The 62,666-nt window shown below is 51.8% G+C and overlaps 22 protein-coding genes and 2 non-coding genes across 24 annotated transcripts in view; 7 read left to right on the top strand and 17 right to left on the bottom strand.

Moving 5' to 3' along the window:
* The window catches only part of trpB (tryptophan synthase TRP5), a 2,760-nt gene extending 1,485 nt beyond the window's left edge, over positions 1 to 1,275 (bottom strand). The window contains exons 1-3 of the mRNA XM_073769998.1: positions 964 to 1,275; positions 554 to 857; positions 1 to 473 (exon numbers count right to left, since the gene is read on the bottom strand). The exon at positions 1 to 473 is cut by the window's left edge and continues 1,485 nt beyond it. Of these exons, the coding sequence (XP_073624120.1) occupies positions 1 to 473; positions 554 to 857; positions 964 to 1,099 (913 nt within the window). The 5' untranslated portion in view covers positions 1,100 to 1,275. The remainder of the gene's footprint in view (positions 474 to 553; positions 858 to 963) is intronic.
* A 690-nt stretch (positions 1,276 to 1,965) lies between these two features.
* On the bottom strand, positions 1,966 to 4,620 carry medA (transcriptional regulator medA). The gene is made up of 4 exons (XM_073766057.1): positions 4,582 to 4,620; positions 4,238 to 4,403; positions 2,655 to 4,147; positions 1,966 to 2,596 (listed from the first exon to the last, which is right to left on the bottom strand). The coding sequence occupies exons 2-4, from the start codon at positions 4,275 to 4,277 to the stop codon at positions 2,156 to 2,158; spliced, it is 1,974 nt and encodes a 657-aa protein (XP_073624119.1). The 5' UTR covers positions 4,278 to 4,403; positions 4,582 to 4,620; the 3' UTR covers positions 1,966 to 2,155.
* An 11,048-nt stretch (positions 4,621 to 15,668) lies between these two features.
* On the bottom strand, positions 15,669 to 18,069 carry BDV14DRAFT_192440 (putative alcohol dehydrogenase; the record flags this gene model as incomplete). The annotated part of the gene is made up of 5 exons (XM_073771638.1): positions 15,669 to 15,730; positions 16,058 to 16,436; positions 16,497 to 16,636; positions 16,923 to 17,208; positions 17,269 to 18,069. 5 exons carry the CDS (start codon positions 18,067 to 18,069, stop codon positions 15,669 to 15,671), a joined length of 1,668 nt encoding a protein of 555 aa, XP_073624118.1.
* Positions 18,070 to 18,222: 153 nt separating this feature from the next.
* Positions 18,223 to 18,917, bottom strand: BDV14DRAFT_128895 (uncharacterized protein). The gene is made up of 2 exons (XM_073766056.1): positions 18,384 to 18,917; positions 18,223 to 18,315 (listed from the first exon to the last, which is right to left on the bottom strand). Exon 1 carries the CDS (start codon positions 18,819 to 18,821, stop codon positions 18,444 to 18,446), a length of 378 nt encoding a protein of 125 aa, XP_073624117.1. The 5' UTR covers positions 18,822 to 18,917; the 3' UTR covers positions 18,223 to 18,315; positions 18,384 to 18,443.
* A 1,829-nt stretch (positions 18,918 to 20,746) lies between these two features.
* BDV14DRAFT_204003 (uncharacterized protein) lies at positions 20,747 to 25,568 on the top strand (the record flags this gene model as incomplete). The annotated part of the gene is made up of 5 exons (XM_073774416.1): positions 20,747 to 20,844; positions 20,947 to 21,367; positions 21,437 to 22,922; positions 22,970 to 25,219; positions 25,270 to 25,568. 5 exons carry the CDS (start codon positions 20,747 to 20,749, stop codon positions 25,566 to 25,568), a joined length of 4,554 nt encoding a protein of 1,517 aa, XP_073624116.1.
* A 187-nt stretch (positions 25,569 to 25,755) lies between these two features.
* On the top strand, positions 25,756 to 27,302 carry BDV14DRAFT_204002 (putative aminotransferase family protein (LolT); the record flags this gene model as incomplete). The annotated part of the gene is made up of 3 exons (XM_073774415.1): positions 25,756 to 25,834; positions 25,887 to 26,490; positions 26,561 to 27,302. 3 exons carry the CDS (start codon positions 25,756 to 25,758, stop codon positions 27,300 to 27,302), a joined length of 1,425 nt encoding a protein of 474 aa, XP_073624115.1.
* BDV14DRAFT_181031 (amidohydrolase) lies at positions 26,996 to 29,242 on the bottom strand. Its single transcript, XM_073769997.1, has 2 exons — positions 28,877 to 29,242; positions 26,996 to 28,803 (listed from the first exon to the last, which is right to left on the bottom strand). The coding sequence occupies exons 1-2, from the start codon at positions 29,050 to 29,052 to the stop codon at positions 27,363 to 27,365; spliced, it is 1,617 nt and encodes a 538-aa protein (XP_073624114.1). The 5' UTR covers positions 29,053 to 29,242; the 3' UTR covers positions 26,996 to 27,362.
* Positions 29,243 to 29,283: 41 nt separating this feature from the next.
* On the bottom strand, positions 29,284 to 31,445 carry BDV14DRAFT_181030 (putative RING finger domain protein). The gene is made up of 4 exons (XM_073769996.1): positions 31,047 to 31,445; positions 30,446 to 30,996; positions 29,890 to 30,399; positions 29,284 to 29,813 (listed from the first exon to the last, which is right to left on the bottom strand). Exons 1-4 carry the CDS (start codon positions 31,152 to 31,154, stop codon positions 29,633 to 29,635), a joined length of 1,350 nt encoding a protein of 449 aa, XP_073624113.1. The 5' UTR covers positions 31,155 to 31,445; the 3' UTR covers positions 29,284 to 29,632.
* On the bottom strand, positions 31,428 to 32,582 carry BDV14DRAFT_181027 (mitochondrial fission 1 protein). The gene is made up of 4 exons (XM_073769995.1): positions 32,465 to 32,582; positions 32,397 to 32,415; positions 32,253 to 32,346; positions 31,428 to 32,169 (listed from the first exon to the last, which is right to left on the bottom strand). The coding sequence occupies exons 1-4, from the start codon at positions 32,484 to 32,486 to the stop codon at positions 31,843 to 31,845; spliced, it is 462 nt and encodes a 153-aa protein (XP_073624112.1). The 5' UTR covers positions 32,487 to 32,582; the 3' UTR covers positions 31,428 to 31,842.
* A 107-nt stretch (positions 32,583 to 32,689) lies between these two features.
* Positions 32,690 to 33,496, top strand: BDV14DRAFT_128790 (kinetochore Spc24 family protein). The gene is made up of 3 exons (XM_073766053.1): positions 32,690 to 32,746; positions 32,804 to 33,201; positions 33,260 to 33,496. Exons 1-3 carry the CDS (start codon positions 32,720 to 32,722, stop codon positions 33,435 to 33,437), a joined length of 603 nt encoding a protein of 200 aa, XP_073624111.1. The 5' UTR covers positions 32,690 to 32,719; the 3' UTR covers positions 33,438 to 33,496.
* On the bottom strand, positions 33,404 to 34,626 carry BDV14DRAFT_128794 (uncharacterized protein). The gene has a single exon (XM_073766054.1). The coding sequence runs from the start codon at positions 34,501 to 34,503 to the stop codon at positions 33,556 to 33,558; it is 948 nt and encodes a 315-aa protein (XP_073624110.1). The 5' UTR covers positions 34,504 to 34,626; the 3' UTR covers positions 33,404 to 33,555.
* A 10-nt stretch (positions 34,627 to 34,636) lies between these two features.
* Positions 34,637 to 35,425, top strand: BDV14DRAFT_211238 (med21 domain-containing protein; the record flags this gene model as incomplete). Its single annotated transcript, XM_073776050.1, has 2 exons — positions 34,637 to 34,793; positions 34,868 to 35,425. The coding sequence occupies exons 1-2, from the start codon at positions 34,752 to 34,754 to the stop codon at positions 35,423 to 35,425; spliced, it is 600 nt and encodes a 199-aa protein (XP_073624109.1). The 5' UTR covers positions 34,637 to 34,751.
* On the bottom strand, positions 35,389 to 39,049 carry BDV14DRAFT_181023 (SNF2 family N-terminal domain-containing protein). The gene is made up of 2 exons (XM_073769994.1): positions 38,679 to 39,049; positions 35,389 to 38,627 (listed from the first exon to the last, which is right to left on the bottom strand). The coding sequence occupies exons 1-2, from the start codon at positions 38,863 to 38,865 to the stop codon at positions 35,848 to 35,850; spliced, it is 2,967 nt and encodes a 988-aa protein (XP_073624108.1). The 5' UTR covers positions 38,866 to 39,049; the 3' UTR covers positions 35,389 to 35,847.
* On the top strand, positions 39,043 to 39,916 carry BDV14DRAFT_181021 (uncharacterized protein). Its single transcript, XM_073769993.1, has 2 exons — positions 39,043 to 39,185; positions 39,366 to 39,916. Exons 1-2 carry the CDS (start codon positions 39,140 to 39,142, stop codon positions 39,557 to 39,559), a joined length of 240 nt encoding a protein of 79 aa, XP_073624107.1. The 5' UTR covers positions 39,043 to 39,139; the 3' UTR covers positions 39,560 to 39,916.
* Positions 39,917 to 39,946: 30 nt separating this feature from the next.
* BDV14DRAFT_181019 (1-phosphatidylinositol 4-kinase LSB6) lies at positions 39,947 to 42,958 on the bottom strand. Its single transcript, XM_073769992.1, has 2 exons — positions 41,109 to 42,958; positions 39,947 to 41,055 (listed from the first exon to the last, which is right to left on the bottom strand). The coding sequence occupies exons 1-2, from the start codon at positions 42,600 to 42,602 to the stop codon at positions 40,228 to 40,230; spliced, it is 2,322 nt and encodes a 773-aa protein (XP_073624106.1). The 5' UTR covers positions 42,603 to 42,958; the 3' UTR covers positions 39,947 to 40,227.
* A 170-nt stretch (positions 42,959 to 43,128) lies between these two features.
* On the bottom strand, positions 43,129 to 45,598 carry BDV14DRAFT_211234 (putative FAD monooxygenase; the record flags this gene model as incomplete). The annotated part of the gene is made up of 5 exons (XM_073776049.1): positions 43,129 to 44,008; positions 44,062 to 44,298; positions 44,354 to 44,394; positions 44,450 to 45,402; positions 45,464 to 45,598. The coding sequence occupies 5 exons, from the start codon at positions 45,596 to 45,598 to the stop codon at positions 43,395 to 43,397; spliced, it is 1,980 nt and encodes a 659-aa protein (XP_073624105.1). The 3' UTR covers positions 43,129 to 43,394.
* Positions 45,599 to 45,961: 363 nt separating this feature from the next.
* BDV14DRAFT_181013 (uncharacterized protein) lies at positions 45,962 to 46,685 on the bottom strand. Its single transcript, XM_073769991.1, has 3 exons — positions 46,458 to 46,685; positions 46,055 to 46,403; positions 45,962 to 45,991 (listed from the first exon to the last, which is right to left on the bottom strand). Exons 1-2 carry the CDS (start codon positions 46,633 to 46,635, stop codon positions 46,198 to 46,200), a joined length of 384 nt encoding a protein of 127 aa, XP_073624104.1. The 5' UTR covers positions 46,636 to 46,685; the 3' UTR covers positions 45,962 to 45,991; positions 46,055 to 46,197.
* Positions 46,686 to 47,287: 602 nt separating this feature from the next.
* On the bottom strand, positions 47,288 to 47,376 carry BDV14DRAFT_t125. The gene has a single exon. It is a non-coding gene; the product is annotated as a tRNA-Glu (tRNA).
* A 1,302-nt stretch (positions 47,377 to 48,678) lies between these two features.
* On the bottom strand, positions 48,679 to 50,204 carry BDV14DRAFT_128737 (putative GATA transcription factor (AreB)). The gene is made up of 2 exons (XM_073766051.1): positions 49,691 to 50,204; positions 48,679 to 49,589 (listed from the first exon to the last, which is right to left on the bottom strand). The coding sequence occupies exons 1-2, from the start codon at positions 49,919 to 49,921 to the stop codon at positions 48,888 to 48,890; spliced, it is 933 nt and encodes a 310-aa protein (XP_073624103.1). The 5' UTR covers positions 49,922 to 50,204; the 3' UTR covers positions 48,679 to 48,887.
* A 3,533-nt stretch (positions 50,205 to 53,737) lies between these two features.
* On the bottom strand, positions 53,738 to 54,135 carry BDV14DRAFT_128723 (uncharacterized protein). Its single transcript, XM_073766050.1, has one exon. The coding sequence runs from the start codon at positions 54,083 to 54,085 to the stop codon at positions 53,858 to 53,860; it is 228 nt and encodes a 75-aa protein (XP_073624102.1). The 5' UTR covers positions 54,086 to 54,135; the 3' UTR covers positions 53,738 to 53,857.
* A 1,959-nt stretch (positions 54,136 to 56,094) lies between these two features.
* BDV14DRAFT_203990 (uncharacterized protein) lies at positions 56,095 to 57,036 on the bottom strand (the record flags this gene model as incomplete). The annotated part of the gene is made up of 4 exons (XM_073774414.1): positions 56,095 to 56,466; positions 56,532 to 56,681; positions 56,747 to 56,890; positions 56,956 to 57,036. The coding sequence occupies 4 exons, from the start codon at positions 57,034 to 57,036 to the stop codon at positions 56,095 to 56,097; spliced, it is 747 nt and encodes a 248-aa protein (XP_073624101.1).
* Positions 57,037 to 57,381: 345 nt separating this feature from the next.
* On the bottom strand, positions 57,382 to 58,564 carry BDV14DRAFT_211226 (uncharacterized protein; the record flags this gene model as incomplete). The annotated part of the gene is made up of 3 exons (XM_073776048.1): positions 57,382 to 58,114; positions 58,236 to 58,406; positions 58,457 to 58,564. 3 exons carry the CDS (start codon positions 58,562 to 58,564, stop codon positions 57,416 to 57,418), a joined length of 978 nt encoding a protein of 325 aa, XP_073624100.1. The 3' UTR covers positions 57,382 to 57,415.
* A 1,143-nt stretch (positions 58,565 to 59,707) lies between these two features.
* Positions 59,708 to 59,790, top strand: BDV14DRAFT_t126. Its single transcript has one exon. It is a non-coding gene; the product is annotated as a tRNA-Glu (tRNA).
* A 1,330-nt stretch (positions 59,791 to 61,120) lies between these two features.
* Positions 61,121 to 61,904, top strand: BDV14DRAFT_203988 (uncharacterized protein; the record flags this gene model as incomplete). The annotated part of the gene is made up of 3 exons (XM_073774413.1): positions 61,121 to 61,501; positions 61,594 to 61,710; positions 61,779 to 61,904. 3 exons carry the CDS (start codon positions 61,121 to 61,123, stop codon positions 61,902 to 61,904), a joined length of 624 nt encoding a protein of 207 aa, XP_073624099.1.
* Positions 61,905 to 62,666: the final 762 nt, after the last annotated feature.

Here is a 62,666-nt window from a genome sequence, read left to right as displayed (position 1 = left end):
CCTTCTCCGTAATGACATCGGTGGGCTGTGACACAGGAAGAGGCTCGGACGACTCGATTTTTAGAACGGGCTCCAACACATTAACCTCGCGAAGCAGCGCACCCGCGGTATCCCGCTCCCATCTGCGACCAGTAACGCTGGTCAGGTATTCCTCAGCCTTCTGGGCCGCCTGGCCAGCAGGGGCTTGTCCCAGGACAGTGATGATCTGACTGCCAATGACAACACCTTCGGACATCTCCTGAACAGAGAGGAAGTGCTCACGGGTGCTGACACCGAATCCGAGAGCGGTGGGTACGTTGCCAGACCACTTGTGGACACGAGCGAGCAGTTCGGGGAGGTTCGAGCTCAGCTTTCCGGTAGCACCTGTGACACCCATTCTCGAGACAACGTAGATGAACGAATCGGCGATCTTGCAGAGAAGCTTCATGCGGGTCTCGGATGTGGCGGGAGCGATAAGAGGGACATAGGAGAGACTTAAACAACCATACGTTAGCACAGTAGTTTCTGAAGCCGAACTTCCGAAAGGAGAGAGTTTTTGAGATATACGACATACCCTGTGCTCGTGCAAAGGTCCCGGAACCTGACGGCCTCCTCCGGAGGAAGATCAACCATGATAAACCCATTAACACCGGCTTCCTTGCAATCGCGGAGCATACGCTCCTCACCATACCGCATCATCGGGTTGTAGTATCCCATAAGCATAATCGGAGCCCTGAGGCCGCGGTTCCTAGCGGAGCGGACCATCTCTAGTACCGTTGTGACAGTGACGCCGTTCTCGAGGGCCTTTGTGTTGGCCTTTTGGATAGTCGGTCCATCGGCGATAGGGTCTGTGAAGGGAACTCCCAATTCGATAATATCTGTGCAATTGAACCAAGTCTGTTAGAAATGGTACATTGTATCGCAAGCAACAAGACAATTGTGGTGCAATGAGTCAATTGAGATTTCTTAGGGGCAATTGCATACCAGCACCTCCATTCTCCAATCCAAGAATGATGTCTACAGCCTCTTCGACTGTGGGATATCCCGCCGTGATGTAGGCGACGAGCGCAGCGCGCTTTTCGGCCTTGCACTTGGCGAAGGTCTGCTTGATGTGCTCCATAATGGCAGGTGGTGGGGGTGGGGTAGGAGGGGAATTAGAATATCTGGAGGAACAGGCGAAGGGGGAAGAAAGAGAAAGAATGTGGGACTCAAGAAGATATAGGAAATCGAGGGATTACCCAAGTCCAAAGGAATTGAGCCGAAGAGTGAGGGTGGCTGTAAGGAAGGGGTGAAAAGCCGCGTTGAGTCACCGTTTGGCTGCAGGCGTATCGATAATACAGAAACTCTATGGGCATTGCTGGTCAGGTGACCCCAGGTGGCGATAAGATAAGAGTTTGGTGATTTCGGCACCGATACCGGGATCATGCTATGAAGACTCTACAAGGTTTACTCATGAAGATAGAGAGCTCGAAATAAAACAATATCACTATTATTATGGTGATGTTCAGACAGAGTACGATAGTACCCCTCACTTGGCATAACAGCCCAAAAGAGCGGAAACTAAGTAAAAGTCAAGAAACGCCAAAGCTATGCAGAGAACCCAAGAGGAGCATATGCTCTCTAGTGAAGTCCCGGTATAGTTGCAATCAGCAGAAAGCAGCAAAAGATCAATCAAGCACGTCAAACAAAGAACCAGCCAGAAATCAAAAGATGAGGCTTAAACGAGGTATCCCAAAAAACGCAAAAACAAGTTTCCACACTTTTCCAACCCAGTGGTATCCCGGTCCTGCGAGGTGATAAGGAAAGACAGCAGCGCCAACCCATGCGGCATAATTGTACATATATCATGAAGGAATGGTATCTCGATGCCCCGTATATAATGCAAAGTGGTCAGAAGGAATGGACAGACAACAGATCATCTATAATGCAATCGTGTCAAACATGGAACAAAAAACTCGGGGGCCTTCAAGACGTAATAGGTATTAAGGAGAGACGTATAATCGTGGCGAACGGTCATCAAAAAACCATAGCTGGACGGGAAGCTGGTCCCGTATGCAAGAATCGTTATACCCAAGCGCGCCATGGTATCAAGTAAGGAGTGACAATGAAGTGATCGAAAAACGGTAAATGCAAAAGTGAAACGCCGGTTCAATGCGAAAGAGACCCGGACAAGAAACTACTGTCCCTGAGGGTGTCCAGGCAGAGCGTAGGTCATCGGAGGCATGTACTGGTAGCTTCCAGGATGTTGCTCGGCGGTCGGAGGTGCGGATTGTGGGGCCATTGGCGTGAATTCCCAGGCTCGTGTGACGGGGACGGTGGGTGCAAGTTGGCCCTGGTGGCTGACGGTGGTGTACGAATACGGTGCAGTCATCGTCGGGTACGGCTGGCTGACAGCAGGCAAGATCGTGCGAACTGGCCCGTCGGCATCGGTAGGAGGGGAGTAGACTGGAGCGGCGATGCTAGGGTGGTAGCTGCTTGAAGGAGTGCCCTCAGACATCGACTGTGGAGAGGCAGCGTTGAGTCCCTCTGTTCCTGAATCCGATGCAGGGCCAGTGCTCGGGTAGTTCGACCCGATGGGAGTTGGCAGGGCACCAGCGGTAGACGAGTAGCTTGCAGACTGAGGCAACCCCAGGTTAGCAGGAAGGACAGAGTAGTAGTGGCGGGCGGGTACTCACGTATTTGCCGATAATTTTCTTAAGAGCGTGGCTCAGGATCTTCCAGGGGAAGACCTTGACATCCTTCTCGATGTTTCTCGGCTTCGGGGCAGGGAATCCCATGATGGTCTTGAAGAAGTCTTCGCTGTCTGCTTTGGACTTGGAGACAGTAAGCGGTCGGAAGCCCTCCAGGTTGCGTCGAATGCGATTCTTCTCCTCCACAGTGAACCGGACACCAACGAGTGACTCAAGGAGATAGATGGTATCCACACTTGTAACAAAACACTCATCCTTGCCATCCCAGTAGATGCAGCTGATGCAGATGCTGTTTGGCGCACGTTCCTCGGGAGTCACAGGCGCGAAATCAGCTTTGATGGTGCTGCCACTCTGCATGCGAGTGAACTGGACTAGACGGCGCTTGGCAACTTGTTCCTCGGGAGTCCAGTTCTGTGTCATGCTGTCCAGATCACCGTTCATCTTCAGGATTGCCTTCGCTGGGTACATCGCATATGGGTTGAAGGACTGGGGTTGCGGAATCACCGCGGTCGATTGTTGCAAAGTAGATGTGCGGATGAGGGTTGGGTTTGAAGGATTCGCGGGTGACGGCGGCTGCGGCAATCCATGGGTAACTGCATATCCGGTGTTTCGCTGTTCAGGGTTAACTGAGAGGAACGATGAGTTCCACGACGAGGCTGGCATTGGGGACGGAGCCGGCATCGGGGAAGGAGCACGAATCGAAGGCTGAGAGTTGGTCGACAAGTGAGCGTACTGTGTCGCACCGATCCGAGGCGAAGAGTCCGAGTGGTAGGAGGCAGCGTATGCATTCATGGACGGAAGGGGCTGCAAAAATGGGGTGTAAGGTGCAGCATAGCCCGAAGTCTCCTCCTTCACCTGGACAGGAAATGTTGGCGTCCGCTTGATGGGCCTGGACAAGGTATCGGAGGAGAATCGTCGCTTTCGGCTTTCATCGGAGGGCGACTGTTGACCAGCATGCTCGTATGTATATACACCAACCTGGATTGTCGTGCCGGAGCAATCGTTGGGACTCCCAAAGGCGACGTAGAGGGGAACCGCCAATGACGGGGTACCTGTGGACATGAACGGCGGTGTGTCGACAGAGAGCGCATACTGGAAGGAGGAATCCTGGAATCCCAGAAAGTGAGGAATGCACTCGCACTTCTTGGTTCCAAACACGATGTACAGCGTCGCATAGGGGGTAGTATGGAGGTCGTAGGGAGACTGGATCTGGACAAACACCCTTGTGCCTTCGGAGCCTCGCTGGGGTGAGAATGAAACGACTTCTGGCAATTGGCGCGATTCCGCAGTGATCATGGGCGACTGTTCGTCCTCGTAGGAGCTCGCATACTCTTGCTTCGCCATGTATGGAACGCAATCAGACATCTGACTGATATGGCCGGTCATTGGGGACGGGGCAAGAGGAGTTGACATATAAGCGGGCTGGCCGTATGCGGAATAGGAGGCACCATCCTGCAAAGATTGGGCTGAATCACAATCTAAATTAAACATTAGCAATCTCACTTTGGTGGAGATTTGCGGCTTATCTTGGCTCGCTTGCAGGTGACAGTGTGTAGAAAGAAACTCACCTAGCACCGCCGCTTGTTGGGACCTGTTGAAAGCAGACATGGACAGGACGGGTTCAGTCTTGGCCAGGAGGCCGCCTGAGAACACGTCGAAAATTTGAGACTCTTCAGGATCCGAGAAATCTAATGTTTCGTCCAGTATCAAAGGCGTTTGGAAATCGGGATCGAACTGTGAACCACCAGGTGTAAGCAAAGAGCTTCGAACAAGGAATACGAGGCGCTTCCGTCTTCAGTGAGATAGGGGCTGACCACAGTCTCTGGATCCGACCGGGAGAAAGAAAATGACAGTCCAGAAGTGGTGGTTTTTGGACGAGAAGGGAGAAACAAGAGGGTTCGTCTGCACTTACCAGAACACCGTGTGTCTTCGAGTAAGCCAGCTTGAAGGTGTTGCAGTGGAAACTGCAACGAAACACAACAGCCTAAAAAAGCGAATGACAATGAATATATCCTGGAGCAAACGATAGTGCGCCGGAAAGCCCCCAGAAAACACTTCGAGACAAAACGAGCGACGAAACGAAGCGAGTGAAAAGGGTGGCTTGGGTTCAGTGGCCGATGCCCAACGATCGAGACCGAGATTTGGAAGGCTACTTGCAGGATGAAAGCCAGAAACAAGCCGGGTTTAGCAATGGATATCTCAGGAGCACCTATGACAGGCTGATTTCCATAAGAAAGCAGGATAATATACTCCCAATAAGGTCAAGTGAGACGGGAGTAGAGCGGTTGTCCGTGGCCGGGTTTCAAAATAGCGAGCGGATGGGAGCTGAACAGAGACAAAGAGGCCTGAGAGTAACTTTTTTGTCCTTTGCCTTCTCCTGAAGCGAAATAATAAGACTCGCTGCTGTTCAGGTCGTAAGTTTCGGAACTAAAGGTGGTCGGCGATGAACTATCCGTTTATGAGTACGAACCAGGACCAAAAACAATAAACCGGGACACTGCATCCACCGAGAGAAGGAACTTACCAAAGACTATTGAGAGTCAAGTCCGTCACGAGGGGTCCCAGCTTGCTGATATGGAGAATTCGCGATCAGAGGCGACTGACAAACCGCACTACAACAGAAACGTCAACAATGAGCACCAAACTTAATCGGCCAACACCATAGGGAGAATTAAGATTGCGTGGAGACCATCGCGCTCCTAATCTTGCTCGAGGTGCCTTTTTCCTCAAGGCACGACTTGGGTCAAGCAAGGAGGGTAAATGAAAGGAGAGGCAAAGGAGTGCGGATGCAAGGCACCAGGGCCACCAGTGGCGAGGGAAGGGGACTTTGCTCACGAACCTTAGCAAACCAAAAGGGCTCAGACGTAAGATCTTTTGCTGTTTTCTGCTGGAGGTGGTGTCCTCAACCGAGACAAGGCTCCACGAAAGTTGGGTCCGGATCGGATAGCTTCAAAAGCCTGGCGATAGCAGGTACAGTATTGGCGGATGGGACCAAGCAGGGATCCACTCTTCCCAAGGAGAATTGAGACAGTGGGAAGCTCGACAGGCGTAGATGCTGACGATAAGAGGCGCTGGTGGTGGTGAGAAGCGCAAATTGGCGATTGTTTCAGTTGTGCCGTCAACGGGAGCAAACGGTGGTTGTTGCTCTACAGCGGGAGTCCTGGCAGGAACAACAAACGCGCAGCTATGAGTGGTCCACACCAAACAAGAGCTACCTTACTACCGATAGGTAGTCTGCACGAAAAGGATACTGCTTTCGAAGACGGAGAGCCGAGTTGAGAGTCGAATCGACGTCCTCGAGAGCCGGGGAAGCGGGGGTGTTACGGATAGGCCGCAACAGAAATAGTAATAGCGAGGGTTCAACGATGAGCGAGTGCGTTGAGATGCGCAATTAGATATTAACAGTATTCAGTGTAATCTTCATCCAATAGTCCGTCGGGATCTTTTCGAATAGTTTTCCAGAGGTCGACGGGGGTTGTGATCGTAGATCAACACAGCAACGTAGCGAACGTAAGATTACTTCGATGCCAAACCAAGCGAGTGTGATAGCGAGCGAATGTAAGCGAATGAATAGAAACGACGGAAGGTGTTGAGCGTTATTCTTATGATGCCATAACAGGGAGGTTATGGGAGGAGAGATGGAGGAGAGGGGAAGAGGTAGTAGAGGTGGAAGAATAACGGTCGAGGAGGAGTGGAAGGATTTAAGGTGAGCAAAGCGAGTGAAGTACCTCAGAAGGCTGATGGATAAAAAAGGAAGAGTGGAAAAAGAAAAGACAAGGCGACGAAGGAGGAGAGACGAGAGAGATATAATTCTGATTTATGAATCCCTTTTCGCACTAGAGGCTGGTCGCTGGTCAGAGTCAGTTCTGCTTGCTGCACTGGCCGGAGTGTGGCGGGGACACAATTACTGTAAGGACTAACCACATTACTTCCCTTGTTATAATAATATAATAAGCATAATATATTTCCTACTGGTTTACTACAGTATTCTCAACTGGGCGAATGACAGCAGCCATTATGTCTTTGACCACAGCCTGTCAGTGTCAACCATGGACATCAACCTAAAAGCACCATCCCAAGAATCAGCATCCCATCCCAGATTCCCTACACCCAGGGTTCCGCGGCACAACCAGACTTCATCCACAGCCCATTCCCAATCGGTCATCGGACCCCATAAACGGTGATGAGGTCACGGGTGGAGGGAGGAAGAGAGGGAGTCGGATAATATCAGCATATTACCGGAACGGAGATGGTCAGGTTTGCAGACAAGTTATTCTTAGACGGGCTTGAGCACTGCTGCCTCGGACTAACCGTAAGAGAGCGAAAGGACTGGTTAGGCGGGCCACGCCGCCCTACGGTGGAGCTGTGAAGAATCAGAAATAAACCACTCACCACCACGTAAACTATTATTAACCCGCCGTTATCTGATGCTATGGCGTGCTGTTCGCTCGGGCATCGATCATCTTGCTACCCTGGACGATGCTGTCCGTCTGTACCGGCTCACCGGGTCTGTTGTTCTATCGTAGTAGTGATGAGTGGCAGGTTGTTTACCCCGTATTATATGTAACGGTGGAACAGCTTGTAAGGGTGCTAAGCTAGCTCCTTCAGGACCCCTGCCACTTGCCTGACCGTCCTACCACAGTTTCCCCGGAAGGGTAGACGTAGACGAAGTCCCCCAATCCAGCTTGTCCAGTTTCAGCCATCGTCCTTTGGGCCGTCTCTCTTCCTTCCTTTTCCCTTCTAGTCGTTGACTATTCGCGGGATGATCTCATGGGGGTCCCCGTGGGCCAGCGGTCGGAGGGTCTTCTATACTAGAAGTGGCTCGGGAGATCCATTCGCTACCAAGGTGACAACTACTCGGACTTGTCGGGGATGCCACACAAAGCCCTGAATTGGCGGATGGGGCTCCTTGTTTCTTAAGTAATCGTTTGTATCTTTTGGGAAATTCTTCCGTTCTAAACTTCCAACTGCTCCAACTCAACCCTGGATAAGAGCCTCGGGATTTTGGAAAACTCTCCCGATCGTTCTCTGCACGCTCTCGTAGGCGCAGAACTTTACAGCTTGTTTAGTCGTAGATTTTTATTCTTAGTTCCTCTCCACCTGCCATCCCCCGCCCTTTCCTATTTAGGACATTTCCATCGCTCGCCAGTCGCCAGGTGCCAACTTGAAACGCTGCCCCCGTTTCCAATGCTGTCTAACTTGGTCTATCTAACCAAGGTTGGAAGACGGCTACTTACCATTTCAGGCTTCCTCCGTTCCCAGCCATGCATGATCTCCTTGACTTTTTTCGAGTTACCAACTTTCATCCTTTGAACCAAGATTCCTCCCCGTCCGTTCCTAAGCCTTCCCGGTTCCCTCGCGTGGTGCAGGTGGAGGCCAGCGATCCCGACGGAGGATGACTACCAGGTAGCGGAGGGATTGACAGCGGTTTTCAAACTCTTGCGGAACTTACTGCGGTTCCGAGTCCTTCGGAACACGCACGCTCCACCACGAATATATTGGACCAGCACCGATGAAACTTTGACCGGCTTCAAGCACGCTGTGCGAAAGAAAAGCTTTGGTTGAGCCGTGAGTAGATACCAATACGAGCCCACAAATCCATCTCCAGCCATTCAGACCGACTTTCTTTGGTTGTCCGTGGAGCATTCTCTCGCATCACTCGATTCCTGGTCTTCAGATTTTCGCCTCGTGGCAGTGATTAGCACTAAATCTGCATTCCCTGTCAAGTGGTTATCCTCACCGACCATTCACATCCCGAAAGACCTACGTCTCATCACACCAATAGCAAGCAAAGCACGACTCATCTACTTGGTCATCCCGAGTTTTCCGATAAGCACACTCTCAACGAACTACCATAAGTTGTGTCTTCCACAGCCGATCTAGTAGCGGGGGATCTAAGATGCTAAACATAGCAAACCTCTGCATTGGCGCCCACGCGATGCAGAAACTTGCCGATCTTATTGGAGATAAAACTGCATAGGGTGGGGCAGAGCCCACTGAGACGTCCCTGACTGGTGCATTTGGTTGTCCCTCGAATCGAGTCAGTCCCTTCTTGCGCCCTCATTCGCCCAGGAAATGGCACGTTGGGATGCACAAAACGATCCTTCTGAGGAACCCAGCCAAGGTGGTACCTTAGTAGCTATGGTAGCACTGCTACCGAAGTCACGCTGCATTGTGACCGTATAGTCGGTGGACTGACGGCTTCAAGCCTCTCAAGGGAACAATAGGCTGAAAGACGTCTCCTGACCACCGTCACGTCAGTCTTCAAGCCATCGCAGCCACGATCCTTACACAAGCGTTTGGAATCTGTGAGGTCATTTTTCGGCAGCCTGCGCGCAAGAGCGCATACCTCGTTACTCGACAGTTCTGCAGTCAATACCATTGTAAAACCGCAGGGATCAGGCTGGTTCGTGTTACTATCATTCAGGGCCCTATGTTTGGAATCGCGGCGTACTATCCACCAATTACTACTCGGAGACAGCATCGTACCAGTTTATTTTGATGATAGATGATGCTGTAATCACGAGATACTGATTATGAAATCAACGGTAATCGGGATCTGGCTGCTGCAGGGCTCAACAGATCGGATACGAGAGATCAACTCATGGCGCCAAATCAAGTGGCTCAGAGGCGAATTTACGAGGATCATTGACAGAGGGACTGACCCAGGGGGTGACGGCATGCAATCCACGCAATGCGCCTGAAAGAATCATCTCGAGAATAAACTTCCCTCGCATGAGGGGCCTGCACCTGTTCGGAATCAGAGCTATAGGACGCCAATCCTAGCCCCTTGGAGTGTTTGCACATCCCAGCTCTCAAGCTCAGGCTCTTCGGGTTGCGCTTGACCAAGAATAGATACGAGCTTCTTCCTTTTTGATTCGAGCACAGCATTCGGCAGCAAGGTGTGAAGAGAAGTACCATGATCCTCCCAGCAAGCCACTGCCAGAATACGATCCGTATCATGATAATCCCCTCATCCATGGACATGTCACTGGAAGGCGAAGACAAAGACAACCAGGAAATCCACGACAGCAGCGCAACTGCATAAAGTTATCGCAAAGTGGACCCAGCTTGATCCGCGTCCTTCTGTGGATTTGGAACGACTTGGCTTCTTTACCCCGAATCGGCTGGCAGCCCGATGGCATCATGGGAGAATCAGGGACGGGCTTTGAACGGTGCCATGGCCCTTGGCTGCTGCTGAAGTGAGGGGTCGGCCAAAGGCACACTGCCCCTTCGTCAATACAGGAGGCAGCAGTAGATCCCCTGTCAACAGAGCGTCGGCCGAGCGCTTTGAGCTGTAAGCGAGATGAGTGGCTTCAAAACCTCCTATCGAACATGACTGCTTCCAGCACCTTGCATACAAAAACTACGACAGAAGTCTCCCCAATGAGAGTATACAAATCAAGAAATCCGATCGTATGAGGATTTCCTGATACAGCAAAAGCCGAGGCATTCCGCACCGGCGAATTCTCGGTCACGTTACGGTGGATTATTAGCGACCGGGCCGGTTGAAGGTGAACCAACCAACGCACCGCCACAACCTCGGAGATCATTCCTGACGGAGAACGGCAAAGCCGCATGAATTATCCACGATCATGAGGCAAAAGCACGAAAAGCCTTTTCGCGGTGGATTGCTGTCGATCTCCAGCGGTAGCATTCCCACTTACTGAACATTCCCGAAGCTTTTCTAACGATCGGAAATCGGAAGCCTGGGAAACTGCCGAAGCTAAGAAACTGAGTAATGCTGAGATAAGATGAAGTGTGCTGGAGACTGGAGTATGAGTTGGTCTCCTAAGGCCGCTAAAAATAACACCAGACTCTCATCATCACCAGATCCCAGCAACCCGGACGAACTTGGGGAGAGGATCCCGCCCGTTAGTGAGGTTACCTTAAGGTCACACACCACGGCCTCAAGATCTTCAGCTGTTCAATTCTCCAAGATAAGCGCGCCATGTAACCTCGACGATCTCATGCTTGGGTTCTTAACGTCTTACTCCTTCCAACTTTACGGCAAGCATTGTTCTCTCGACGATCCTCAGCTCAGCCGCTTCCCCTTCGCCAATCACGCAGACGGATCGCTCGCAAGCACTAAAAACAAGCGTCTTTGACGCCCCAGGCTTGCAGTCAACGAACCCTCGTTATTCGTCGGGTTCTCAAGTATGAGAACTGACTCGTCCGTTCGTCTTGGCTGCCTGACTAGGATATGGTTGATCAGTGCTCAAGGAGAAAAAAGACTGCAACACATCGTGCACCTTGCATTGTCAACTCAAAGGACACCGGAGCACTCAGCACAGCCCGTCTCCAGCACATTCCGCATCCCTCACCTCCTGCAGGAGAATAGCGGTATAGAGTAAGGCACGCCGCGACCAGGCCATCTAATATGCTATCGCCCAAAATTCAAGTCTTTATGACGCGGCTCGTCTTGATCAACGTGCGTATACAGCTGATCTAGGAGGCAGCACGCCCTGCCAGCGCTTCTCACAGTCGCATCCCAGCCTCACGAGTCGCTGCCGGACCTGCCAGTTCCATTCCCTCCTGCAATTTCAGGCATCACTAATTAGTCGGCCCGGCACGTTTTGAGTATTCTTGGCGGCGATAGCATATTGTCGATCAGCGAAGACTAAGCAGCAGCGGCTCCGTGCGTACGTATGTACCTGATCAACAGGGCAAGATTTCGGCAGTTTCGACTGTCCCTGTGCGCGGACAGCCAGGTACCGCTACCGACTAATTGTCGCGTCAAGCACGGTCGCTGAAGGTTGATCTCCGAGTACCTGCAACGCGTCGTCAATCGTTCCCTGACGCTCTCCCCAAGGACATTTTGACGTCCGTCCAATCTGATCGATAAACAGATCGATCCGACCAAGCTTTCAAAAACAATGAACTGACTGGTCTCAATTTCCAGTCACAATGACCACTAGATCAGCTCATCTCAGCCGTCTGTACACCCCTGCGTGCTCGAAACCCTCAGAGCCTCAGATCCAGCCCGCAAAACACCATTTGTCTCACACTAGCTGTGAAACACGGAACTCCGGTTCCTTGGGTTAGACTACGGGCTATCCGGTTACCTGTCTAGTCTAGCTTACCGTGCCCGGGCGGGCTAAGCTCTTCTCGAACACTATCTATAGGAGCAGGGACGGCAGACAGATACCCTTACTCCCTTAGCTGGGGTTTCGTGATTGTAGATGGCTCGTTTGAGTATATACTCCGGGCTCGATATTAACTCCTGTACCCCGTATCTATTTGTAGATCATACCTAGAGATTAAGGATAGATCACCGTCAGCTTGAAGGATGAAACAGCCAGATAGTGAACTGGTGTTCTTGCTTCTGATTTGGAGACGCTAACCAGTGCCGTGGACCCGTGGTTGTGGATGGATGGATGCCTCGGGCAGAGTTATTAATAGCGCTCCGGCTCCAAGCTGCTGCTTAGCGAGAACGACCAGAGAAATGGGGTCCCGTCATCCCGTGGGAGTTGGACCCTATCTACCTGATAGGCTAACCACATTTGCGGCTTCAATTTGATCCTATAGTAGGTGTAATGGAGTATCCATCATTTCATGGAATCGATGCTACAGAGGTACCATACATAGAACTAACTAAGTTTTTTCGTTAGAAAGTCCTTCGACCTTTGGCTCGCGAGTCGCGAGTCGCGACCCAGTTCAAACTCACCTCCGATAATAATAGATCTCTTCGCTGATGCCGAATACTATCTACTGTACGACATCGCTTCAGCGCTCACGCCGAATCCTGACTAGTAGTACTGACTAGGTACCTAGTAGGTAGGTACCGAGGAATTCCAATTCACTCGGCCCGGGTTCACGTCATTGGCTCAGTCCCACTCATCGGTATCCCGTAAGTACCTACCTACCTAAGGGTCCTAGCTCTCCTCTTCAGTTACTCTGTAGTCTGTAGGCTGCCTGGTCATGCGGTAGTCTAGCAGGACCAGATGGGTACGGAGTACAGAGTACAGAGCCACCTACCTACGTACCGACATAGAATCCCCCATCTAGGCTAATTTCCGATAGTACCGGTATATCAAGTACGTAAATGGTAACGGTAGGTGGACGGTAAGTTGTAACAGGTGGTAATGGTATACTCACCCACTACTCGATGGAGGAATCAGATTCAGGACTCCAAGGGGTCAGGAGTCCGCAATGGCGCAATCAACGCCAGCTCCATCGCCTCGAATTTGTTCAGCCCTGCCAGCCCTACCAGGCTACCCAACGATGGCCAACGGCCATACCGAATGCCGAATCCCAGCTATCCAACCATACGAAACCAAACTCATTTCCATTGCATGAATCATTATATCATAGGGAAAGTAATGATGATGCGCATCGCTCCCAATTCCAACCCACTAAGCAAGGCAGGGCTGAACAAATAAGCTTTTACCGCTCTACAGTCTGCACAGATCAGCATTTCCTGTTTACAGAGTACGGTATGTGTAGAATCATAGAATGTAGATATTGCTAAGCAATCTAATCTCGGAGTCAATTCAGATTCCGAGTCCCGGCCGCCGAGCCAGGCCCGCCGAGCCAGGCCCGCCGAGCCCGACTGGACCCCGGGCCCGTGATAGTGGGACGTCACGGGCTCAGCAGTGAAGCACTTACCACTTCACCACCTACTACAGTCGGTATACCAGTGGAGAAATGGATATTTCTAGAAGGCCCGGAGATGAAGTTTAAGATTAACATTACAAGGGATCCGTGATTCTTGCTTCCATTCCATTGCGACTTTTTGGCTCTGATTTCCCTACATGATTCAGGATTTGCGGGAGATTGGAGCGGGTTTGAGTGGGTGTTGAATCATGAGTATTAACTTGGATTTCGAATGATGGATGATGTCTAACTACTACTAGGTTACCTAAGGTAGGGTACGGCGTAGGTAGATAGTAATACAGAGAAGGTAAGGTAAGATAGTGCTTGCCAAATGGACCGCAGTCCGCAGTTTGAGGCCCACATACCTTACCTACCTACCTATACTCATTGTAGAAAAAGGTAGATACCTATCTATCCCGTCCAGCTTAGATGCTTACGCTGTAGAAGCTGGAGACGAAAATCTAGGTCATCATTCCGCAGTATGTACTCTTGCTCAGAGTATAGGACAAAAAAGTACGCATGTGGCGTTGCTGAAGACTGGAGACTGTCACGGGGAACGGGGAACGGTGACTGGAGTACTACGTAGGTACCGCGCTGTGCTAACTGCTAACTACTAACTAGGCTACAGTACTTGTTGTCCGTACTCTGTATGCAAAGTACATCTTGCGATATACCCTATAGAATATAGACAAGGATCACTGACCGGACTCCATGGATGTCGTTGGGCCTTACTATTAAGTGTTAACCGTTGGAATCAAGATTCTTATTGTTAATCGGCAATACGCATGCAGTCTACAGCGTACATACAAAGAACGTGGCGCTGCTAAAGACTATAGTCTAGTTTGCGGTATGCAAATGTACCATCCCCGTATCGTCAGTCCTCGGAGTTTCCCTATTCTCTATAGGCTAGTAGTCTGCACTCTGCAGGATGATAGGCAATAGGCATAACGGCCGGAATTTGGAAGATCAGTGGGTTCTTGCCACAACTTGTAAGGCTAAACGTTGACCGTTAACCGTTAAAGGTTAACTTTATCAGATGAGAATGAAGAATGTGGTGCTGCTGAAAATCGGGGTATTGTGGGTTCTTCATGAATAGCAGCCTAGCAGGGTGTTTGTTCATCCACGGAGGTATGGTTATCGGTAACCGGTATACTCTGTAGTCTATAGTCTACAGGATGATAGGCATAAAGACTAGCAATGCGAAAATCAGTGGACTCTTGCCACTACTTCTAGTGCTAACGGTTGATCGTTAACCGTTAAAGGTTAACATCATCAGGTAAGAATGAAGAATGTGGCGTTGCTGAATACCGGAGTATCTTGGGTTTCTAGTCCCTAGTAGTCCCTGATGCTATGCTAGGTGAGGTGTAACGTGTGTACAGCCACTCCGCGGAAACGCCGGATAGAGCATGAAAAGCATGAATAATGGCATTGAGATTATCAGTGGACTCTTGTCGTAACAGTTGACCGAGGATATGGCAGTGCTGAAGAACGGAGAACGGAGTGGCAGTGTAACTACCGCATAGCTACTCTGGGGCATTGTATAACTCGGGAAAGAGATGGCATAAGATGATCGATACTCTAGAAAGCTATTAACCATTGAAGCTAGATACTGAAAAAATAAATACGCTATCTTTAGAAGAATCTGTTGTTGGGCTTGACTATGCGTCTACGTTGGTCCATGGTGTACTGTATTTGGCAACCGGTTCCGACGGTACGTGTCTGCAAAATATATATACGGAAAGTTTGCGTCTATGTGGGCGAGACGGGACAGTTGTGGGTTTTTGTTCCGCGACAACTGTCCATTTTCTGATTTCCATTACTATCTACTCATTTTCTATCATGCTGTTGAAACTTGAAATCATTGAGAGGGGCTGCTCATTGAGTGCTTGGTTGAAATGTATGGTGAGGCGGCTGGTGCTTGTTGGAGCCTCAGGAGTCCAGGACTGCGGGTAGGTATGGAACGAACAACTTCTTCGCCACAATGTGCGACCTTTCCTGGTCCAGGGCTCAGGATTTCAGATCGGATCCATTGAAAGGTTTTCTCGGGATTTGACTCGGGTAAATTGAGATACGCCAGACTCCAATTTGTGGACTGTATAGACTAACCCTACATAACATATGCGCCTCTATCGGGTATAACTCACAACACCATCTCGACAAAAGTCCTATCTCCTGGGGGTAAACCCCTGAAAGTGACGTAGAAAACGCCTGTCACAAGCTCCATCCTGCTCTCTCTACTGATAGGGCCAAGTCAAGTTATAGCTCAAGTCAAGTGCCCGCGCTCACCAAAATAAGAGAAACATAGCCACTCAGAGACAGCAACCACCAGGAGATCAACACTCACCAGCTACGCCACGAGAAAAACCAGAAATCAGTGACCGCCAGTTCTCGCTTAGGAATAGTTTAGCAATGGCACTTTCTGCTCGAGCCACTGCGGAGTATCGCGCGAAACCATTCGTCTGTTGCTGCAATGTCTCACATCGTCGTGAACCCAGCAAAGAAACAACTCGGAGATACTCTCCACGAATAGCGCACACGTGGCTCCGTGCACACCGAGCGCCGCCTTCAAAACATGTCAGAGCTCTCCTGGACAGTACGACCATAGCAGACTGGAAACAGTCTTCCCCAAAAACGGTACATCGTCGACCGGGTGGACTTTTGCGAGGTCAACCACCGTGCAAAGTTGAGCTCCGATAGAAGTGAATCCTTGCTGCGCAGATGAACAATCTGATTGCGTTGAAGGGTGGGTCAGTAAGATAAATGGCTTTTGGTCGGGGGTCTAAAGAAGAAACGCACCTCGTCATATCTCTGCAGAGCTTGATGATATCGCTCCGAGAGACCAACTGCTTTCTTTGTGACCGTCTCTTTCTTGATCTTCTTTGCCGCCAAAATGTAGATCTTCGACAGTGTTTCTCGGTCTAATCTGTCGTGGTCGCCGACTAGGATTTCCCCAGGCATTCTCCAGCCATGTCTTTCGTAGATGACTTCAACCAGTCGAGTAAGGACGTCAGCCTGCCATGTCACGAGAAGCTCGCCGCGGAAAGCGCTCATATGGCACTTGAGCAGTGTTACGTCGAAGTTGAGGCGAAGACTCTCTGAACACAGTTGCTTCACTTTGTTTTCGAGTAGTTTGTTGGTCATCGTTAATTCTCTCAACGCCGCGCAGTATCTCTGACGGAATCACGTTAGTCTGCTTTCTCTTCTTCATCTGCCTCACCACCACTATCATACCCTGAGAGAGGCTTCTTCAACTGGTTTCGACTTTCTCCGAATCGGCTTGATCTGTTCGCGATAGAAGGACATTCCGGGACCGTACCTCTGCACGATGTCAACACTCATGGCGGCGGACTCAACGGCGACAGAGCGCTGTGCTGGGAGAAAGGGAGGCAATGAGCGGACTGTGAAAGATAAGAGAATAGCTTGTCTTGACTGCTAAAGAATGATGGCAGTCTTGTGACGATGAAGCAGATCTGGACCGCCCGCCGCGGTGAGACTGAAGGCCTACGCTGGGAGGGAAGGAGCGATGCGGTCGCTGGAGTTGACATTAGGAAGGAGCAAGTCGTTTTATTCCATGTGCAGCCATCCAGTATCGGAGGATTGAGCTGACTTTATATTCCGCTGCATACAGTTGACGGTCGCTCCACAACTAAAGTTTACTCTCCGAAGACTTTCCGAATTCTATGACCAGCTTTCCAAACTGCTTGCTATCCTTCATATCCTGGAACAGTCCATCAAGGGCGGCGACATCGCTGAGCTCAGCCTGCACGACACGAGACACTACCGGGCGAACTTTGTGCGCCTTGACAAAGTCGACCATATCCTTGAACTCCTTTCGGGACCCCATTGTCGAACCGCGGACATCGATGTTCTTGAGGACTGCCGGCATTACAAATGGCATGATGGGAGAGACTGTCATTCCATAGATGGAAAGGACACCACCGGCCTGCTGAGAGTTAGCTTGCCCGGGCAATGAAAAGTGGTTGGAGGTATGCTGGGTCCATACCTTGAGCAGCTTGACGGATTTCTCGACAGAGTTGCCTCCAGCTCCATCAATGACGGCGTCAAAGTTCTTCTTTCCCTTGGGAAGCAAGCCCAGCAGCCTTTTCTCCCATCCGTCCTCCTTGTAATTCACTCCTCCCTTGGCACCTAGCTCGACAGACTTCTGGATCTTCTCCTCGCTAGAGCTGGTCACATATACATCTGCACCTCGCGCAACAGCAAAAAGCAAGGCAGTCAGCGCGACACCTCCACCAATACCGGTGATCAAAACTGCCGCTCCCTTGCCAGTGTTGTGCTCCCCTGCCTTAGCCACCAGGGCTCTCCATCCTGTCAAGCCAGCGAGAGGCAGAGCGGCTGCTTCCGCGTCTGATAGATGTTCAGGGGCTTCTTCAACTTCTGACTCCTCAATGGTGACATGGTCCTGCAGTGTCCCTTTGTTGTAGAACTTGGTCCCTCCCATGATCTTGTAACCGGAAGGGTCTTCCGGTCCCTCTGGAGAGTCCTTCCAGCCTATGCCCGGATTCAGAATGACTCGTTTGCCTTTCCATTGGCCTGGGTTCTTGACACCAGGACCTGTGCCCACGACAGTCCCCACTCCGTCCGCGCCCATGGGCACATCGAACGTTACGCCTGGGTAGAGATGCTGTCGCAAGAAAACATCACGATGATTGAGGGCTGCCGCGGACAACTTCACCAGCAATTCACTCCCCTGCGGGGAGGGCTGGGGTAACGTCTGCAGAGAGAGCGGATAGTAGACCTTTCCAGGCTTTCCTTCGGCTTTACCAAGGAAGATTGCTTTCGACATGGCTGTGACAATGATAGAGCTCCCTCTTTTGGAAATTGAGAGCAAAAACGTTCAGAACTGCGATTCTATACGTTGTGAAATGAACTGGTGTCTGATTAAAAGATCACATCATCAAAAACACCGTGCGGGGATGAATTGGCAGCCGTTATCGATAACCGAGGCTGTCCGGCGACGCAGTACAAATCACGAGACGACTATCGACAAGGAACGAACGACAAAGGGAATCTCACAATACAAATTCGTTATCTGAATTGAAGTAATAATGCGTTACTTTATCTCTCGACCGCATTGGAGTTCCGATTGAGAAAAACTACCTCGGTCCGAACCCGTCCTCTCACTCGCCACACTATGCATAGTACAACCCAAGCTCTTTGTCATGAATGAAAATTGCATTCGTTCGAAAGGTCGCATCGACGACGGCTGCATCCATTGTTATAATGGCTTTTCCGCTGGCATGGTTTCGTGTTCATCGGTGAATAGCATCGTTCCACTCGCGGATATCGGACACGCCTCAAGCAGCAGAATCGTCTCGCCGGTTCGGAGTCGCATGAGTGCTGGTGGCGGTGTTGTTCCGTACAAGTGTAGCATTGATCTGGGTGGTATCCCCAGGGCTCGGAGTTGATGTTATCGGTGTGGACTTCGCTAATGGATTCTCCTTGGCTATACCCTGAGCGAATGGGCTTCCCAGCCCAGTACCAGGAAAACGGGGGATCTCTGCTGGGGGTCATCTTTGAGGAGCGGAAGAAAGGCATAGCGGCGTGACAGAAACGATAACGGATTTTCGACAGAAAGAGCGAAGAACCTGGACAATATTTACCGAGCCTTCTTGAGCCTGACTCTGTGTGAGCGGCTTGCCCAAGACTTTATTCCGTTCGATTTCCACGAAGTCCCAAGGCGTCACCCTGGCTCATTCCATAGCTCCATTCTGTACTATGGCAAACACGGATGAAGGCATCCAGAAGTTTCGGGCGCTGGTTTTGTGCTACAATCTGGGACTTTCAATGCGTGAGCGAGTCACGATGCAAATGTCCTGAGCTGGCAGCAGCGAGCTGTCGGTCCAAGCAAGAAAGCAAGCAGCTTCACCAAGGTTCGACCCGGGATATCGACCCATCAAATGACCTCTTGGTGTTCAAGGTGTGGTTGACTGCATCCAAGATTGCACGCATGTGCTTGTCCGTAAGGGATGGCAGGGTTGTCCTGGTTAAAACCAGTCCAGGTCCCAAGTAAAACGGGTCTCCTGCAACGCAACGCTGACCGCAGCAAATCGGCAGGGCCTTGGTCTCAAAAGCCGTTGACGCGTCTGGATTTCAATAACTGGAGCGAATCGTGGCCAGGAACGCGTCGAAAAGGGAGCTGCAAAGCTGCAAGTGTAGGAGTACACAGCGAGGCTGGGGTTGGATTGCGGAGAGTGCGTACCAATAGCATTCCAAACCTTCCCCGCGGATCATGCTATTTCTGGCTCTGGCCAGGATATGGTATGAATGAGCAGCATGGATAGTGAAGTCCAGACTTTGGCAATCACTGCATCGTGCCTTGGTTATGCAGACCGCAGATGGTACGAACGGGAGTTGTGCTGTCCAAGAGCGGAGTTTGCTTTTGAATCCAGGGCATCGGTATCAACGCAAAAGCAAAAACAAGGATACTAGACGTGATTCATTGGATCAGTACGGAGTGGTGAGAGCTGCGTTAAACTCATTCTGATCTATCTTGAGGGCATAGAAGACCCTGAGGGACTTGACATGAGTCGGAAAGCGATTTGGTCTCGATACCCAATTTGAGCAAGCAAATAACCATTTAAATCTGCCTCTCCTTTGTCATGCCTTGAAAAAGGCTTTTTTCAATATTGTTATACACACCGCTGTCGAAGCGACACGTCGACCTCAGGAGATTGAAGCGTTTGTGTCCAAAGCGCCAGTGGCTTTCGCGCGTGGCATTACGTATCTGTAGGTCTGGCCTAGAGCAAAGACTACGCACCATCTTCCAGGGCTCTGGAAGCTCTATTGTCTTTCAACCTTGAAAAATTAAAAGTGGAATCATAGCTTGATTTCTATAGTCTGTGACTACTTCAAAAAATAATACTCTAGAAAGCCGTCTTCAACATCAGCAAAGGCGTCGGTGGCTGCCGCACTCCCAGGGCGCTTTACCGAAGACGAATGATTTGTGTGTGTTCGCGGCATGGCTTGGATAAATTTCATAAAATTGGGGGTTGGCAGTGAATGACAGAGAAGTGGTACGGACGTGACGTCGACGGTACCACTGGTGGTAATGCCACGGCCCCAGCTAATTCGCCGCAGCCTCTTCATTTTTCTCAGGAACTTCGAGCCTCCAGATCTTCTTCTCGACTTGGATCGTCTAGCGCTTCTTTCGTCTCGACTTTGACCTCATCCCTCACTCGATCTGCCTCCAGCAACCTCTGCCAGAGCACGTACGTGACACCTTGACTTCGCCATCTTCCCCTGCATTCTGTCCGCTGCTCCCCCCCCCGTCTACCTAGCTGGTAGATTCCTACTCTTTCCCACTTCCATGTCCCGTGTCGACTTGTAACACTCGCACATTGTTCCGTGACCATCTGTCTCTAACTTTTAGATAGCTCAAACTCTCGATTTTTACCTCTTCTTTTCCACCTTTATCAACCTTCGGTTTACCCATTGTCCTTTAGCAAGCCTTCCACGACATAATGCCGACGCCACTCCCCTCGAGTTTCGCTTCGGCCGCCGCTGGCAACACCCAAGACGCCTCAAGCAGGAGAGCTGATGGAACCGCCGGTGGAGAATGGTATGCGGCCCAACATTATTTTTTTTGCCTGCTATCTCCTGCAATAAACAAAGGCTGCTTCTGGATCTTGTTTCCCTCGCGACTGACGTATTGACGGTCCAGGTCTCGCACTCGTATGAACGGAGCAACACAAACCTTTCGCCGCCCATCGGTCGCCACAAATACCTCCCATACTCGCGAACCACCCTCTGCCACGACCCCGACCGGCGGGACCTATCCTTCGCACATGTCCTCGACCCTCTCGAGCGGACCTCGCAACGGAGCGTCTGTCGACACTCGTTATTCAAAAGAACAGCTCCTCGAACTGTATAAGGCACAGCGGGATACTGGGATTTTGACTAAGAATGTTGCCGATTATTTCGTTGCCGATTGGAACCCTCATATTGAAACACCAGCGGTAAACGGGGCTTGGGGGAAGCGGGATGACCACAAGGACAATTCTAATGGGCCTGAGGTGTGCTGGGATCATGGTGGGCAGATTGAGCCTTTGGGCTTAATGGATATGACCGATGACGAGAAAGAGGTTTGTTTCGCCGCTCCTCTTGTCTATGTCTGCGGTCTATACTCGCAATAAGCAGTGCTAATTTTGTAGATATTCTCCGTCTCGGTCAATTCCCCACTGAAGCCTCCTCCCACAAACGCCGCCAAAGAAAATACAACCACCGGCGGCCCTGGACGCAGGACTTCGATTTCTTACACGCAAGGAAATCCGAACGCCTACAATACCTCGTCTCCGACAGCAAGACCGGGACCTAGGCGTCGGGAAACCGGCGACTCGATCGGGAACCCCATGTCCCCCACGACCGGCGGCTCTCGTTTTTTCCGCGACGAACCGCATACTTCGACTCCGCCTCCGTCTCTGCTACGTCGCAAGACCGATTTCCGAGACACGACATCGGTTTCCAAGTGGGAGGAGAAGGAAAAGGAAACTCAAGGCCGTGAAGCGCCAGAGACTTCCTCGCCATTCGGTTCTTTGAAGCGCAGCTCGACGAACCCTGTGGCGCTGCCTGGTTCATCTTCTCCTTGGCCTTCCGCCTCCCAGAGCGCCAACTTCTCGCCTATGGGTGCATTTGGAGCTTTCAACTTGGGTAGTTCCAGCGCTGCGAACACTCCAACCACCGAGAAGAAGCCTGGATTCGGAAGCCTGCGTGGAGAAAGTCGTCTGAAGGGGCTGTTCTCCAAGGACAGCTTGGAGGACATTTCTTCGATCAGGGAAAAGCCTTCCATGAGCAACCTGGAACGCCTGGGCGAGAGTGAAGCGGAAGGGCGAGCCGGGTCTCCTTGGGGTGATCAATTCAAGACCCGCGCTGGCCGAAGCGAGACCAATCCATTCTCCGATGAGCCTCGAAGCGGCAGCGCGGCCCTCGGAGGCTCTCAGGACGTCAGCATGCCTTCTCAGGGAGCGGACCAGCTTGGATTCTCCGCCTTTGGCATGACTTCCAGCATTCCTGGCTTCCGTGAACTAATGCAGAGTCATGAGAACTCGCGCCACCCGACTCCTCACCTTCACGGACGCGAACCTACCAGTCCCACCAACACAAACCCTTATCAAAGTCCTCACGGCGACAGAGGGGATGTGGATGACGTGGACACTGACGGTTCCGAGATCCAAAACGCCAGTCACCCTGGACTCAGTGGTCTGCGCGATTCGGCTGCGTTCGGCTCCATGCGTCGCGTGGGCTCCGGAATGGATCTGCCTTCCATCGACCGCAGCCAGAACTCGAGCGTCGTTGGCAACCGAAACTTCAGCAACCTGGGTGGTCTTGGTGGTCTTCCTTCTCTCGGTACTACTGGATGGTCGACTGCTGGCGCGGTCGGTACTCCTACTAAAGAGAGGTCTGCGTTCGCTGGAGGTTTCGGAGATCCCATCTTCGGTTCGATGGCTGACCTCCAGTCTCCCGCTCTGTCGACTCTGGGAGGTGGCGGACTTTTCAGCCCTCACACTGGAATCTCTGGCACCGGCAGCATTGGTCGCTCAAGCAAGCTGGGTTCACTCTTCCCTCAAGCGATGCAGGAGCAGCTGCAAAATGAGCAGCCAAGGCAGGATCTGGGCAGTCTGGATGAGACCCAGCCATCAGGTAATTGTCCTTCTCCGTCATGTCTAGACCGTTCTAATTCTTGACAGATCTCCAAACTGAAACGCCTGCTCAACCGGCTGCGACAACATCGACTTCGCACACCCCTGTCTCCGCTGTAGGCTCTCTTCCTGCCTCTATGGTCCAGGACGGACAGACCGGACAGGCTGGCGGCGCTGGCTCGGTTCCTACAGCGCAGCAGCGTACCATGGTGATGCCAGACCGTATGCGCTGGATTTACCGTGATCCTCAAGGCAACATCCAAGGCCCCTGGACTGGATTAGAGATGCACGATTGGTTCAAGGCAGGCTTCTTCAGCCCAGACCTCCAGATTAGGAAGCTGGAAGATCCGGAGTTTGAGCCGCTCGCCCAGTTGGTGCGCCGCATCGGCAACTCGAGGGAGCCCTTCTTGGTTCCTCAGATCGGTGTTCCTCATGGTCCCGAACCCAATGCTCCCACCTGGGGAAGTACTACTGCTCCTACTGGCTCTGCCCAGCCGCCGTTCCCTGGAAGCTTCCCAAGCTTTGGCACCACTTTGACGGCCGAGCAGCAGAATGCCCTTGAGCGTAGGAAGCAAGAGGAGCAATATCTGATGGCTCGCCAGAAGGAGCACCTTGCGCAGCAGCAGGCTATCATGAAGCAGATCCAATTTCAGCCTGGAGTTCCTGGCATTCACCCTCCTCAGCTGCAGCACCACTCCAGTGCCCACAGCCTTCACAGCCAGCCCAGCTTTGGCAGTATTGCTTCACCCATTGGGTTTCAGCCCTCCCCGATCCAGGGACCCATGCAGCAAGGTCAGCAGCAGCAACCTGGCTCCGGCTTCTTCGATGCCCCAGGCACGATCCGGCCGAACCCTTTACCCAATGTTGGCTCTCAGATTATCGGGACGGATTTTTTAGACAGCAGCCAAGAGCATCTCCCTACGCTGCTAGATCGTTTGAACGTGAACAACAGACCCGATCCTTTCGCGTTCGGCAGTCCGACATCCCTCGCCGCTCGGCAGCCCGATAATCTTTTTCCCAGCCCGCAGGTAGCCACCATGCTTCAGGACCGCGCTCGCCTGCAGCAGGAGCAAGAGCAGTTTGACAGCACCCACGGTGACAGCTTGTTTGACCAGCAGGCGCGTGAGGAGCGACTCCGTCAATTTCACGCGCTAAGGGCTCAGGAAGGTGAATTTGGCATGCGCACCGCCGAAGGCTTGCCTACTCAACCGGTTGCAGCGCCCTCCCAGCCAGCTGAGGACGAGGCAAGCTCTACTCTAGAGGAAATGGGTTCGTCTATTGTCGAGGAAGAGCCCGTTCTCACTTTATCTCAGCAAGTTCAGAAGGCTGCTCAGGAGCAAGAGGAGCAGGAGCAGGCCAAGCAACAGGCCCAAGCTGCTAGTGAGAGTGCCTGGGGTGCCAAGGGCGACTCGGCCATGCCTCAACCTTTCCCTCCTCCTCCATCCGCCTCTCCTCTTCCTGCCCCGGCCGCTCAGCGCAACCGCCAGAACGTCGCCGAGTCTCTTGCCGCCAACTCTCGCTCCCAGACCCAGACTCCCGTCGAGGCTCCGGCTACTTCTATCGCACCATGGGCCAAGGAGGCAAGCGAGGCTCCTAAGTCCAAGGGTCCATCTCTCAAGGAAATCCAAGAAGCCGAAGCTCGCAGTGCTGCGCAGCGCGAAGAAGTTGTGGCCGCCGCTCGCCGTGCTCAGCTTCTTGCCGAACAGGAACGTCTTAGCCAGGCTCAGGCACAGCAAGCCCCTGGTCTTCCGTCCAGCGCCAACTGGGCCAGCAGCGGATCTCCTGCCACTCCTACGTCAGCTGGCTCTGTGTGGGGAAACACCAAGGGCGCGGCTACTGCAACGACTTCTACGGCAAAGAAGACTCTAGCCCAGATCCAGAAGGAAGAAGAGGCTCGTAAGCAGCGCCAGGCTGCTGCCGCCGCTACCGCCGCTGCCGCTGCTGCTCAGACAATTGCCTCGACTACCCCTGCTCCCTCTTCCGCTGGTAAGCGCTATGCGGACCTGGCTAGTAAAGCTCCCGCTGCTTCTCCAGTCAGCGCCGGCACCGGTGCTTGGACTACGGTTGGAGCCAGCGGCAAGGCCAAGGCTCCCCCTGTTGCTCCCACTGGACCTCGCTCCACCAGCGGACCTGTTCCTATCGCGTCGTCGCCAGTCCGTCCTCAGCCGGTGACCGCCGCCACTGCAGCCCCCCGTGCCCTGCCTGTCAGCACACCTTCTAACCCCAGCCGGGCCATGGAGGAGTTCAACAAGTGGGCCAAGCTGACCCTCGGTAAGGGGCTGAACAGCAACATCAATGGTATGTTTAAGCTTTACTTGAAGTTTAGGATTCAAACTAACTTTTCTTAGTCGACGACTTTGTTCAGCAGCTGCAAATGCTCCCCGCCGAGGCAGAAATCATCTCCGACTCTGTTTACGCCAACTCACAGACGCTGGATGGCCGCCGATTCGCGGATGAGTTCATTCGTCGTCGTAAGCTGGCTGATAAGGGAATTGTGGAGTCGGTCTCGACCAGCGCTCTCGCGGAGAAGAACGGCGGGGGATGGAGCGAGGTTGCGAAGAAGGGCTCTGCAAGCACACCGCGCGAGGAAGACACCAGCAGCGCAGCATTCAAGATGGTGGCTCCCCGCAAGAAGGGCAAGCGGTGATCGAAGGGCGTGTGGTAGTGAGTCATGTATGATAGTGGTAGTAGATAGTTTACCTGGTTGGAATTTTGTATTTCCACTGCAGTTAAATGGATCATGGTCCCCGACCCAAGAATTCTTCAACTTTCCTACCTACACCTGGAATTTCTTTCCTTTTCGTATCTCTTTCTTCATTTCTATACACTTCAAAATGCCCTCCCCAACCCCCTTCGGCAACCCCATGAAGTCGCAATTCCTCATCGGCCCCAACTACCGCAACCTCAACCACGGTCTGTCCCCGCATCTAACCGCCCTCCACTAACACTGACACTGACATCACAGGCTCCTTCGGCACATACCCCATTTCCCTCCTAGAAGCCCAACAAACCCTCCAGAAATCTCTTGAGGCGGCGCCAGACATTTTCATCCGCTACACACAGCCTCCCCTTCTCGACAAATCGCGCGCTGTCCTTGCAAACCTCCTAAATGTCCCTGTCTCGGACTGCGTTCTCGTCCGCAATGCCACGACAGGCGTGAATACAGTCCTTCACAATCTAGCAATCACACGCGAATTAACGAGTAATGATGTCGTTATCTACTTCGAGACCGTCTATGGAGCCGTTGAACGGACATTACTTGCCCTAAGGGAAAGCTGGGGTGTTCAGCTTCGGAAGGTCAAATACGCCTTCCCATTGGAAGAAGGCGAACTCATTGCGCGGTTTAAAGCCGTTGTCGAGGGTGTGAAGAGGCAGGGCCTGAACCCAAAGGTAGCAGTCTTTGAAACGGTCATTTCAAATCCCGGTATAAGGTTCCCGTTTGAGGAGGTCACGGCTCTTTGTAAAAAGCTGGGGATCCTGAGTTGTATTGATGGGGCGCATGGGGTGGGCATGATTAATTTAGATTTGGGGAGGCTCGGGTGTGATTTTTTTACGAGTAATTGTCATAAGTATGTACTTTCCATTCTGTTCATTTCTTCCCTCTTTTTCGTATGAATTGGTTATTGATGGTTGAGTTAGGTGGCTATACACCCCCCGCTCCTGCGCGGTACTGTACGTCCCCGAGCGGAATCAGCGGTTTATAAGGACGAGTTTGCCTACGTCTTGGGGGTATATCCCTCCGACACCTCCGCCTGTCCCCGCATTTTCAACAGCAGCCTCATCTTCCTCAAATTCAGTGGGTGAAGAAGGCGAGGAGCTTCTCCCCTCCGTACTTCCGGACAATGGCAAAAGCCCCTTCATCACGCTCTTCGAATTCACGGGGACAACAGATGACAGCGCGTACTCGTGTGTTCCAGCCGCTATGAAATTTAGAAAGGAGGTCTGTGGTGGTGAGGAGAAGATATATTCTTACCTTGAGGAGTTAGCAGGGGAGGCGGGGAATGTTGTTGCCAACGCATTGGGGACGGATATTCTGAGGGCTGTTAAGGGGGGGAAGGGTGGGTTGGGATGTAGTATGGTTAATGTGCGACTACCGATTCGTGTCTCTGACGAAGATGAGAGGCAGAAGAAGCGAGATGGTATCGTGACCGTCCGCTCAGCAGACGTGAGTCCCCTCGCGCACTACCTGCACGAGAAATTGATCGAGAAGGGAACATTCGTTCCCTGTTTCCAACACGGGGAGTGGTTTTACACGAGACTCAGCGCACAAATTTATCTTGAGAAGAGCGATTTTGTTTGGTTGGGAGATGTGCTGAAGGAGATATTGGGTGGTGCGGAGGGGTTCTTGGGGACGCTCAAGGTCCCCAGGGCTAATCTCTAGACTCTCGGCTTATATACATAGATGACCCGTACTACCAAGGTAGACAGACTAGGTAGTTAATCAAACAGAAAAAAACACCTTCCGTCCCCCAAAATACGTCTCTGCAACATTCACGTCCAACAACCCTTCAGCCTTCCAAGGACTATCCCGCTCAAGAACCACAAAATCAGCCTTCTTCCCAACCTCCAAAGTTCCAACAACATCATCCGCAAAACAACTATACGCTGACCCTTTCGCCGCAGCACTCAATGCCTGCTGCAAACTAAGCTTAAACCCCTCATTAACAACCTCAGTACATTCCGGCTCCCGTGCACTCCGTCTCGTCGTAGCCGTATACAGATTCCTAAGCGGATGATGCGGCGCAGTCGGTGAGTCCGTGCCGATAGCAACATTCGCGCCGCTTTCAAGGAACTCTCTATACGCAAATGCACGCTTTACGCGCTCAGGACCGAGCAGTTTCGGCCAGGCGCGGAGAATCGCGGGGTCTGCGTGCACGGGCTGGATACTTGCTGTTATACCCAGGTCCGATAGACGCTTTGCGTCGCCGGGCGATGTGAGTTCGAGGTGTTCGATTCTGTGCCGCTTTGAGGGAGCACCTGGTGGAGGGGCGACGGTTTCAAGAGCGTTTATGGCGATTCGGACCGCTTCGTCGCCGATGGCGTGAAGGGCGCATTGCAGTCCTGCTGCGTCGGCGCGCTGCACGACCTTGGATAGGACATCGAATTCCCAGAGCGGCGCGGGGGATGCACTGTTGGTGCTGTATGGTTCTGTCAAAGCCGCAGTGCACGCATCCACAACGCCATCGCAAATGACTTTTATCCCGGCGATGCGGAAATTAGGTGACGTTTTCTTGTTGAACTGTTTATGCAGGGCGATGGCGCGATCAACTTGCGCAAGGACATCCTTTTCCTCTTTGGCTGGGGATATTATCCAGTGGCATGCCAGTCTCATGAAGACCTCTTCCTCTCCTTCCTGATACAGTTGACTCGCAACGGCCCAAATATTCTCATCCGTCGCCATCTCAACCATCCCCGTATACCCGGCTGCATTATACGCCTTTATCGCATCCACAACGGACCCCCTCTTCTCATCATCAGTCGCAACCTTCGCAACATGAGGCCAGACAATCGTCACGGCAGCAGCCTCACTCAATAACCCCGTTGGATACCCCTCACTATCCCGTTCAATCATACCGCCCTCAGGATCCGGTGTGTCGTTGTCCACACCTAAATCTCTTAACGCCGCGCCGTTACACCAAGCAGAATGCAGATCCTTTGCATCGATGAAGATCGGTCTTTCGTCGAGGTCATCGATCATGGAAGCTAGTGCTAGCCCATCTGTCATGGAGTGCATCCACCCGCTGCAGAAGAGGCGCGGGTTTGATGAGGCGGGTCTTGTCGCTGCGCCGGCGGATATGGCACTGCGGATATCGAAAATGGAGGTGCAGTTGTCTAAGGAGATTTTAGAGAGCGAGGAGCCGAAGAGGAGGAGATGCATGTGTCTGTTGCTCTATCGTTAGTACAGTCTACAGCCGTCTTGGAATTGAGTGGGTGATAGAGTGGGTGTATGCGTACCCATCAATAAAGCCAGGTAGGACTCGTCGCCCGCCGAGGTCGACTGTTTGGTCGTGGTCATTGGGTGCATCTTGCTCGGGACCGATATAGGCGATTGTATCGTTTTCGACGAGGAGGGTGGCTGTCTCACTCTCTGAGACGGAGGCGATAAGGGCGTTGCGGTAGAGGGTTTTCATTGTGACTGTTGTTGGTAGGTATGGTGGGGTTGATTGAGGGAGAGAGTTGGAGAAAGAGAAAGAGAAGAGTAAACAGTGGTGCGGGGAAGTACTAAACTTGAATAATGTAGAAGATGAAGGTGTAGAGAGAGCAAGATGAAGCAGATGCAGCAGCTTATCTAGTACTGGATCTTATCAATCTATTCCTGCAGATATTGGCTGTTTCCTTAATGACCAATGGATTTGGTAGAGATCTAGATCGCTTTACTCCATATTTGACGACAGGAAGGAGATTCCGAATCACGCCACTCAATACAATAACTTCGCTTGATTAACAGTGTTAAATATAAGAAAGTGAAAAGAAACAGTAGGATATCATTGTCATCAAGAAATAAATACATCAAAAAGTCCCTCGCAAGTCTTTCGTCAATCATGGTCTGTGTCCGTCCCAGACTCGCTCAATCAAGTCTATCTGCTATTCAAGCCAGAAGCTTAGAAGTTAAGGAGAAGCTTGAGACATGTGAACGACCAAAAGAAAAAAAAGTGACCAAGTCCTAACGCCAACAACGTCCAACAAAACAGTTAAACACTACGGTCACCATCATCCACCTCCGCCGAACCGACTGCGCACCCATCCTGCCCAGCCTCCGCCTCCATTATTCGACTCTTCACGGTTTACCTGCGAAGTAGACTCTTGTTCTCTGTAAGAATCATAGGATGGGTAGGCGCCGGGTGCCGATATTGAGTTTGAGCGTCTAGTATTGTTTGAGATATTTTGAGGACTGTATAGATTGAAAGCGATATCAGCGATCATTCCTGGATTACGAAGGGCTGGGCCGGTATTAGGAGCGCACTTACGGCGCTGCGTAAGGTGAAGTCGGATTAGCATTAGCACTCGCACTGGAAGCCCCGCCGTTATTCGCATCACTCGAATCAATCCCGCGTCGACAGTGAGGGCAGGTATTGTGCTGTGTCAACCACGCTTCAATGCACTGCGGATGGAACCAGTGGGTGCAGGGGAGCACCGAGACCTCATCCCCTACTTTGACGACGTCCATGCAGATAGAACACTCGGATGAGCCCTCTGCACCGAGCATCTCCGTTGTGGCGGGCTTCTTGGGCAGAGCATGAATGGCGTCTTCGGAGGCTGGTGGTGCTGCGTTGCGGCTTCCGTTCTGTCCGAATAGCTGTGTCACGACCCGGTCTAGCTCTTCCTGCGAATATACTGCGTCGCCGTTGCGCTCGATGTTGAACATTGCTGAGAGAAGAGCCCCGAGTGGGGTTCCCCCGTTCATAACACGTACATTCGGACCGCCGTTTCCGCCAGCTTGTACCTCTCCGAGGTCGTGGTGTAGGATCTCAAGGATACTATAACAGTTAGTAGAGAACAAGGTATGGACTGGGAAAAACTCACTCTCCCAAAGTTCGCAACGGAGTGCCCATAGGCTGAGGCCCATCGGCATCCCGAGGCGATAAACCACCAGACGGCGGCTGGTTCCAGCCCCCATATGTAGTCCTCCCTCCAGCCATATCACCAAATCCACGAGTCGACGTATAACCCGTTGGTGATCTTGGTCCACCGCGCGCCCGTTCTCGGTTGGCTTCACTGATAGTCCGGAAGAATGAATCAAGGCCCTGCATCGGGTCCGGGTTCATCCCCCGCTGTGCGCCGCCTGCTCCGCGGGGCTGCATTCTCTGTGCCTGGAACGAGAAGCGAAGGTTTCCGCCGGGGGATCGGTACGTTCGCTGAGTATACTGGTAGCCTGGGCCGCTCCATCCGTGCGTCTCGTCATCGTCGTGAGGTGTACGTGCCCAGGGGTTATGGTCTGCCCATGGATTAAACGGAGAACGAGGAGGGGACGGCGATCGATGGCCGGGGAAGGATTCGGGGGGGTCGGAGTGTGAGGATGAGGCTTCTGGTTCGGAGTCGGTGTCGAGTTCTTCTGGGTCAGGAGGAATCTCAACCTGTGATAATCAGCATGGTATAATTAAAAGGCGCTGAATGCGAAACTCACGATCTCTGTGAATTCTGAGCTGCAGTATGGACATTGTAGATCCTCTTGCACGTTGCGGGGCCATACTCGCCCGCAGGCATGGCAAAGCACGCGGTCGCCTGTATCCATGGTGGATATATGTGGGAGGGATCAGATGAGAAGGAGAAAGAAGGACAAATATAATCTGAGAGAGAATTTAAGACAAGGATAAGAGGAGGGGTCGAATGAGACACTTGAATGAGACCAACCAGTCAAGCAATAAAGGCGTTGTTCATGACTTGAAAGTTTGGCAGGCACCAGCTGATATGGTCATTTTGCTGTGAAAGAAAAGGGTGAATAGAGGACAAAGGGCAGATTAATAAAGACGAGGCAGAAAGGATACTTGACGGTTTGAGCAGTGATGGATGAGCTGGAGTTTCTTACTATCAACTGAGTAACTAAGTTAACTAAGGCCCAGTGCCCGCCGCGCTGTCTGTTTGAATGACGTTAGCATCCGAGTGGCGCAGCCAACTATACACTGTATACATTGAGCCTCGTCTGTTTGCCTGCATACATGTTTTCCACTGACTACATTCACATATTCTTGTACATAATAACAGATGAAAGAAATTAGTAGAATTATGATGCGCCTCGAGGCCGTCCTCCTCCGGTCGAGAACGCCAAGTATGATGACATGCTAACAACCCAAAACTCAACCCGAAACAGCAAACAACCAACAAACATACAAGAAGTTAGAGCAGAGAGACGGATATCATCGTCAACGTCGTCAAGTATATACAGATCCGCCACCGACATGTAGATATATCTGACCGTCCGCTTACCGCCGCTGTCCGCGGAATAGAATGCCACCTACAACCCCCGCAGCGAGGGCCAGCCCTCCAACGATGGCGATTCCAACGAGACCCTCCTTCGACACCTTGTCGTCAATCAATGTCCGCAGACTTGCCGCTTGGAGGTTTCCGGGCTCCTTGTCAATGAGAAGGTCGTTGTATCGGCGGGCCTCTCCATAGTTGCCGAGCTTGTAATTGCCCAGGGCGAGGTAGAAGAGACATTCACGACGGCGTTCGGGGTGGGCACGGAAGATTTCGGACAGTAGACGGACGCCTTCTTGTTGCTCTTGTCGGGAGTTGGATTTGATCAGACCCTGCAAGCAAAACAGCTGTTAGCTATGATCTAGGGATGCCGGTGCCCGGGCGGCGGGCGGGAGTGAGGGAGAGGCCAGCATACCCAGGCGTAGTTGAACTTTGTCTGAACACCAACATAGTCGCCCTCCTTCTCGTACTGTGCCCGCAAAACCTGCAGCTCTGCAGGCTTCAGAGGGCTGTTCCTCGTTAGCTATGATCAACCGGTCAAAGCGGAGAAAAGCTGTACCTTTCAGCATCTGCGGCATCTGAACTCTGTCAGTAGTAGCTCCCACAAAGCAGGCTGGGAATACATACAAGGAAGGTTTGAAGAGGTCATTTTGTTCTGAGATTTTGAATACCAGGTGAAGCTCTGCTTCGTGTCAAAAAGTCTAGTCTGCAAATGATGTCAGGAAAATAGCCAGGCAGCTCGATAAATGACGAGGCGGTGCACGTGGAGTTGTGGCGGTTGCCCTCCCAACCGTATCCGTAATACGCGATAAATACATCCCCTCATCTCGGCTTCATTTCACTCTCCGCGGTCCTCTTCTTCAAGAAGACATACTATTCACCATGTTGCTCGACGAGAATCCCTCTACTGTAAGTCATTTTTCGCCTCACTTCGCCTCACTATGACCTAGACTAATGTTTTCATAGCTCATCCACCACACAATCGGCAACTTCAACATCGCGCCGGACAAACAAGCCGTCTCCCGCATCAATGACTCCCTCACGACCCTCCAACAATCGCGCGACCTGCGCATGCGCGAGGCCGAATCGTCCCTACGGAAACTCTCCCGCCACTTGCAATCCCTAAACACACAACATGAAGAAGCCGTCGCCGCGCACGACGCAAGCAAACACGCCGGGGCAATGGTCGAGCTGGACACGAAGAAATTCCGCATCGCCAAAGCCGCGTCGGAACTAGAGATCGAAAGCGAGCGACTGGAGAGCGAGCTGGAGATGCTGAAGGAGCGGTTGGCCGATTTAGAAGCTCAGGGTGTCGAGGGTGATGAGACGACGAGGCGAGAGAGGGAGGCTGACGATGCTATCCTGTATGTTCTTCAATCCGGAATTGGACCGTTGAACCTGGCTTCGTGCTAACAGATGCAGGCTCCGACTGAAGATCTACCGGGCGTTGGGCATCGATATTGAGCCGGATGAGGCGGGCGATTTCACCAAGGCTGTTATCCGCAACAGTCGCAAGGGCGACGTCCACGTTGTCAATCTGGATCCGAAGTTCTCGCGCTTTTTCTATTCGAATTATTTTTGGTCGACTATGCAGGGCTGAATCGGTTTTTGGCGTTCGGTGTGGACAGATACCCAATTGATTTCATGAAGTTTATATGCTGGTTCATTATGGATACTATACATGGTCGTAGTATTATACATGGGAGAGCAAGGCTAGGCTACCTGTCCAGCAGACTCCTAGCCACTACTTTCCTCTCCTCATCCGAGATCATAATCGGTCTCATCCCCGGCACAACTCTCTCCACGGCATCCAACACCTCCTTCGCTGATATTTCCCCTAACCCATGAGCCTGCCACTTCACCATCCATTCCTCCTCCAAAACTCTCATCTCCTCCTCAACCTCATCCATACTCTGCACCTCCCTCCCATCCCACGTCAACCTAGCCTCCGCCTCACTCTTCGCAGTCCCATCCTCACTCACATCTCCAATACCCCCAGCACCACCCGAATACAAAACATCAACACCCAACCCACCAAGCCCAAGTCCAACCCCATCAATCCTTCCATTCCAAAGAACCTGCCGAACCACCCCCTCCCGCCCAACCATCATCCAAACAAGCGGCATCCCACTGCGCCCCATCGCCTCCCGAACCCCCCTCGTAGCCTCCCTAGGCGACACCAAAACTCCCGCACCAACAGGCCCATCGCGCCCCCGAAAATGCCTCGCCGTGACTCCGTCTAGCTCGCGTACTATATTCGGTCCGATCTTCGTTTTCAATGCTTTACATTGCACGATTACACGAATTGGAGGGTCGAGGACGGGTCGCGGGCCAATGTGCCATGTTCCTTGGAGATCAACGCCGAGGTCTGATCGGCCGCCGACGCGGTGGAGGTTGAAAGCGCTGGCGCGGAGGTGTGATTGGACGGTGTATTCGTAGTGGGTGCCTTGGTAGGTTGTTGTTGATTCTGGGAGGGCGGTGCGTGCGGCGTAGGAGAGGAAGGATGAGAGGGAGGTATGCGAGGCGGATGGGTTTGGGGGTGGAGGGGGGAGTTGGAAGAGGCGGCGCGTGAAGGGGGTTATGCTTGTGCCATTGAGGGGTTTAGTTGTTGTTGAGAGGCATCGTAGGGATGGTGGGGAGGAGAGGAATGAGCTCTTTAAATTCATATCTCGACATTCTGTATAGAAGCAAATATGTAGAAATAGTTGTTCGTTGAAGCTCCTGGGGCTGTCGCAAAGCTTCGTGGGCGGTGAATCTCCGCTCCGCTGCAACTCCGAAGGTTATCGAGGACGATGTATCCGATAAGGATTCTTGAACTTCATCTCACTTCGTCATCTTGGATAAACATCAAGATCTCCCTCACCAACTACATCTTCTCCTCCCAGCCTCTATACAAAACTCGAGGCCATACGATATGGCGGACATCCTAACCCAGCTCCAAACATGCCTTGACCAGGTACACTCCCCTTCTCCTCACCACTACCCACACACCCTATATCAAAGGCAACATAACAACTAACAAAACAACAGCTCGCAACCCAATTCTACGCCACAATCGGCTACCTAACAACCTACCACGACAACTCCCCCGCAATCCCACCCCCAAACCCCGACTCCGCGCCTGCCCTCGCCAAAATCCAGAAGAATTCCTCAACCCCTCCTATCCCCGCTAGTGCGGCCGCAATACTCAATAACACTTCTCAAGGGTCGCCCTCTGCCGGAGGAGGAGGAGGAGTTACACCCGGTCCCGCAACAGCAGGAGGCGCAGATGGCGCAGAAGCAGCAGGCGAAGAGGGACTCCCGCCGCGCCCTGATAGTCCGAGGACGTTTGCGGCGAGGCAGAGAGAGTTAGCGCGGGACCTGGTGATAAAGGAGCAGCAGATTGAGTATCTTATTTCCGTGTTACCGGGTATCGGGTCCTCGGAGGCAGAGCAGGAGAAGAGGATAAGGGAGTTAGAGGTTGAATTGAGGGGTGTTGAGGAGGAGAGGGAGCGGAAAGTTCGGGAGTTGAGGGTTCTTAGGAAGAGGGTTGAGGGGGTGTTGGGGGGTGTGTCGAATGGGATTTATGGTGGTGGTGGTGCGCGATGAGAATGATACCTGCATCCTATTTTCTACGAATTTGATTTAGTCAGCGTCTTGAACTTAGGTTCCTCTTTCATGATGAAATTGTTGAATGGTTCATTATGATAGCTATGCCCGTGACTTGCGTCGTAATATCTCTGTTCTCTTCTAGGCCCATTATATGATGCGTGGCATGCAAAGTCAAGTCAAGTCACATCACGTCGTGAAAGAAAGAAACAACATAAGGAAGAAAAAACAAAAACCTGGGTATCAATATGTATGACGAAGCCAAACCGAATGGAAGCGAACCTGACCTGACCGACCCGTCCAAACGTGACCAAAGTAGCAGAACAAAACAAGGGGATGGAAATGGAAATGAAACAACAGCGGGAAAAAATTGTAATAACGGCGCATGAACAACTGCAGGCTCCTCGAGCTGCTTGCGTCGTTCACTTGAATAGAGTGCGGTACTCTCTCATCCTCTCCTCTTGAACCGCAGCCTTATCGAGCTTGCCGCGGTTCAGACTCATATCGGCGAGCTGTTGCTTCTTCTTCGCCAGCTCGGAGATCTTCTCCTCGATGCTTTCTTTCATGAGGAACTGAACTGTCGTTACTTCGCGATTCTGACCGAGACGGTGAACTCGGTCGATTGCTTGCGCTACCGCAGCTGGGTTGTACTGCGGTTCCATGATGTAAACGTTAGAGGCGGCTGTGAGGTTAAGTCCGACACCACCGGCTCCAATTGTCGCGAGGAGGATGGTGATGTTATTATCACTGCGGAATGTGTCTAGCGCCTTGTTTCGCGCTGCCAGTGTCATAGTCCCATCGAGGCGGACGAATCCTGTGAGGCCTTGGTCTCGAAGAGCGATCTCGATGAGGTCGAGATGGGATGTCCAGGCTGAGAAGACGACACTCTTTAGCGGTGCTTCGCCCTCGGGGAGCTTAGTGCTTTCCTCGGCTGTTGCGAGGAGGTGTGACATTAGGGCTTTGGTTTTGGTGTGCGGGCCTTCGTACTCGCCGAGGGTCTTCGCTTGCTTCTTAGTCTGCTTTGAGCGGGCTTGCTCGAGGATGTACTCTTCCAAACCATTCACCGTAATGGTTGAGTATGACGCTGGAATCCAGCCTTCGCAGACGTTGCATCTGACATCGAAGGATCCGGGGCCGCCGAGCTGGTTGTCAAATGATGGTTTTGAGCTGGCGAAGCATTCCGGACAGAGGATGTCGTAGCAGGGAAGGATGATGGCGATGGCGTCGTTCTTACCGGGAGCAGCGGCTCCGTTAGTGTCTGCATTCTGGTCTTCCAATCGCCTGCTGCAGATGGCGCAGGTATCGGCTGAGGACTCCTGCATGAGGGTGAACATTTCATACGCCTTTTTATCCACGGCCCCTGGGACGTCGTTGGAGCCTTCTTCGAGATCAATGGCATCATGCACACTCATGCCCTTGATCCGTGCTCGCTCATCGCTATCTAGCAGCTCCTTTCCATGTGCGCTGACCTGACGAAGAATCATCATGGCCTTGAGAATGTGATGATACATTCTGCCCATCGTCTTGCTCTTCTCTTCTCCTGCAATAACGCGCATCATCACATTAGACTCCTTCCGGAAGAACTCATGTAGCTGTTTCTCTGCTTCGGTGAACTCGAGCATGATGATCTTGTCGCGCCGCGGTGGCAGATCAATCTTGTCCTTTACTCTCCGCAGGGTGAATGAATCGACCAGAACGCGCAAGCTAGCAAGGACAGTGGCGTCACCAGTCTTGAACCGACTAAGTATGTGCATCCCAAAACGACTCCGGTCATCATAGGGATAGAGTCCCAAGAACTTGGTGACTGATAACAGATCTTCCAGACGGTTCTGAATGGGTGTTCCTGTGACGGACCAGCGCCGCTGCGAGTTGAGCTGGAAGATGGCCCTTGTTTGGGCGGCGGTCTGCTCCCTGATTGTATGCGCCTCGTCCAACACAATGCGGAACATATTCATCTTATTCAATGGACTAGCCCCTCCTCGTCTCTTGACTTCGCTGAGAACAATGCTGTATGTTGTAATGACCAAGTCATACTTGGACAGTTCGTCCACGCTGTTGGTCCGAGAAGACCCGTGAAAGACGTAAAACGAGACTGAATCCTCCCGTAAATGCTCCTTGATCTGTGACATCCAATTGTTGACGGTACTCAGAGGAACAACTAGCAGAGTGGTCCTCGTGTTGCGGATGCCTGGTCGGCTCTTGATCAGCTCGGGAGATGGGATGCCACTCGCCCATTCTTGAGCTTGTGTGAGGGAGGAAACAACCAAGGACAAAATGCTCAAAGTCTTTCCCAGACCCATCATGTCCGCCAGTAGTCCGCCAAGGCTCTGTGGTGGTTCCTCATCCATAACGATACCGCTGATGATTTCTCGGTATTTCTTCGCTCCGTTGCGATGGTATTCCTGCCTCCAAAGAGAATTGTTGTCCTCCTCATTGGGTCCGAACTTGCGAGGTTTCTCTTTTTCCGTCATAAACCACAGGGCCTGTTTCTGGTGGGGAAGTAATGGCGTCGTGACGAGTGGTGGGGGATCCAGTTCGAGTAGGTCGTCAGCACTGTGAAGCTGATCGAACATTTTCATGACGGCATCATTGACTTCTTCGGCCGTCCTGACTTCATAGTTAACCCCAGACCTACTCCGCGGCGTACCAGTCGGCGCATAGTTTGGTTGCATGCGTCTTCTCTCAGCATGGGGATTGAAAAGAGGAACTCCTTGTTCCACCGCAAATGGAGTCGCAAGCCAAACGTTGTGCTGACCAAGATAGTTTCCAACCCTCTCGGCATCCTGACGAAGGCCATACAGATTGACTGACGCTCTATAAATCGATGAGCATTCATTCCACGGCACTTCGTTCGGAAGCTTCCTGCGCCCGTCAAGACGGGCGGTAATCTCCACACTGAGAGCTTTGGAGTCCAACAGGGGTACTATGACGGCGGCGGTTTTGGAATCGATCACGCCAAAATTCTTTCCGTTAGGATCGGATACTTCTATTCTGTTGTTCCCTGAACCCGCCTGTCGATGAACCCCGAGCTTCATTGATGGCCAATGGTTCGGATCAACCACCAGCGCTTGTGCGGACGGCATTGGGATCAATGAGGCTTGAATGGTCGCATTTTCCAGTTTCCCATAGCACACTCTTTGCACACTCAGGTCATTCGAACCAGTAACTTGCAAGTCGTCGTCATCGTTGCTTCCTGCTGCATCTAGAATCGTCAGCGTGGATCGCGCAGGTCGAGGCGCAGCTAGCTTCTTACCAAGAGTCAGATCAACAACGTTTGGCGTTATTGCAGTAGAACTCGAAGTCTCCCCATCATCCTCCCTCATGTACTCCCCCAGCCCGCTGTTTCCGGTAATAGGACCTCGTTTCACTGCTCCATTCTGTCTCTCGTCCAATTTCACCCTCTTGTAAGGTGTTCCCGTACGCCGCTCTACCCCGTACATGTTCTCGATCAGCCTTCTGTGCCTGAAATCAACATCGCTATCTAGTTCTGTCGGATCCGCGCTTCGCTTGCTGTCGCTGGTGTCGACTCCGGAAGCATCTGTGAACTGGAAGTCGATGTCTGGCGTTGCTTGTGTCCATGATTGCGGTGAAGCGCTCGCGCTGGTCGAGCCGGCAGAGGAGGCGTACTGCGGCCGCGAGATCGGGCTCGCGCGGTGCGCGGACGGTGGGCGCTGTGGACTTTGGCGGTGGGCGACAGAGGTACCAGGAGGGGCAATGGACGGCGCGGTGTTTCGGGGAATGTTATTTGCACCTTGCTGGCCTGTGACATCTTGTAAACTTTCTCGGTCACTCGAATTCAAGTCGCTGAGATCATCTGGGGGAGTGGGGGATCGTCGAGGGGAAGACGGAGAGGAAGTCGCAAGGCCAGGACGGGTTTTGGGACCATGGTCAACACCATGTTCGGGCTCGGATGAAGGCAAAAGGGGATCTGGATCTGTACCATTTTTCTGTAGCTGTTTCTTGTACGCCCGAGGGTTAAGCAGCATGTGGGCGTGGGATGCCATGATCCCTTCCCTCTGGCGGCTGCGGGTGACGGCGGGGGGCGTGAGTTGTACGTTTGTGGGTATGTCGGGGCGAATGAAACGAGCGTATCATATGAGAATCAGAAGATCCAGCGCATCAAGGAGATCGTGAAAGCGGCAGCCTGCGTGGGGGGCATGCGAGTCTTATCGGGAGTCGGGAGGGATGGGACTCGAGCGATGACGAAGGGCGATGAAGAGAGGAGCGTTCTGGGCGCGGAAAGTTCTATCGCGGAAGGTGAAAGCGCAAGAAGAAAGAAGAAGGAGAAAGAGGAACACAAAAAGGTAGGAAGAGGAAGTACGAGAGAAGAGAGACGAGCGAGAAGGTGAGGTTGCGATCAGTTGCCTCGAGCGTTCAAGGTGATGTCGCCAAGAGGAGATTCCGATAAGATAATGGCCACTCTCACTTCCCTCACTCCGATGTTCAGTCCGATCTCATCTCCGACTCAGCTCTCGCTCACTCGGCTTTCACTTGGATTATTTGAAAGAAGAGAAAGTGATTCCTCCGGGGATCATGATTATTAGTGAGAAGCTAGCTATATGTCTATATACAATACAACATCAGGGTGGCATTTTCCCAACCAAAGCCGCTCCTCGCAGCTAATAGACTCCTCATGCCTGTTTGCCGTAAGACGCTAAATGTAAATAAGATGAAGGTAATGAAGTCATGATGGGGTAGTTTGAGCGGTAATAGAAAAAAGCAGTGATAAGAAGGGGAAGGTCATGCAGTGGTCTAATGGAAACGAAGTCCGCCCATGAAACGGAAAAGCAAAGGTAAGGATGTCAGCACCAGGTAAAGACAGGGTTTTTACTCTTGACGGCCTCTATCCGCTCGACAATCACCTTGCGCTGATTGCCTTCCATGCCCTCGGCAGCCGCGTAGCCGAGGTCGCCCTCCAGGTCGTCGCTACTCCAGATGAGGTGAGCGCCGCGGGTACTTGAAAGGGAGCTGTGCTTTTGGTGTTTGTTGCCAGGTCGCGGGGGTAATGATGGCCAGTTCCGTTCGCTGTTTCTTCTCGGGCTGAGACCATCGGCACTGTCGCGACTGAAACCGTAGTCGGTGGAGCTGGCGGTTGGCGGACGTCCAGAGTCTCGGGAGGTTCGGCCGCGAGACAATTCAAAGCGGTTGGGGTTGGGTAGCTCGCTTGGGGGCGAAGAGAGTCCGACGAGGTCCTCATCGGCCATGGAAATAGCGGCACCAATGTCCATCTCTTCATTGTCTGGGTCGTAGCGATTGTCGTAGCTCCTGACCTTCTGTCGCTGTGCCTCGGTTGATGGTCCGCGAAGAGGAATCGCAACAGGTACGTCTACCAGGTCATCCCAGACACAAACGCGGGTTCTCCGAGTGAGTTCAAGGGGACCATGATCTGGCTGTTTCAATGTTTCAACGACGTTCCATGCTTGGCCTTTCATGACGGCGATCTGTCTGGCAAACATGCTCTCCTTGAAGTCATCGTCCTGCGAAAAGATGCGGCGTAGGGCCATCTGTGTGCCACTCCACCAGGCGGTCGAGGTCAAAAGTGGGAGGAAGTGTTCACGAGTTTTCTTGGAGAAGGGCTGGCCAATCAAAGACACCGGGAGGAACAACCAGCCGAATGGAAAGCTTCGCCACTAAGTGATTGTTAGCAAACAATAGATATATCAGGGTAAATTTGGGAACGCACGGCATCAGGGTGTTTCCACGGCCACGACAGACTGTTATCAATGGCACCGATCTGAATAGACGCCTGGGGCTCGTTGGAATTCAACGGAGTTCCCGTACGGCTCACAGCCTGCATCGTCTCATGCCGTCGGTATGGGTATGATGGGGAATGAGGCTTATCTGAATTTACAGAAACTGGTCGGGGGGGTACCAAATAATCGTCATCGTCCTGTTGGGATTCGTTTGTCTTGGGAGGCTCCGCGACGATCGAAACGTCTTCTGTTTTCCAGTCAATTTTGATCATCCAGTTGTCCAAGCCGCGGTCCGTGTTTCGCATAATGTAATCCAGGATAACCAGTTTCTCCAATTCCTCCCGAAAAGACTGTTTGAGGTTCTCGGTCCAGTAGAATCGTCGTTCGGTTTCGTCTTGTGGAGATGGTGTGCGCGCGTACGCCTGGACCTCTTCTTCCTCCTCTTCTTCATCATCGGACTGAACCCCAGAAGGCCTGCAGGCCTCGTTCCATGGGCGCTTCTTGCGCTTTGGTGCGTCCTGTGCACGGAAACCGGTATTTGTCTGATCGGGCCAAGGGTGCTCCCTCAGGAAGAGATTGGCATCTCTGTAGCCCTTCAAGAACACCTGAAAACTACCAGCCTTTGGGGGAAGTTTCTTCTTGCCCATCCAGGCCTTTCTTCTATCCCAGAAGTCGTAATAGAATGATTTCGAAGAGAGCCACACGATATCGGTGTACGGGACCATGTGGGTGCGAAGGCGATCGTCGAGGACGTAGGCGGCAGCCTCGGAGACGTAGGACAAGTTGGGAATCAAACAAGCGCGCCCGAAGAAGCAGGGGAACAGGTTCCGATGAATCCATTTCGTCCATTTCGGATTGCGGGATGCATAGGGTTCTTCATCTTTCGGTTTGAACACTCCGACAACTTTACCATCGCTGTTGCGCGCGAAGTAACTTCCTGAACTGCCCTGAGAGATCATGCGCGGGTGCATGCCCATTTCTATGGCCACCCGCACGCTCTCTACAACCTCCTCAAATCCATCTCGAGCTTTCCGCGTAGCCGCCTCAACCTCCTCGGATTCCAGCTCTTCCGCTGTAATCGGTGTAATGCCATTGGGAGCTTGGAAGACAGAGTGGTAGATTTCCAGCTTCTCCTCCTCGAGTGTTTTCCCTTTGACGCGGTGGATCTTGAACTTATTGGCGAAGTCTTCCGCCCAGCGCTCGAGACGAGCATTAATCGCTTTTATGTCCACCGCCGAGTTCCGTCGTGCTCTTCGATGGTGTCCGCTCGATCTCCGTCGATACTCCGGCGGTGTCGCAGGGACTCCGGGCGGCAACGAGCCTCGAGTTGAAATTGGTTCATATTGTGTGCCGTAGGGGTTGGCTGTGCTGGATGTATGGTACAGGTCATCGTCGTCCGAGTATTCGTAGGGGTCGTTATGTCTATCTTCCTCCTCCTGCGCCAAACGGGCATAGCCAGACGTCGCAGGTCGATTCTTCGGCATGATTCTATCGAATGAAACAAATAATCTTGAAATAAAAAGGGTGAATGAAAGGCGAGAAGATGAAGCCGGAGATTAGGAGTAAGAGAGAAAAACAAAGCAATTCTTTAAGGCATCACCATCGCAGGGTTCGAATCCGGGGTATAAAAAGGGGATGGAGTGAGAAGGCGGTAATGCCGGAGAGAAAAGCACGGGCAGAGCGAATCGAGGATGCAGGAGACGAGTATAAAGGAAATCAACAAGCACCGGCAGCTGCGGCAAGACCCGTCATGGACTCGGAGCGTGAGAGGGAGGTAGGGTGGTGGTGTTGTTTTGCAGAAAGAGGACAGCTGCAGCAAAGGGAGGCGAGAACCCGGCCACGTCCACGTCTGTATGAAGGACTGCCACTGCCAGACTTCGGTGGAAACTGGTTCGGACAGTCGTCGTACCCTGATTACGGTATCTTACGCAGGCGGCGATCAATCAGCGCTGTCTCATTGGAGCTTGCAAAAATACCATCACGCTAATACGCGGACCCCGTTTCGCACGCCACGGCTTCATCAGCCAGGCACTCCACCAGAGCTTCATCATTCGCACCTCAAACAAAAGAAGCAAAACTCACACCTTGGTTTTCTGGAACCCCTGGGTGATCTTCGCTTTCAACCGCTGCCTGCTCGGGATCACCATCTTGGGTTAGTCAATTGCAAGATCCCTATCTAGGGTTGTTGTCTACCCTCGTCCAGGTCCTACTGTCAGACCTACTGTCAATTCAGACTTCAGAAGATGGTGTCATGATTGCCACGAGTAGACGCTCTACTACACTGCCTGTGCTACCATGAATCCAGAGAAGAACCGGTCGACTGCATCATAGTCCTCCAGAGGTCCAATGTACGAGACGTATTGATCCGGCCGCAAGATAACGAGGCATCCCTTGTTCGGGTCTATACCCCAGGTCTCATACAGCCGTCCATGGCCTTCGTGATACGAGACATCATCCACGAAGATTTTATCATAATCCCAACCCTCGATATCATCGTACGGGCGAAACACCTCGGGGAAATCAAATATGCCCAACTGCTTGCGGGGTGCTGCATGCACTGTGAGTACCTCAATGACGGCGTCATAGCGTGCCTCTGCTGGCGTGAATCGCTGCAGAAATGACTCCTTGCTACCAAGCGCAGCTCCTAATACTTCGAGCTTGTCCTTCTGGGCCTGTTTTGTCACGTCGCCGGCAAATACCACGACACGCCAGCGCCCATCGCTGGGAAGTCGCTGCTGCAGATGCCAGGGCCGCCCATCGGCTTGGTTCAGGACCTTCACGCTAGGGACTCTCATGCCGACTTTTATCCCCGGTGCAAGTTCTTGTATGCTGATTATGGAGCTTCGTTCATCTTCCTTCTTCACAATCGTATTATGGCCATAATCGACGCCTTCGACCAGTGTCAGATCGAGTCTCAGATGCAAAAGTATCAGCTCCACTTACTGCAGCCGGCCAGGAACAGATTATACCTCTCAAAAGCCTCTTTCATATTCCCGGGATTTGTGCGATCCGCCGTCGTACTTTCAGGCACAGGACGGTCGGACAGTAAGCGAGAGAACCAATAGTCAAAGGTAATAAGATCTTGTGCAATCCCTCTTCTCTCCAGCTCATATGTCTTGAGGATAGAGGGGCTTGCGACCCCTTTGATGACACTAGCCACTTTCCATCCGAGGTTATACGCTATCTTACTTGTCAGAACTAACCGGTTCCCATACGTCTTGATCGTGATACGTACAATCATGCATACTGACGTTCATACCTTGCCCGACTTTAGGACTGCACGTAAATCAACACAACATCGAGAGAAGACTGGCCGAAAGCCGTGCCTCACCTGTGAGTGTGGATGGCATCTCCAGCAAGAAAAATTCGCTCATGGGCAGAAAACCGTGTGCCCACGCGCTGACCAATTTGATAAGCCGTCCACCAATCCAGCTTGCGGTATGACAATTGATATGGCGCCAGAATCTTTTGGGCGGCCTCTAAAATAACATCAGGGTTTATCTTGGATCGATCAGCTCTTTTCCCACTATTGTATGCCGTTGTCGTCAGCTGGATATATAACCGAACAAGCTTATTCTCGCGGGGGATGACCAGGATGCTCCCCGAATCCGCGGACTGCATAGTGCATAACGTGCGGATATCTGGGAAATCAGTGATGGGCACCATGTCCAGAACACCCCAGACGTAATCCGTCGATTCCCCCTCGAGTGAAAATCCTAGCTCCTGGCGCACCCACGAGTGCGCGCCATCCGCACCAACCATATACTTGGCCTTGATGATTTTATCTTTGTTGGCCTCCCCGTCCATGGTCTTTAGGAGTTCCTCCGTATCGTCTGGGGATAGGTTGCTCCTAAAGAGGCCGTCCTGGATAGCGCAGCCGTTGACAGCTGTACCCATCTGCTTCGGTGTTGCTTCAGCTTCGGAGAGGTGGCGCAAATGCACTGTGATAGGGTAGGCATCTAATGAGCCGACAAGGGCGTCGTCAATTTCCAGCTTTGTCGGCAGAACACCACGCTCAACACGAATCCCGCTGCATCTCTCTATGTAATCCAGGGAAAAGCGCTCAATTCTGCCTTGATGAAGAACCATTTGTGGGAAGCGACTTGTCCCAGGTTCCATCACTGACTTGCGATCACTACGCTGCAGTCTCCCGTTTGAGTCGGTATTCCACAGACTGAGCTCTATCATGGGATTGCCCTCCTTCAGGACACGGTCAGCGAAACCAAAGGAGTCGAATATCTCCATTGTCCTCATGTTGATGGCGTCTGCCTGGCCGTTGAAAATCTGACGCTCGTTTGTCAGCAAGGTGTACTTTGCATTGCTTAAGTCGACCATTCATGCGAACCTTTGTGCCTCTTTTATCGATAATTCGGGTTTTCACACCGCATGTTGCCATCCATGCTGCCATCATCAGGCCAGCAGGGCCAGCACCAACAATCAGCACATCCACATTGGAGTGGTCTGTGACAGTAGACGCCATGCTTGGTATCTGCCGCGTTGGTCCTAGTTTGCGGAAAGGCGTCAAATCTGCACTCTATTCGATCAGCACTGGTCGATACTGAATTCTAATGAGCGGATTGCCCTCTCAATGATAAGAAGTCAGCGGCGACAAAGGCTTTATACCTCCATCCACCAAGCTGCCAATCCGACACGTATGCAAAAATAACTCAAATATCAGACCAAGGACAGGAGCTCCTGCATTGGTCCAATCAGATGTTTCGCGTTTTCCGGGTTCTTCGACGCAGCATGGGAACCCTGGTCTCGTAGAATCTGCTCTGCTTGTCGATCTGCTCTGGCCATCCGGTTGAGTAGTCGACCTACTCCGTAGAAGAAGCGGGGAAGCAAGCGGGGTGCCTACATTGGAGACTCGGAAGTACATGTTTACCTCTGCATGCAGCTCTTCTGGGAGTCAATTGGCTAATGATGCCTCATGCAGTGCTAGCTGCGTGTTACAAGGGAGCTCAGCAAAAGCAAGTACGGAGAAGAAATTGCTTTTTATCTCTCATATCGTACATCTGAAAGGCATCTCCCCCCGCCCTTCATCCCAGGTCAATAGGTAAATCTATATCCATATCTAATCTACATATAAGCATCCCAAACCAACGACACCCCAGCTAAAACAGCCATGGCCGCCTCAAAAGCCGCCGGCGGAACCCAATTCCCACCATTCCGATACATAACCCAAGCAGCCACAAGCCGCGACGGCACAGAAGAGACCATAATTGCTGTGTCGCGCTGGTAGGCTGAGATGAGGTAGTATGTGCCCAGGGCGAGGGAAGTTAGACTGCGCATCGACCTTATTAGCGAGAATGGACTTTTTGGATTGTGAGGCACGCACCCAATACACTGAACAGCACCCTTCGGCGTCCCCGTTAACGAGGAGCCCTCGAAATTAGCTACTGATGTTGGGAACGCGATGCTGTAAAAGGCGTTTCCGAGCAGGAAGATGCCTTGCGCTGCGAAGACGGTGCTTGAGAGGCCGGCCATGCGGAGGCCGAGAGGTTGGACGAATGGCATGGTTTTTGAATAGCTTTTTTGTAAGGGCAGATGGTACGCTGGTGTTTCGGTGACCCTCTGAGTTATCAGGACTATGTGAAGATTTCTATACATCACGAGGTCTATCCGGTTTTCTCCGGGGTTTCGACCACGGCCGGTGAGATCCGAAACTTGGCATACGTGGAAACTGAAAGTCGACTTCCCCTGATTCCTGATAGATGCGGCAAAAGGATATCAAATGCCAAATCTAGGCTCCATGAAGGGTTTCGGGTCTCTTTGGAGCAATAATCGGCCATGGTCTAGTTGTACCTCGCTGGAAATGTCGTATATACATCAAGACTGCGAGTGTATAAAACGTCCATTGTAAATACGCAGGGTATATTACTCTGTACACAAGCCAGGCAGTGAATCGGCCTGTTTAATATAGTTCAAACATCTATATAGTCTAGATCAAGGTATGGTTGATTTGGCGTTCCCATCCATCGTTACCGCACTCTGCGATCAGCTCAATATCGATCGACAGGAATTGTGATACTTAACCCTAGCATTCTACAGTCCATGGTCAAAAACAAGTTTCATTCAGCAAATTGTCAAGCAGGGCCACATCGCGACGTTTTCCAAGCAATGTTCCCTGTCCAAAGGCGCAATCAAAAACCAACCGCAAAAAAATCATTTCCGATGCGGGGAATCGAACCCCGAGCTGTCGTGATCTAGATCACATGACCTGAGAGACGACGATGTTAACCATTACACCACATCGGATGGTTGTTGGATAAGATATTTTTATTCTAAAATATGATCTAAAACGCTGTATACAGCGAAATCGCGAAGTTATACTTCGGATGCGGGGTGGTGAGTTCAAGATTGAGCTCATTTGGGTTAAGGTTCTTTGGATGTGGAAGGTGCGAGGCAAGATGAGGGGGACGGGAGGGGCCAGTGTCTGCCTGGTTTGGGTGAGGTCATGCTCTTGGTTGGGCGGGTGCGTTCTTCCTTTGTGTGTGGTTGTTGTGTGTGTAGCCGGGGATAGGCGGAGATATATATATGGTGGTCGGAATGCCGTATAACGGATCAACCTGGTCTACACGAACCACCAACAAGAAAACATAGAAAGCAAATGCTTGAACAAGTAATCCAAATCAAAACGACCAGGGTCGTAAACAAACCACCTGGCCTCTTCTCCAGACCTCAAGTATCAGTTATCGGACACCCAATCCATACAGACCTCGGCTACGACAGCTGATAGGGGAAAGATAAGAGCTACCAGCACCTACGACATCAGGCTAGGTCTCAAATGTAAACCTAGGTAAGCGAGGCAACGAGGCTGCCGATTGCGACATCATTATCACCATCTCCGCAGAATGGCACTGCAGCTGCAGCTAGCTAGCTCTACTGTAAGCCCTAGTCTCAGCGGTAGTGTCCTAAGTAAAACCAAACGCACAGAATGGAGCGGAGGCGAGCGATGATTAGATAGATAGATATGGAGAAGATAAACACAGATACAGTATAGATAAAGTGAAGAATGGGGGATATCGGGGATGCACAGCCCCGGTCTTGGTTCGGTCGATGCTTACAAGTGGCTGGGACGAAGGAGCAAGGTCGAGCATGCCTCAGAGTCACTGCGCTGTATCTGGTATCAGTGTCAGACCCAGTATCAAGACCAGCGCATTATCTCCAAGTCTCCAACGGAAACGATAAGGGATCGCGGAGAATTGGAGACAGTGAGGTCGGATACTCCACAAACAATCCATCGAGTAGATCCGAGCAACGATGCTCTGCCAATCAATGCGACGCCAAACCCAAGGTCCGAAATGTAGGTGAAGGATCAAGCCTGTCGGAGATAAGAGATATTGCATGAAACATGACGAAAGAAGACAGTAAAATTGAGAATCATAAACACAGTAATCGAACGGAAATCATAGCTTCCCCCATCTAGAACCGTAACCATTTTGTAGTCCATATCGTTTTGGTGAGGCCTTACGCCGGTTTTCATATCGAGATTAAAAATATTGTTGTTGCATGAATCTATTGCAGACAAGTCATAGGACACAAAGAGGATAGACAGAAAGAAAAGAAACGGAAGTAAGCAACCGGACGTGGATCGAAGCAAAAACGTGCAGAATTCGATCGGATATATAAGTAACCAGCCAATGACAAGACTTGCAAGGGTATCAAAAAACGTAGCAGGACCAAGTAATCGCAGATACGCCTGTGGTTGTGTAGGAAGTATCGCAACCCGCGTATCACGAAGATGATCCAGATCTTGAAAGCCCGTGCTAGATACTTTTGGGCGACTTGCCTGGTGAGTTGGAAGGAGGGTTCTCCACCACGTCGGAAAGCTTCATTCTCTTGGCCAGGGGCTCAAGAGGGTTTTCTTGCGAGGGCTTTCGCTCGCCGATCTGTTCGGCAAGCTGGCGCTCTAACTCGGCGACGCGCCGCTTGAGCTCTTCCTCTCGCCGTTGGGAGTCGTCAAGGGAGCGCCGCAGACGTACTTCAGAGTCGCGAAGAATCATCTGGGAGCGCCGGGCAGTTGCGTCACTCTGCTCGAGTTCTGCGACGCGCCCCCTGAAGAGCCCATTGATGAGATCCAGCTCGCTCACGCGAGTCTTCAAGGAAGTATTCGCAGCCAGGAGGTCTTCGTATGTCTGCGGAGGTTCATGGTGACGGTCCACTGGTGCGGCTGTTGACGTGGGAGAAGGCTGGCGCAGGACAGGGAGTTGGCTCGTGTGGTCTCCGGTGGTCACGCTATCGAACATATGCTGCGGCGCGATATTGGAGTTATGATGGGATTGCGCGTGCGGTTGGTGCAGGGATGGAAGGCCGGATGCTTCGATTTGGGCGGTAGGGGAGTTGGAACGGTCCGAGTGACCCGGCGACATCTTACGCGACGCGCGACGATATCCCTGCGATCCAAGAGGAGGAGTGCCTGCCTCCGATCGCGTGGATGCTAACCCATTACCATCGGCTGCGCTGCCAGACTATTGCAAGAAACCCGAACGTTAGCGACCGTTATCTCGTATCTCAATCGCTCAAGATAAGAGCGACAGCTGCGAAGAGAAAAATCGGAGCGACGGCTTACCTTGCGCTTCGGTCCCTGGCCAGCAGTCTTGACTCGATTGCGGCTCTTGATCACGTCTGTCTTGAGGCTAATTGGACGTGGTCGGCCATGGAGCTTCAGGAACAGACCACAGGCGTTGCAGAGCACCGAGCCGAGTTCGTCCCTGCGCCATAAGGGAGTTTTGGAAGTGCCGCAATTCTGGCAGATGGGCTGTAATTGAGGTCGCTTCGAGTCAGCCAACGTACTCGCCATATTTGATTTTGGAGAGATCCTGGGGAGAAGGGTGAGGAAAGGGGAGAGAAGAGATGAGGGGGCCGCGTGGGAGGACAGGCTGCTGATAGTGGACGAGGGAAGATTGCAGGGTTGATAAGATTGGGGGAAAGATTATTGATGGGTTGCGATGAGATAAGGCCCGGTAGCGGTGCGGTGCCAAGCCTGCTGATAACAGTTCGGGTGAAAAAATAAAACCTCCAGAAAAAGCAATTTGCAGAGGACAACGTAGAATATGTAATAATCCAAAAGTGAAAAGCAGTCACTGAGGTGCTGAAAAATGAACTTACAGGATTGTTCCCTTGTCCGCCAGTCGTAGCTGCCGGAGACGATGTCGCGTAGGTCATGCTGGCCATGCCTAGATGCGCATCGCTACTCGAAGTTCTATCGGTCGATCGTCAGTTGCGGATCTGATAAAGAAGGGGCAAGACGTGGCATGTTCGCGAATAGAGATTGATTCTCAACACCAAATGCCAGTCGCGTTGACACCCACGCGCGGCCAACGCTTATCGCGACATGTGGCCGGGCGGATTGAGATACGCACCGTAGGTTTGAAGTCGGCGCAGAAGCGACCGATGCGAGAACAGACAGACCAGGAAGCGACGGACCAAGAGAGCTCGAGAACGCGTTGGCGCCGCTTGGACTGTCTTCAAGACCCTTATCTAGCGAACTCAAAGCAAGTTCCGGTAGCGCGGTAGAATACTGCGACGAAGCAGACGAGACACCAGGCGCTGTATCAGTAGCCGACTGGCTTTCGGCGGAAGAGGAGGAAGTGTTATAGGCGATATCGTTCGATTGGGAGTTCGAGGGCGATGGAGGACGCAGGGCCGGGTCGATGGGCGACGCCCGGAACAGGAGCGAAGAAGCCACAATGGAGGCTGTGGCAAGAAACTGCTAGAAACTCGGCCGTTGCTGACCGAATAGAGAGAAGATCAAGTCGATTGAGTGACTTTGGTCTTGACGGGGCGCATGGGACGAGGTAAGAGGGGAGGATCTCGAATCTGTTGCGAGGGGGACCAGCCACGGAAAAAAAGGGAGCGCGAGGTGGAATGTCCTCTGAACTTCACCCGCCGGTCGAGGAATTCGATCGAGTCTGGGGAGAGATGTGTATAGACAATCGATTGAGGGAGACGATTGGTACAAAGAGGCTGTCTCTTCGGTTGGGGTGTTGTCGACGTTGGCAGGATAAGGAGTGAAAGATCTGGCGATAGAAGATAGAGCAGATAAAGATAGATAGCGATTCGAGGCACAAGACTGAGCAGCTTGCAGTGCAATTCTGCAGGATACAAGCAAAGATAACTTTTCGCAATGCTCAAGGCGAGAGAGAAGCAATTGAGCAGCAGAAATCAAGAGATAATATGAAGTCGGAGCAAGAACGGGGGATTACAGGATAAAACGCATCACTATCGGGACTGTTATCGCCCATTATTGATCCCGATCGGTGGGCCCTCTTGGCTCCTTCCTTGTGTCTACAACTCTTCAGCACCTTCTACGGAAATTGCACCATAGCAATAAGAATAGATTGACTAAATACCCTCTAGGCTATCTTCATCACTGTTTTTCGACGCTGTCCATCTCGTCCAGATACCCTGCATACGTACACAGGCCAATGAACATCTATCTAGCAGTGGTCCTTGCGAGTGCCTTGCATACCGCCATGCATTCTATCCGATAGCGAGGCAAGGCACTCTCTTTATTCGCAACCATGAGTGTCGTTAAATCGGCACAGCTTCACGATAGGCCTGCTTTCGGAGGCTGAAGTATTGGCCTATTCCCATCGCTACGTATGACATCCAAGCACACCGTGATTCTCCGACTCCTTAAACGCTAAACATCTTGATTGATAAAGATAGCCAGAGCATCCGTGAAGAGTCAGGAGGATAGCCTTCTCCTTTAAAGAGATCAATGTCCTGGAGCCGGTCCTGAGAGCCCAACCTGAAAGCACAGTTTGTAGAGATGGAGAGCTGACATGGATTCTTTGGGCTCACCGAGAGCACTCATGAGGCAAAAATATGCGCCGACCCTTTTCATCTCGGTAGTCATCACGATAGTCGTGGGCGCGCTCCTCACGTAGCGGTAGGAATAACGGGGGCGGGATCGGTGGTGTCCGGACGAAGCAACGACGGTAGTCCGACCATCGTCGTCATTTGATTGTTGAGGCCGGGAAACTACTACTGTAGGCACGCATCGCACAGGCTTCGTGGGTCCGGTGGTAACTACTTTGCGTGTATTATATTGTCACCAAACCGGGCACCATGAACGTCGTCATGGCAGCGTTGAGCGTCGGAAAGAGTCTGGAGAGAGACTCTCCAAGCCCAGAGTGTCCACCATTGAAAACATCAGCGACGGCTGCAGAGCTGGTTGTTCCACCCTTACTTCTGTCGTTCTCTGGAGTTGATAGGAAATGGTTGCGCCTAAAAAGGAAATCGATGACCTGGAGGGTATCGCTGTGTGGACTTTGGCAGGTCAAGAGGTCAACCCTCAGCTGCGGGACGACACGGCTCGACGACGCCCCGTCAAGGTCGTGGAGGGTAATGTCGAGGGTTCCCTGCCGATGCCTCTCGAAGTTCAAGGACAGTCAACTCACGAGCAGCGGCCAACCCCGTTGCAGGGTGGAGAAACGTGACGCTTGCCGACTTCGCGCACGCACGCATGAACTGCCTTTGTACCTTGCTTGGGCATTTCCAGGAAGAAGCACTTGCCAACAAACTGGCTGGCCAACCCTGTCAGCATGATCTGTGACGAAACAAGAACAGCCCCGGGGTAGGTATCCTTGAATTGTCCCAGTTGGCCAAGCACTCATCATGGGACATGGACATAACTCTCAGGCACGCCGATAAGACGCTCGCGCATGGGATCAGACTGGCGATGTTTCTCAAGGTTGGAGTTTCAGATGCAGGGTAGAGCAATGTCACATTTCATGACTTCGCCGCGAGCATGCTCAGACTGTCCTTGTAACATAGCTTGCCGGAGCATACCGATGAAGAAGTACTTGTCAAATAACTGATCTAATCCAGTCAGCATGATCTGCGACGATACGAGAACAGCCCCCGGGGTCCGGGTCTTCTTGAAGTGATCCCATATTGTCAAGCGCTCATCATGGGATTGATAACTCTCAGCCCAAGCACGCTCATAAGACGCTCACCCATGGAACCAGGTAACCGTGTCTTTACCCATTGGGCGTCGCTTATTTTTTTTTTTTTCGACGACGATGAGAACGGTTGCGAAAGGGCTCTGCGATAGGGTCGCCGAGATCTCCGTACAGACCTGGTCAAGAAAGTCGTCTCCGTTCGATTGAATTGATTTGAACACAATATCAACAGAGTGAAACCACCCTCCTACCTTCATCGAAGAAACATCGTTTGCCAAGGACAATGTGTCGATGCGAATGTTGGATGGAACCGCGTCGCTGGAGATTGCAATGAGCCGTTTCGTAACAACCCGACCAGTGCGGTGGAGTTCTCGTAGGTGATCAAGAGTACCCGAGCCACGCCGGACAAGGGTGTCCATTTCCTCATAGACGAGGAGACCAAGATTTATCAACTGTAGCTGATTGTTCATCACGAACTCAACAAGAGTAGAGGGTGTGCCAACGATAATGGGGGGCATGGGTGTTCAACACCCTCTCGTTGGCCTTGAGCTTACCAACAAGAGAACACCACCCATCATTACTTCGCAATAGGCGGTCAAAAACCAAGTAAACATAATGAGCCAGCTCGTAAACTGGGCAGACTATGACAACGCTCGTGTGGGTGGTAGCAAGCCTCCCCGCCCCCGCCCCCACCCCCTTCAGCATATCCCAGATAACCGCAGATCCAGCAAATCAATGAACCGACCCCGGCCGCCAGATCAAGCAAACAGGCGCCTCTATGTCCATCCGCAACTCTCAGCCGATTATGTACATAAAGATTGGTTCCTTTATGTCCACAAGCGGAACCACATGTAAAAAAAGCCACTAGCCCCAAGGCCGATCCTTATGCAATGCAATGCATAACATACATAAGCCCGAGCCCTAGGCCTTGATGAAGAGGCACCAGATTCTCGTTGCTTGGGGAGAAAGAAGAAGAAAAAGAAGCAAGGCGAGAAAGGTGGGCGATGGTCGGGCTTATATAGACAGCGGGCCCAGGAGAAAAGTGACAGAGCCATTGACAGAGAAGTCTATATCATCTCATGTATCAACAAGGGTGAATGAGAACGTCAAGCCAGAGATGCAGTGTGCTCAGTTTAGATGGTGGTATCGAGCAATCTACCTGGGCCACGACAGTAATAGCCACTCTGGAAATCATCAGTTCAGTGCCACTCAAACCATGTGCTGGTCCGATACTGAGGTGCGTAGATTCTGATGGATCCTGTCTCTGATTGCAGAGCTGTCGAAGCGGAAAAGCAGTGGCTGGCACAGACAAATCAGCCTCGCCTCGAACCTAGCAGTATGACATGACGCCACCGATTTCAACAAGGCGAGCATCTACTCTTGCCTCGCCCCGTCCGTCCCTTTAGATAGCAAATTTACTGACCCGGAGAGCAGGTAGTATACCAAGGACGACCTCCGGTGCTGGAGAAATATGGTAGTTGTATGAAAAATGTCCAAGAATTACATTTTTTTTTTGGTATTATTTCCTCATTTAAACCCATGCATAAGTTAGGAAGCTTTCACGAGCACATGTTGCAGCAGGAGAACAGAGAAGCAAATATAGCAATTGGTGAGTAAACGTATATCATGGCTTTGAAGAAAGCAAACAGTGGATTGCTTGAGAAAGAAAAGAAAGGAGAGAAAAAAGCTACCAATGTTCGGGGTGACATGCGCACAATTCTCAAACCCTTCGTCCCCTCTTGAGACGTCTTCTCCGAACGCTCATCACAATCTCCGAATCGAAAGACTCGGGTGTCGTCGTCGATGCGGAAATGTCGGGGAGAAGCACGGGGTCAGGGCCAGGATCCTTGGATAAGTTTCCGTGGATAGTAACAATCTCCGCCTTAAGAGACGTCGCGACGGTAGGTCTTGAGATGGCCTCTTAACTTCTCCTTGTGGTATGTTATGGATCGACCTTGACATGCCGGTTGTGGACAACACATAGCCGGCGCGTGTGTATCCAGCCAATGCCTGTTGTAGTTGTTGTATTCTTGGAAAACTGTTGGATTGTCTGGACATGTCGTACAAGGTTGAGGTTAATACCGATGCTTTTTCACATGACCAGCTCTACCCCATATAGTCTTAAAGGTCGAGTTGCACCCGGTCCATCCACAACGATTCTCTTTCCCATTCGAGGGCGAGCGAATGACTGATCCGGCGCATACTGCGAGATGTTGAGGAAAGTGGTTTGAGATAGGTACCCGACCCCTCACTGAGGCACGGAAGTTGCTTGGTCTAGTAGGTGGTAAGGGGTCGGGTACTCCGTACATGTCCGAATTCCGAATAAATCCCACATCTGTGGGTAAACCGCTTTGGCGGGTCGCGGCTGTTACCATTGAGAGAAGGTTGCACATCAAGCCGAATGGTCATTTCAGCAACCTTAATAGCGTTGAGTCTAGCAAAGAATGCAACGAAGTGGGCGCCCAGCTAGCCCAGGGTCAACTAGGTACGTTGACCTCTGGGCCCTCCGTCATTGGTCAGGCCATGGTCAAAAGGAAGGGCAGAGCCCGGTAGGATAGGGATGTGAGATTAGCCATGGAGAGGGCTGTAATCAAGAGGACTTAGATGAAGAAAAATGGATGAAGGACTGAAGGACCGGGGCAACGATGAAAAAGGGGGAGCCCAGGAGACGAAACTCAAGGAAGGATCGACCTGAAGAGATATTTGCAGGCAGGCGCGGGTGATAACATGAACAGGCAAGACCGATGGAAGCCGCTTTAGCCTACCCTACCTACAAATTTCAGAGAGAAGGCGTGTACTAGACAGTCTACTTTGCATTCCAGCGAGTGCTGAATGGGCCGACAGCAGATACGGGTTTTGGGGCGGAAGATAATATGTATGTTTTTCCTTGGTTTGGATTGGGTTCTTGCATTCGATTTCTTGGTATCAGGATGCGAGAATCGACTGCTTACAGACATTACGACTTATCTTTTCTAGTAGTAGTAGACATGTGAAAAATAATTGCATTGGAATCAAAAGACCAGATACTGCTGAAGTAGGTCATCCCAAGTACAAGACAACAAGACTAGCCAAGGTAATATCTCACGCCAATTTTAGGCTCGAGTTCGATTGCAAGATCTTCCAAGAACTGGTCGGCCAGAAATTCCTCTCGAGTTTTTCCTCCATAATCATTATTCTCGGAAACCGCCGACGACTCGGTTGCTGGGCCTAGCTTGTCCTCGTCACCGAAAGGAATCATCGTGGGTCCATCATTACCATCGTCTTTGGCCACGGCCGGCCGCTTAGCAAACATGTCTGGCCTCCCTAGGGGCTCGGTGTAGGGCGACTTGTCATCCTGGACTCTGACTCTGGCTTTGCGCCGTCTCGGGCCGAGCCATCTCCGTTCCTCGTTGCCCAATGGTGGAGCCAGGGGGGGAAGAGGGATGGGGAGGAAGGGCTGGCTCTGTCAGTTGAGTGTGCCTCGAGGCTTAGATATAAGGTCAAGTGTTAGTCAGGGCTTACATCTCCAGGTGCGGGTTTCTTAAACTTCGATAATCCTTCGTCCTTTCTATCTTCAGAGACCAACACTTCACTTGGTCTTTCGGCAGGTGCAGACGAAGGTGGCAGGGGCGGACCCTCTCCTTCGAGACTTGGACGGCGAGGTATCAGGCCCTGTCTCTGTCAGTTGAATGTGCGTCAAGGCTTGGATGTAAGGTCAAGTGTTAGCCAGGGCTTACTGGATGCGGGCGTCCGGGTTCCCAACGTGCGTAACCCTTATTTTCTCCAAGCCACGACCCTTTGCTCTTGTAGTTGGCGTTGTCAGATGGCGGGGCCAGACTATCGCCTTCGGGACTGGGGCTTGGACTGTAAGATATAAGGCCCTAACTCTATTAGTTGAGATTCCATCAGGGCTTGAATGCAACGTCGAGTGTTGGTCAGGATTTACCTGCCGCGATGGGTGTGTGTGCGGCCAAGGTGCGTCGGCTGGCGCAGAAGAAGGAGGCGAGGACGAGTTGGATGAGGCCATGGTCGAAGCCTCCAGAGAATAGGGAGCAGAATGGTAGATGAGGTGTCACTGATGTCGAAGAGAAGTCTGGAGAGGGCTGAGAGGGGGAAGGGGGGGGGCTCTAAAACGACAAGGTCCGGGACGAAAAGATGGTGAGGGAAGTAAAAGAGTCAGAATGAGGGAGCAGGAGAGGAGAGGAATGGAAGTGTTGCGTTGTGTTGATCAGCAATACAGAATGAGAGGATTCTTCTCGTGCCCATGACCAAGCATTGGAGCAAGATTCACCTGGAGACACTCGTCCAGTACTCAATGGGTAAAAAACAGGTCCATCTTCGTATAGTTTCTTCAACAAAGACATGATGTTTGCTAATGTACAAATGGATTGGGCATCTCGAGCTACTCAAAACCAGACAATCAGAACCATCCCCAGCACCGAGCCAATTAGCCAGCCATTCACCGAGAGAGCAGTCGCAGCACCGGTCCCATCTCCGCCATTGCCATTGCCACTGCCACCGCACTTCCTGTTTCTAGTCCTCGACTCACGAGCGAGGACTTCATCGGCGTCAGGATCAGCCTTCGTCGACCCGTTCGACAATCCTCCATCAACAAGGATAGCCGTTGCTCTATCAAGCGAGATAGTGCAAGCCTTCGAGACGTTCTTCGCTTCAGTATCGAGTCCGACGTACGCCAGCATCACATCCACGAAGCTGCTGTTTCCGTGATGGTCGTCACAACCACACAGCCCTAATGGATCACAAACACAATACACCGGTACGCTGCCCGAAGACAGGCTGTACTTGGACTGGTACTCATATGCATAGGAGGTGTTAGGGACAGCGCAGGAGCCATCCTTCACGGACTCCTCGTCGACGGTAGCGAAGGCGAGATTATCGAGTTTCTTGGGAGCTACACCATTTGGAGAGTCATCGCCTGACTTGAATGGAATTGCGGCACCGCCGAGGTAGCTGAGGTAGTGCTGGTCGTTGATGTCGACGTCGTTTGCCGCGTCGTCGAATAGGAATATGAAGGCGCCGGTCCTGTTGTCGAAGCGAGGGGCTGTGCCGGAGCCATCGGGGGTTATGCCGCCGCTGGTACTGTTCTCACTGCCGGGTGCTGTTAGTGTCTCGCTCTGTGGCTATACGACAGGAGGGTGAGGATGGAGCATACCTTCCAATCCCGGAGGAGTAATAGTGTCCGTAGCCAACGTCATTCTAGATGACGCGGGTCACGTTCTTCTGTCCAAGACATCTGTCGCTGGTGCTGGTTGTTGAAGTTTCATCATCATTGTTGTTGTCATTGTTGTTGGTGGTAGTAGATGATGTGGTAGAAGTCGAGTCATAAGTAGAATCGGAGCTCGAGCTAGACCCAGAGCCAGAGTCATGCACCCGGCGCTTCCAGATTCTGGGATCTCCAGTCCATGGTCGAAAGATGGCAGTGAGACTGCTGAACGCAGATCTCTGCTTAACAGAGGGACACTCCGGGCAGCGCACACGTCCAAGAACAAAACCGCAGCCGCCAGCAGCGTAAACAGCGTCAATCGAAGAGTCATTATGGTTGAGCGAGGTATACTTCAGCAATACACTTCCAAGTTCACCAACCCCCGAGGCGAGGATACACTATTATATACCTATCACCAACCACGGCCATGGTCTAATTCGGCCCCCAAGGGGGTCAACACAGTACTCTTGTTCTCGCACCGCCAACGGACCCTGCAGACTGCAGCAGGGGCTTAGCTGCCTTCAGCTCATGTCCTTACGGAGTACTCCCGGCTTTCGCGCAGGAAAGCTCCTGCGAACAACCAATGAAAAGGCCCAGCACTGGCAACAGCATCCAGGAACGTGTGATCTCAGGGAGGCTTAGAAGGCTTGGCTGTACTTTAACAGTGGAACCACCGTGGGTCCTTGGCCGATCACGAATAGGCAGTGTTGAAAGCTGAAGGGTCAGAACTCAGAACTCAAAAGGTATGACTCTTCTCCAGAGTAGACGGTGGGAATGAGGCTGTCGGGATTTTGGGACAGGGTTTTCAGGACCCTCACTTCAGCTTCAGGTCGTTGTCCTTTTTGTTGGCGGGGCGTTTGGCTTACTGCAAGTCACTGTCTGTGGATGATCGAGATAGCAGGGGAGGGGGAGGGTTGGATTGGTAATATCCTAGACATCTTAACTAGCTAGTTGAAGATTACGGTGTAGGAGGAAGGAAAAATTGTGCCACCCCGTCAACCGCGAAATAAGTACCTACGTAGGTAGGAGGATACGGATATATATAATCCACGGCTGATGGTGAAGTTTACAGTCTCCGACTCGCCATAAGAAACACAAAACACACGTACAGAAACAATGTTGCTTCACACAACACTTCTCTCAAGCCTCTATTCCGTATCTGAGGTTCGAAGGATTTATCCAAACCGTGGCCCATTCCATACTAAAGGTAGATGCGCGACTGCGAGGTACCTGGCGGTGGCACCAGAACCCCAACGGGAAGACCCGTCCCTCCTAAACAGCAAAACAGGAAGGCACAGCTATGCAGCCCGCAGGGCCGCAACGCGCTCGACAAAAAAAGAAGGAATAAGCAGCACCCCCGCGCGGCTCTAAACCTTATACTAGCATTGTTACACAAGCATCGAAGTATATCCTATCTCAACGATTTGGATCCTAGGGTCATGATTTCTAACAAAGCCGACTCATTCAACAACCATCCGATGTGGTGTAATGGTTAACATCGTCGTCTCTCATCACGTGAGCGCACGACAGCTCGGGGTTCGATTCCCCGCATCGGAATACCTTTTTGTACTTGTTTTTTGGTCCATTCTCTCCGACCATAGACTCGCACACACATCGGCACTCGGGAGGCTTCGCTAATGGATTGATTCCTGCAGCAGACGATATATGAACTACAAGGCACCATATATTGACGATTTTCTTTGGGCCCGATCCCTTTTCAGGGACATAGCTGCTCTATGTGGTTTCCAGTACCCGTGACGCTGACCATTAGAATCAGCCCTAACTACGACCGGATTCTGGCTGGCTTTTCATGAATCAAAGTGAAGTCGATGGAGGTGGCAGCAGCGGCATTGGATCCCTTTCATGCCATCGTCTGGAAATAGATTTCACTTGCGAGTTTGGATGTCATGAACCCAGAGGGGATGCACTGACTTGTTCTAGATATAGCAGGTGAGGAAAGAGGTTCTCCCCTCAAGACCGAAGCCTCACCAGTCATCATGGTGGGAACATCTCGTTGTAAAAAGAGAGTAGAGCAGTGCTTCGCCCAGCGATGCCAAAGTTGCCCGTGCCGGAAGCGTTATAAACTTATGGTCTTAGATGAGGGTTATGGCTGGAACATAACCCGCCAATCATCATGCTGAACAAACGATACCTAGATCGGGCACGACTGTCGGCCAGGAGGTTGCATTCAATATAATTGTCATGACTGGTTAGTGGTTATGAGTATGGAGTTCTGCTGTCGTCCCCTAGCGGCGATCTTCATTCCAGCCCAAATTACTCTGTGATCGTAGTCTATTGTCATCATTATTGGGCTCATCTCTCTTTCTCGAGCTCTTATTTCTGACCCCAATGAACAAAGGGCTGGAAGCTTGCAGAAGGTTTTCCCTCAGTTTCCCCTCAACCGTGGTCCATAAGGCTACAAATGGATGTTGGCGCACGACTCTGCATGATTTACAACAATAGCTTCATATGCGTCTGCGATCTGCCTCTGAAGAAGACCCAGGTTTAGCCGATCAATGCCGTACTAGGATGTCACATCTCAGGATTAGGGCTCCCCACATGTTCGCAGCCGTCAAAAATCGACGTCGGAAAGCTTTGATTTTCTTGATTTTGGCCGCGCATGGTCTCGGAGGTCCTCGGACTATTGATGAGATCTTTATTGATCTAGATCAGACCAGCAATATGCCCCATTTTACTACGTACGTAGTATCTATTAGCAAGCGGATTATACCGATTCCATTAGTCAATTTCCAGTTGCAGTCTGGATGAAAGGGCCAGAGACTCAGGGTTTAAAAGTTGTGTAGCTTCCACATTTCTTCTCGGACAATAATATCCTTACTACAGATTAGACTCTGCTTTCAAGACTCAGTACAACAAAACAACAAAAATGCAATTCAAGAACGCCCTCCTCGCCTCTTGCCTGGCCCTTGGTGCCGCCGCCACTGGTACAAACTCTTCCAGCATCGTCCCGACTCTCCTGAACCGCTTCGCCCAGCTCGACATCGGCTACCAGGAGACTGTCTACCGTCTCAACCACCTTGCCTCTAAGACGGGAAGCACGACTGCTGATGTGAGTTCTAACTTAGACGACCCTTCCAAGTCATCTTGCCATAGACCGAATGCTAAGGTCTACTTCTCCCCCCTCCAGGACGTCGTCTCTACCTTCAACAAGACCGTCAACGCCGAAGATAAGGATCTCCACTCTAGCCAGCCTTCTAACGCCCTCGCCGAGCCCATCCAGCTTGTTCTTTGCCAGTCTGCTCATAACGTATGCCTTCCCGCTCCCAGTTAACCCCGTGTACAGAGTACAGGTATGATATGGCATGGTATGGTATGTTGACGAATCTGCCTCCCGGACAGGTCCACGTCAACTCCATCGCAGCCCTCAACGCCTTCGTCGACAAGGCAGCCGAGTTCGATGCCAACCAGCGCAACACCCTCCAGGATGCGCTGACCAGGTTCAACGACGATACCACTGTAAGCAAAAGCCCGTGCAGCCAACTGTATCCCACCCTCTTGTCTAACAATCTCTTCCATTTTCACAGCGCTTCCTCTACAATGTCGCGCAGCCTGCTCTTCCGATCTGCGTTTCGACTATCATGACTGATGACAGCGCTATTTACAAGGCTGTTAATGCGGCTGTACTTGCGCTTGATCCTTCTGAGGCTTAGGTTAGGGAGTTGGATTGTGCATGCCTTAGCAGTGACTTTTGGGTGAATTGGGAATAAGGGGTCATTATTAATAGTTAAAAGACTTGGCTCTGTATATATGTCCAAGCGAGATAATCATTATAATCTAATGCCTTTAATGAAATCTACGCAGCCTAGATGAGATAACCAACTTACCTAGGCAAAGGAGGTGCACCGTCTTTGTCTTCATCTCGTTGTCCTGGGCTCGGCAGGGACCGACCCGCAGAGCCCTGTAGGTAGGTGTCGACCTTTATTGACCGCTAGTATTCTGCTTCAACGCCGAACTTACTATTAGTCAGCGCCTGCTTGGTCATTACCTATAACGTAATCGGTAAGCGAGCGACGCATGCAAGCGAGTGACGCAGCTCTGTATTCCATATAAAAGGGCATCTTTTTACACTCTAATTGTCACGGTGCCAGCTTGGAGCCTCATTCCGGGCACCATGCCCAGAATGAGGATCGCGAGATTCCGCCTGGCTGACTAAGAGGTCACGTGCATTTCAAGTACCTGGGTACTGAGACTCTATTCCGGGCACTGTGCCCGGAATGAGGATCGCGAGATTCTGCCTGCTCTGACCGCCTGGTTGACTGATACTTCCCCGACTCCGGTGTTGATCCTGTTCCTGATCTCTGAGCGACGTCTTGCTACTCTAAGTGTCTGTCTGATAGCCCGATCCTGCGTTCTGCCCGTGTATCTACTTCGTTAGCCTGTTCCGAATACACTCCTGAGCCCGCACCTTGACA

Source organism: Aspergillus stella-maris, assembly GCF_047715825.1.
Source record: "Aspergillus stella-maris strain CBS 113639 unplaced genomic scaffold BDV14scaffold_68, whole genome shotgun sequence".
Lineage (NCBI taxonomy): Eukaryota > Fungi > Ascomycota > Eurotiomycetes > Eurotiales > Aspergillaceae > Aspergillus > Aspergillus stella-maris.
Note: the sequence above shows the minus strand (reverse complement) of the source record. Positions and strands in the feature narration are given on the sequence as shown.

Bases quoted from the DNA above. Each gene is read 5' to 3' on its own strand.
- medA (XM_073766057.1), bottom strand. From the start codon at position 4,277: ATGTCTGCTTTCAACAGGTCCCAACAAGCGGCGGTGCTAG. The intron at 4,148-4,237 runs GTGAGTTTCTTT...TGTTTAATTTAG, and splicing joins CCAACAAGCGGCGGTGCTAG to ATTGTGATTCAGCCCAATCT. The intron at 2,597-2,654 runs GTGAGTACCCGC...GGGTTGCCTCAG, and splicing joins AGAAAATTATCGGCAAATAC to TCTGCAAGCTACTCGTCTAC.
- BDV14DRAFT_128895 (XM_073766056.1), bottom strand. From the start codon at position 18,821: ATGCCTTTCTTCCGCTCCTCAAAGATGACCCCCAGCAGAGATCCCCCG.
- BDV14DRAFT_181031 (XM_073769997.1), bottom strand. From the start codon at position 29,052: ATGAAAACCCTCTACCGCAACGCCCTTATCGCCTCCGTCTCAGAGAGT. The intron at 28,804-28,876 runs GTACGCATACAC...ATAGAGCAACAG, and splicing joins CTACCTGGCTTTATTGATGG to ACACATGCATCTCCTCCTCT.
- BDV14DRAFT_181030 (XM_073769996.1), bottom strand. From the start codon at position 31,154: ATGGATACAGGCGACCGCGTGCTTTGCCATGCCTGCGGGCGAGTATGG. The intron at 30,997-31,046 runs GTGAGTTTCGCA...TGATTATCACAG, and splicing joins GCTCAGAATTCACAGAGATC to GTTGAGATTCCTCCTGACCC. The intron at 30,400-30,445 runs GTGAGTTTTTCC...TAACTGTTATAG, and splicing joins CCGTTGCGAACTTTGGGAGA to TATCCTTGAGATCCTACACC.
- BDV14DRAFT_181027 (XM_073769995.1), bottom strand. From the start codon at position 32,486: ATGACCTCTTCAAACCTTCCTT. The intron at 32,170-32,252 runs GTATGCTGGCCT...TTTTGCTTGCAG, and splicing joins CAAAGTTCAACTACGCCTGG to GGTCTGATCAAATCCAACTC.
- BDV14DRAFT_128790 (XM_073766053.1), top strand. From the start codon at position 32,720: ATGTTGCTCGACGAGAATCCCTCTACT. The intron at 32,747-32,803 runs GTAAGTCATTTT...ATGTTTTCATAG, and splicing joins TCGACGAGAATCCCTCTACT to CTCATCCACCACACAATCGG. The intron at 33,202-33,259 runs GTATGTTCTTCA...TAACAGATGCAG, and splicing joins GAGGCTGACGATGCTATCCT to GCTCCGACTGAAGATCTACC.
- BDV14DRAFT_128794 (XM_073766054.1), bottom strand. From the start codon at position 34,503: ATGAATTTAAAGAGCTCATTCCTCTCCTCCCCACCATCCCTACGATGC.
- BDV14DRAFT_181023 (XM_073769994.1), bottom strand. From the start codon at position 38,865: ATGTACGGGGTAGAGCGGCGTACGGGAACACCTTACAAGAGGGTGAAA. The intron at 38,628-38,678 runs GTAAGAAGCTAG...TGACGATTCTAG, and splicing joins CGTTGTTGATCTGACTCTTG to ATGCAGCAGGAAGCAACGAT.
- BDV14DRAFT_181021 (XM_073769993.1), top strand. From the start codon at position 39,140: ATGGACGGCGCGGTGTTTCGGGGAATGTTATTTGCACCTTGCTGGC. The intron at 39,186-39,365 runs CTGTGACATCTT...CTGGATCTGTAC, and splicing joins GTTATTTGCACCTTGCTGGC to CATTTTTCTGTAGCTGTTTC.
- BDV14DRAFT_181019 (XM_073769992.1), bottom strand. From the start codon at position 42,602: ATGCCGAAGAATCGACCTGCGACGTCTGGCTATGCCCGTTTGGCGCAG. The intron at 41,056-41,108 runs GTGCGTTCCCAA...ACAATCACTTAG, and splicing joins CGTGGAAACACCCTGATGCC to TGGCGAAGCTTTCCATTCGG.
- BDV14DRAFT_181013 (XM_073769991.1), bottom strand. From the start codon at position 46,635: ATGCCATTCGTCCAACCTCTCGGCCTCCGCATGGCCGGCCTCTCAAGC. The intron at 46,404-46,457 runs GGTGCGTGCCTC...GGTCGATGCGCA, and splicing joins GGGTGCTGTTCAGTGTATTG to GTCTAACTTCCCTCGCCCTG.
- BDV14DRAFT_128737 (XM_073766051.1), bottom strand. From the start codon at position 49,921: ATGGCGAGTACGTTGGCTGACTCGAAGCGACCTCAATTACAGCCCATC. The intron at 49,590-49,690 runs GTAAGCCGTCGC...TTCTTGCAATAG, and splicing joins GCCAGGGACCGAAGCGCAAG to TCTGGCAGCGCAGCCGATGG.
- BDV14DRAFT_128723 (XM_073766050.1), bottom strand. From the start codon at position 54,085: ATGGCTCTGTCACTTTTCTCCTGGGCCCGCTGTCTATATAAGCCCGAC.